This window comes from Helianthus annuus, chromosome 14, assembly GCF_002127325.2.
Source record: "Helianthus annuus cultivar XRQ/B chromosome 14, HanXRQr2.0-SUNRISE, whole genome shotgun sequence".
NCBI lineage: Eukaryota > Viridiplantae > Streptophyta > Magnoliopsida > Asterales > Asteraceae > Helianthus > Helianthus annuus.
The window spans coordinates 138,426,015-138,498,103 of NC_035446.2; the positions used below are offsets into that span (position 1 = coordinate 138,426,015).

Here is a 72,089-nt window from a genome sequence, read left to right on the forward strand (position 1 = left end):
TCACGTCAAGATTGAAACGCTTTTTGGTAAAGTCGGTTTCTCCATTGGTATTGATGTTATTGTTAATTTGTTTCAATTGGAGGCCAGTTGTTATTTAATATTCACAAGAGGTTTTGGAAATTATTTCCATTTAACAATTCTTGGAAAAAATGGTGTTGAAATTAATTATGCTGATGTACAAGTTGATGAGGTAAGTATACATTTGCTTGCTTCTTTATATATTTAATTACTATATTGTTATTCTAATAAATGTTGTATGTTATTTTCAGCCTGTAGTTGCACCTATTGATGCAGTTGAAGAGCCAGCTATTGATGAACAACAAAATGTTCGTGTTTATAAGTTTGTTCGTATGGTTTCTAAAGATTTTGTAAGTTTTAATATTATTTTAGGAAGTACTATATATTAAAAATTACATATTTTTTTATTCACATAGAAATACATTATTATTTTTATATTCTTCTTCTTATTAATTTTATTTTAAAAACAATACAGCGACTGCCTGATAATGTTTCAAGGATGGCTAAACTTGGTGCTGATTTAAAACCTATGACCGTCAGACTTTTGCATCTGCCTAAGCAAGAGGATTTACCAACCGTACCAGACGTGAAAAGAGATGAGAAGGTTGGCGTTATGTGTTATGCAAATGGTCAAGATTCATGAAACGTGCTCGCATTAACGAGTGTGATACGGTTCACTTTTCTTTTGATGAAACTCATCAAGTCTTGAATGTTGAGTTGGTTGTACCTCACCAAAAAAGAGTAGTGATTAGTTGTTTTACATTTAGGTTTTGGATATTTGGTTTTCGTATGATATACATTTACTTTGTTATGGTTAATAGTTTTTAACAATGTTTAATGGTTAATCAGCCACATACCGTTTTATCATTTATTCATACACCTTATTCATCATAGAATTTTTTGTTTAATAATATATATGTATATATTTATTTGGTTAGAAAGATAGATTAACAACCCGTGAGTATTCACGGGTTATAACCTAGTTGATTACAGATAAAACCCTATAATTAATAATCAATACTATCAAGTTAGGGGTATTTTAGTCATTTAGTCATTTCCCATAAAATACTAATTCCACCAAGTTTTTTAAACTAAAATAACTTTTATATATTTCATTAATTTTGGAAAAAAATTATATCATAAAATCAAGTATTTTTTTATCTTTAATATGAGTACCATATTGCTATATTTTTTTCTTATATATAAAGATAACTTTTAAAAAAGTTACAAAAAGGTGTTTTATAATTGTGCTAGTTATATAGTTGGAATGTGCTAATATGAAAATGTATTGTGTTGATTTTAAATCTATACGTAAGTTCTTAATTTATTATGTAATTCTTATGTGTTGTTATTTTTTTTCCTTTTGTATTGTTATTGGGAGCCTATTTAGAAATAAATTTGTTTTCTACTAGTTATGTAATAGTATATCTTATTTACAAAATTAAAACAAAAACATGAAATTGTGCTAGTATGTAATAGTAAGTGTTGTTTATAAAATTAAAAAAATGAAACTGTGCTAGTTATGTAATAGTTATGAAATTGTGCTAGTATGTAATAGTATGTTTATAAAATTAAAATAACATGAAATTGTACTAGTAAGTATGTGTTGTTTATAAAATAAAAAAAATGAAATTGTGCTAGTATAGAATAATATGTGTTGTTTATAAAATAAAAAAATGAAATTGTGCTAGTTATGTAATAGTATCTGTTGTTATTTTTTTTCTTTTATGTTTTTATTGGGAGCCTATTTAGAAATAAATTCGTTGGAATGTCGTTTTTTTATTGTGCTAATGTTGCTTATGCCGGTGTTACCGTCGGATGCCCAGACGGCGGTGTTAAGAGAGTGCTAATATCATTATTTGATTGTGCTAATGTCGTTTTTTGATTGTGCTAATGTTGTTATTTGATTGTGCTAATGTCGTTTTTTGATTGTGCTAATGTCGTTGATAATGGAAGTTCCCTTTTTGATTGAAACGAGAATGCTGATAATGTGGACGGTCTTATGTCATGCTAATGTCGTTTTTTGATTGTGCTAAGGTCGTTGATAATGGAAGTTCCTTTTTTATTGAAATGAGAGTGCTAATAATGGAAGTTCCTTTTTTGATTGTGATAATGTCGTTTATGTGGGTGTGCTTATGTTTTTTTTGTTGGTGATTCCTGCATGTTGGTTTGATCTAGATATGTTACAAAATTCAAATTTTGGTTTGAATTAACCTGGGTGGATATAGGGATATTTTGATAATTAGTTTTAACTAGTTATAAATAAATAGGGTCAAAAGATCTAAATTACCCATAAATTAATTTTTAATTGAAGAACACTTGTCACTTATGTATTGGTTCTTATGGTTCTTACAAACATAAGAGTTTGTATTTGATCCCTTACCCACATGTTATAACGTGGTTGGTCCCAAAAAATAAGAGTGTAAAAGTATATATTTTTAATGGTAAGTGTAGTTAAACATGAGGGGTCATATTGTAGATTTACGAGGGGATAATTGATAATTTGTAAATTTTAAATATCCCCTATTCATTTATATATATATATATATATTATATATATATATATATATTTAATTCATCACATTTGGATTGAACAGTGCTCAGTCAACTTTCTTTGACTATTTTCTCTTTTTCACATTATTTATGAGAATACCATCATATGCATTGTATAGGGAATTTGGGTTGAGTGTTTGTTGATACTTACAAATGTAGCCTATGTTCTTTTTTATTTTTGTTTTGTTTTTTTACCCTTTTAACCTTACAAAATCATGCTATTATTATACTTAAGTGTTACATTTCTAAGTACATATATTTTGCAAATTATAAAAACCAAGATTTAGTTATATAGGAGTATGTTAAAATTAAAAAAAAAGGAACATCGTAAAAATTAATTTTTAGAAACATACAATCATAATTGTTTTACTGTTTTTGATAATTATTGGTTTATCACGATTTTTCTGGTTTTCTCTTTCGATTGCAATACCGTCTCAAATCGAACTTCTAGCAAAACCGAATGCCCGTCGCGAAGTGCGGGGCATCACACTAGTTGAAATAGCTTGTATAATAGTGCTTCAAGCGCTTGTAAGATGGATTTATCATTGTGAACACTAGCCAACCATTGTGTGTACCAACTAGGGTAATTCAAAAAATTTGAATTCGAAACCGAACTTGAAATATCCGAAAATTCGTATCTGATATATCTGAAATTTCGGATACTCGAAAATCGAATAGTCAAAAATTTCGGAGTCCGATAATTGGGACCAACCACGTCAAAAATAGTCAAAAATTTCTGTAGATTTCTAAAATGTTCGGATAATTAGATTATGCGATATTCGAATACTAAAGAAAGAATACTAAAGAAAGATAGTGAATATATGATTACATGGGCACTATGAATTTGTTTTTAATGTTTATGGTTGTTTGAATTGCTAAGTTTGAATTTATCTTGAATGCCTTTTGTTTTCAATGTTAAAGACTTGATAAATCGAATACAAGTTTAATTTTAATCTATTAAGGAAACACATTTTTTTTTATTTTTTAAGATTCGAATATCCGAATCCGATTAATCCGATCTTGAATACCCCTAATACCAACCTGCACAATAACTAAAATATATAATCCCTATAACCAAATTAGATCATGCTTGCCCACATAGTTATGTAATATTGAACTTAGTATCATGTATCGACTAAATAGTGACTATAATTGAATTTAGCGGAGGAGGACGAAAAGAGTGTTTAGTCCATCGGTGTGGGCGCGTGGCGGTGGTTGGAGGTGTACAAATTGGTGGTTGATAGGGATGAGATCAGTACTGGTAGGAATTTGTAGGAAGTTTGTCAAAAACAGTTTTTTAATTAATTGTTTTCTTAAATTATTATTATTAAAAATGACTACAATAAAATATTAATAAAGTATGTTAAAAGTGGGATTTGTGACAAATTTGTCGAAAAATGGTGGAAAGGGCTTTAAAAAAATTGTCGGAATTTTGTGGAAAATCTTGCGATGGATTTTTTGTCGTAAAGTTGTAGCAAATTTTGTGGTAGTTTTGTCGCAATCATACTTTCAGACAATTATTTTTCACATGAATTTGTTTTGTCGCAAATATGTAGCTAAGGCCAATTTTCCACAGATTTGCTACAAATATGCTTGTTGTAAGTCTGGCTGTTTTCTAGTAGTGATATCATGTTATACATATCTTGTAATCTTAGGTTCTATGTCTTTTGTAAATTCCAGCTTTAAAATTTTAAATGCTCATGATAAACAACAGTTTCAAACAAGATCAAATATAATTCACTAAACAACTTACTCTTTAATTAGCCACATTATACGAAACTCATATTCACTCGATCATGGCACATACATATACTTTCATACTCAGTTGTGTAAATACTCACATAGTTACATGTGAAGGACGCACGAGTCCTTTCTCCTAATTTTGAACTTCCTATAATTTCGTTAGTTAAAGGACGTCGTCTTAAATTTTACTTAAGCTTAAAGGATGTAAAATGCAATTTACCCTTTACATAATGACAAAGAAACTGAAAACATATTGATGGTTTATGTGCTAGTGAATCATAATTCCTTGTCCTCATACTCATAGCTAAAAGGCAGGGGGATCGACTTAAAAGCTCGAAATTTCCCAACATTGTTCAAATGCTCGTTTTCCACCCTGAAAAAGTTCCACAAACCCCTGCGAACAATCTCCAAACTCGCAACTACAAATATCATCGCGCTTCGATGAAGCCAAGGAGCTTCATGGAAATCTAAAACTGTTTGCATCCATGCTAGTCGCAATATAACGTTCATTACCTACGTACAAATTCATCAACAATTATAATAAACTCAATGTATGTTCAATGAATTAAAGTCACATCAACTATTATATATTACCATTGCGACAAAGTAGACTGATTTGTTTGGTAATATGAGTTTATCTCTTAACCAAGGGTTCTTGGAATCCTTACCAAGAAGACCCCAGTCCTTCACTATATCCCAGTAGGTGTTATAAATTGTAGCCACACCCGAGCTAGATGCAGCTATGATTCTCATTGTCTTTCCTCTCCTCTGAACATATATTGTTCTTGTTACAACAGCAACAATTGTCGATAAGTACTTGAGCCCATTCATGGCAGGATCATAGTCATTATGTTCAAACGCTTGACGTATGCACTAGTCCACAACAGAGTGTGTTACACCAAATATCAGACCAAAGCTAAAACAAAACTTGCTAACATGTATGTGAAGTTTAGTTACCTGTAAGAACCGAAACCAGTATGGGATAACTGCGATAAATATATAAAAAATCTCAAAAACATTGCTTTGATTACATGTGTTTGATCTCTTCTTGAAGTCTCCCCAGCCGTAGTAGCAGATATAGAATTCAACAGTCCTGAGCAACTGGACCTGCAATAAATCGATAAAAGGCAAAGTACTTACAATTTTAGACCATTTGCATAGCCCAAACCAGCAAAACCCGAAAATAGAGTTGCAAACAACTTGAGTTCTAATCAAGTAACTCAGGCTCGAGTTTTATGTAAATGTAGGTGTGTGTATTGAGTTTGAGTAAAGCTCGAGCTTAGCCTAAAGTGTTCGGGTTCGGCTCGTTTATAGTCCTAACTGGAAGTCAAACAGTCAATTACCTGACTAGTCATCTGGTCACCCAAGAAGAAATCAGGGAAGTTGACCTTATAAAGAGGTGCACAGACACAGTGCCAAAGGGTCACTATAAGAAAGAACCGGCTTGCACGATACATGATGTTAAACGGACAGATCATTATCAATAGTACAACCTGCATAACAGAAGTTAGAACTGGTATCATACGTGTTCGGTTTACAGAATTTACAAGAGGGCACACTAGGAAATTCTTACGGTGACTAAACATAGAGGGACCAGTTCAGTTAGAGTTGTGAAACTTTGAGTTCTTTCATCCATTTCCATTTCAAGATTTGAGAGGACAGCTGCAAGAGTGAGTACTAAAAGAGCAGAGCTTAGAAGTAGTACTTCTTTGTAACCCAACTCTGTGTTCGGTTTGAACCCGAAAATGTAAGAGTAATTGACACGAAAACGCTTCCAAAAGTATATGTTTGCGGCATACATTAGCATATGTAACACAATGTATACAAACAAGCTGTATAGTGGAAAGATGTTAATCATGTATTGGTCGCGACCAGCACTTTTGAGAAGATCTCTGGTGTGTATTGTTAAGATGACTGCCACCACAAGTGCTATTGAGCAGCCAAAGAGACAGCCTGTTTTGATGAATTTCACACCAAAAATTAGCAACGGATCCGCACATGTCGTTTAGATCAAAATTTTTTATGAACCCACAACTTACCCACCAAAAATGTTACGCGATGCTTGTCTCTTCTCACTCTTGGCCTCAAATCACTCATTCCTTGGCTTCGATTGGCATTGGCAAAATGTGTAATAAATGCAGCTTCTACTCTTTCCATGAGTTTAAGAACCTGAAACAACCAGAAAACTTATAACTTTTTAATTAATCTGCAAATTAAATCACTGTAAATTTTATTTTATTACCTCATCAGATTGACTCAAGTAAGAATTCTTAACCATCTCTAGATAAGCTTTTGATGCGTTTCTTGATGTCACCTAAAGAATAATAATGTCAAAATCACTTGACCCACCTCATTAACACAGTTTATGATCATAATCAAGAATTAAATACCTTGTCATATTTCTTCATGATCTTGGAGAAAGCCAGTTGATTCAAGAAACTATCAAAAACAAATAGAAGTTAAAAATAATTAACATGGTTGTCGGTGGTTAAACGTATCTCACCCCTAAATTTTCATCGTACTACTTGAAAACATCAAATCAAGGAAGAAAAAAACATTTTTTTTTGTCTTTTGGTAGGAAAAAAAAACATTTTTTTTTTACTTATGTGACAAGTTGGACAGGGGATACGTTTACCACAACCCATAACCAACGTGTATCACTTTGTTTTCTAATCTCTATGTAATCAAACAAAAATTCTTACCAATAGCTTTTCAAAAGCCGGAGCTTTCTATGGAACTCTATGAAAGCCTGTTTCAGTTTCGCATGCGCCATTCTGTACTCTTCTTGGCTGAACGACAAGTCAGATTTCGTGCCACCGAATATAGTTTTCCAGTTTGACAATACAGATTCTTGTGCGACATTGATCTTCACGTGATTTAGAATCTCTAAAGAAACCATCTTAGTTTGGTCCCTTTGTGGTTGTTCTTCATGTTCTTGAATCTCCTCTAGTGGCGATAAACCTTAAAAAGTTTCTATAATTAGTAACATATGATAACCTTAAAAACTTTCCATAATTAGTAACATATATATAAAAAAACCTCTATTTTTTATATGATTCATGACTACCTGAATTTGGTGGTGTAGATGAAGTGTGAAAATTGGGATCATTGATTCTAACTTTAAGAGCAAAGAGAGCATCCATCTGCTTATTCAACTCCTCAGCCTCCATCACCACCTCATCCACCTTACCTTTGTAGAAACCGATTACTTTATTAAACTCATCATCAAGTCTTCTGAAGAACACAAGCTCATTCTCAGCTCCTTCCTCCGAGGCCCGTAAAAACATAGTTTGGTAATCATGATCCTGTAATTCACTTGCAAGAATCACTTCGTCATCGTTATCTCTATCTTTGTAATTACCAAATCGGTTAGTTAGTCCACTAAAAGCTCTGTAAAACGAGAGTCTTTTCGACAGTTTCACTTTTTTCGGAGATGGGTATGCTGGAGATGTATGATTCAGCCTCTGTTGCCGGTAAAATAAGATTTCTTTCAAGATAGTCTTTAGGAAATTGTAGTTCATGTAAGCTTCCTCCCATTCTGGCACCATCTGTGAAGTAAATTGCTTTCCAAATTTCATTTTAAAATTTGGTTTACTAAATTTGAGTTGAAGGGATTGGTTTAGGATTATGCTTTTGTTTAAATGCCAATTTAAAGAGAGTTTAATTGGTTGTGCGTACGCCATTAATGGTTTTACAATGACTTGTCTTAGTTGTTACTAGTCAAGTATTCCAGAAATGGACATTGGACAGAAACAACTTGCATAATTGCATGGTCCATTTTTAATATGAAAATGACACTATTAGATAATATTCTTATTAAATATTTTAAAGTAGAGCCACTAAACAATCACTTCCGGTTTACTTTTTTTTTTTTTTTGAAAGTCCAACCAAATTTTATTGAAAGCCACTGGTTAACCATCTGTTAAAGAGAAGCTGGCACCAGGAAGTTTCATACATCAAAATAACAACATAACTTACAAATCAAATCCTCATACAACCTAAGTTAAAAGCACACCAATTTTCCCAATTAAGAGTTGAGTCCTTTCCCCGATTCTTTAACCACAGGAACCCGAATAGTTGAACCCAATTTTCCCAATTAAGAGTTGAGTCCTTTCCCCTTTATCCGAGCCACATTAATCTGTTTGTCATGGAAGACGGCATCGTTCCGGTGTTTCCAAATAACCCACAGTGCAGTTTGTATCACCATATAGACCACCTTCTTCCATCTATTTGACCCCCTATTTCTCTTGTGTATAGCGGCTAAGTCTTTGAGTTCCAACACATATATAGGACGTATCCGACACCAATGCACTATAAACTCCCAAATCTGATTAGTAATTCTACACGTACCGAATAAATGCAGCGCTGATTCTTCCTCGTCTCCACACAGTTTGCATCGAACATCTGGGACATTAATATTCCTTCTTGCAAGGGCCATGATTGTAGGTACTTTATCTTGAACAATTCTCCAAATCAAGAAATTTACTTTAATCGGAGTCCAACTATTCCATTCAAACTCCAATCCGAGGTCTGAGAAAAGTAAACTTTCAGCTTTTTTCCGGATGCTATTGACCGAGAATTCGCCATTTGCGTCCAAAACCCACTCCCACCGATCAGCCCCACTCCCGAACCCATATGATTGAACTGCTGCAATAAGGGCATCAAACTCAGAACACTCTTCAAAGCTATGAGGCTCTCTAGACCAGGCTGTGGATAAGACCACCGACCCATTCGGCTCAGACACACGCTCCGAAATCATAGCATTTTTATTACTTTCTAAGCTGAATAAACGAGGGAATTTATTGCATAAAGGCTCCTCAAAAAGCCATCTATCTTTCCAAAAACTAACTTCCTTTTGTCTACCCGGAGACACCCGAAACAAGGCTGCCAAATTCAAACCCAATTCTTCATACTCAGCTGAAATATTATGTATTTGCTTCTAAGGTCCCGGTAAGGACAACTTAACGGGGATGAAGCTCCACGACCTCGAATGACTATGAATTGCCCAAACGACCTTCCTCCACAACCTCCCTCTATCCGTCTTGAATCGCCACCACCATTTAGAGAGCATGGCCAAGTTCGCCATTTGAAGTGAACCGAAACCCATACCCCCAAAATCCATTGGAGTCATTGTGTTTTTCCATGAAACCCATTTCATTTTATCCTTTTCCGGCGTCGCACCCCAAAGAAAATCCCTACGCATCTTCTCCAATTTATTAATTATACCAATCGGTGCTTTGTAAAGCAAAAAATAGTACGTCGGTAGTGCATTTAAAACCAAGCGAATCAAGGTCATTCTACCCCCAAAAGAGAGTGTGTTTGCCTTCCACAAAGACAACCTTTTTCTAAATGTTTCTACAACCGGTTCCCAATTTTTAATTAAATTCATGTTCGCCCCGACTTGAAGTCCAAGATACTTGAAAGGGAAGACCCCCCTAGTGCAACCCATCACATTCGCCATTAACTGTACATGAGTATCCTCCACCCCAACCCAAAAAAGATTGCTTTTTTTTTTCAAGTTTATCCAAAGCCCCGAGACGAGATAAAAACATCGAAGGATCCTTTTAAGGTTTAGAACATTATGGAGTCACCATTCACCGATGAAAATTACGTCATCGGCGTATAGAAAATGAGAAAGAAGCGGCCCACTAGAAGAAATAGACAAACCATGAAAAATACCAACCGAACATGTGGCACCCGGCGAAAATCCACAGTCATCCTGATTGAACTCCTTACTGTTTTGGGTTACTTATCAAATTTCGGGACGAAATTTCTTTCAAGTTGGGGATGATGTGACAACCCGAACTTTCAAGATTAGTGTCTTTCAGTCTTGTGATTCCGATTTCTCATCTTGTTAAACACCCGTGACTTTGATAAACTTCTTAATGTAAAACGCAGTTGAGTATGAGTGCGTGTGTAGTGGGCCAATCTAAGTGCCAAATGTATAAGTGGGCCGCACCCCAAACCCGTGAAGCTCAAAGCAAAACCCAACTAGATATAAAGCCCAAAACCGCCACCCTTTTTCCATATGATATGATAGCCCAGTATTTCAGTTGGCCCAATGGTATATTAGCATTTAATGAGTCAGTGGTGTAGAGGTCCAATGAAATTTTAGTCTCTGATTGTAGTGTCAACCATTTTCTATGGCATAGATTAATCAATAAAAGGGTGTGCATGTGATAATGTTGTCGGTTGTGTGAAGTGATAAAGTCAAACCAATCTTGAAACTTATATCTTTCGTCGTCCCTTATACTTGATGAAATTATGTTTTTTTTTTCCGTCGCCAAAAAGGGGGCCTCGGCCCAGGTCTTGTCAAGCCCAAACCCTTATCATATAGTGCTCGTATTATGTTCTTGTTTAGCATAAACTCAACAAAAATAAAACCCTACTCCCTCTCACTTGATTGCGACGGCAACCCCCCCTCATGCCTCTCTTCTGTTCATGCAAACATGATTCAAGAATAAGTGGGAACCAAGCTCTTTATTAACTGCTAGGTAATATACTTATTAAGTTGTTTCTTGATTCTTGAAGTTGTGTGATATTATGTGATAATATAGAATAATTGTGCGTGATGATATGCTTGAAGGTGTGTGGACATGAAAAACATTAAAGATATGGAATATATATATATATATATATATATATATATATATATATACGTGAATATAGCCGGTTTCGGTTGATATGTATTGTGTGATATTGGAAGTTGGTCGATTATCTTGGTCGCATGATTAATAATAACAACTTCAGATGCTGGTACACTAGGTTTCTGTTTGAAAAAGAAAACGTAAAACACTATCAATAGGGGGCGTCGATGATGTATTAATGTTGGTTGATCGGATTGGTCATGGCCATGTGTATGTGTATGAACACTAGGGTTGGTTAATAAATTCTAGTGATGATTGATGATGCTGGGTATCTTAAATGTACAACTGATTATACTCGTAGTACAACCCCTTTATGCACACTTGAATGATTGTTAAATAATGATGATGATTACGCCCCTGTTTCGACTTGTTGTTCCTGTGCATGAAGTTTATTTGTTCTCTTAATTAATGATCGATAGTAATAATAAAGAAGGGAATGTGTCTATTTGAAACTTAACATTTGTATGTGTAATGATCGAAACTGTTGAAACTAGATACTTGTATGTGCATGTGATGATGATCTTCAAATGTGCAAGCCTATGATTAAGGTTGACATTTAGTGTTAGTTAGAAATATGAAACTGGGTTTAATATGCATGAAGATATGAAGCTGGGTTTTAATGGAATGTACAACCAAATAAGCATAAGATACAACCTGGGCATTTTTGAGTTGAAATCAGGGAATGAAAAGTGTTTTGTCTTCATCTGGTTGATGCAAAATAATTCAATGAGCATGTAGTTGTTAGACGTACAAGAATACATATATGTTCTGCATTATATGTATACTAAATAGATAAGCTAGATATAATTATTTTTAATTATTTTGTTATTTTAGTTATAACTCTTACATATCATGGGGCGGTTACAAACATTTATAAAACCCTATGAATGTACGTATATATATCTGTATCGCCACATTTGTAAACTCATCAATTCATTTTATGAACATTATCGGTTAGAACATTCTGCAGATTTACTCTTCATTAATCACAGATTCCAACAAAGTGGTATCAGAGCCACAACATTCGATCCAAGAAATCTATTCACGTTAACTGTTTTAATTTATCGTCGGTCAAGATCATGAATCAAGCGCAAGGAATACAAACGCAAATTCCCAAACTGAATGGACAGAATTATTATTATTGGCACATTCAAATGAAAGTGTTGCTTGAATCACAGGAATTATGGACGGTTGTCGATGAAGGGTATCAAGAACCGGGACCAAATCCATCGGAAGAAAGAACCGCTGCATACCGGGAATCAATTAAAAAGGATAAAAGGGCCCTGCATATCATATTTCAGTCAGTAATTGACACAGTATTTGAAAGGATTTCACAAGCAAAGTCGGCGAAAGAGGCATGGATCATTCTTCACAAATCATACAGGGGAGAAACACGCGTAAAAACTGTAAGACTTCAATCCCTCCGATGTGAATTTGATTCGTTAAACATGAAAGATGGAGAATCTGTTGAGGAATTCTTCAACAGAACGATTCATTTAGTAAATCAATTGCGGATGAATGAGGAAAAATTAGATGAACAGAGGGTCGTAGAGAAAATTTTACGTAGTCTAACTAGGAATTATGAATCAGTTGTCATCACTATCGAAGAAACAAAAAATCTCGCTGAAGTATCCACCGAAGAATTAATGGGGATACTTCAATCACATGAATTAAGGTTGAAAAGATACGATGACAGCCCTGTTGAACATGCCTTTCAAATAGCGAGTGTAAACCAAGATAGATCTAGACAATCATTTAAGAATGATTCCACAGGAAAGGGACGAAACAAATATAAGGGCAAGAATTTTAATATGAATTCAATTAGATGTTTCAATTGCCATAAACTTGGACATACAGCCAAGTTTTGTAAACAAAAGGATGAAAGCGAAAGAACAGATAATGCATTAATTCATACAGAAGATGATGTCGATGAACAAGATGACACCATGTTCATGATTTTTAACATGGAGGAGACAGTCAAAGGTGACTGTTGGTATCTTGATAGTGGCTGCAGTAACCACATGAGTGGTAACCGAGAACTGTTTTCTCATCTCGATGAATCTTTAAAAAAGGAGGTGAGAACAGGGGATGATAAACGGTTGGAAGTATTAGGCAGTGGAAGTATCTCTATTATGATTAGAGGAAGAGAAAAGAAGATACCAGATGTATTCTATGTAAAGGGGTTGAAACACAACCTGTTAAGCGTAGGGCAACTCATAGGGAAAGGATATGAAGTTGCGTTTAAGGGAGATAGATGCATTATCAAAGATTCAAATGGTGAACTTCTTGGTACTGTTAGGATGACCAACAATAAGATGTTCCCATTACATCCTGAAAGCGATCTGACATATGTCATGAATATGACTACCAGTGATCCTTCACGTCTATGGCACAGACGCTATGGACATGTGAACATGGATACTTTAGTTGACATGAAGAACAAGGATTTAGTAATTGGACTACCAAAGATAAGGAAGGATGACAGTACATGCGAAGGTTGCATATCTGGAAAACATGCCAGAAAACCATTTCAAAAAAGATTGGCATGGCAAGCTACCGAACCATTACAATTAGTTCATTCTGATATATGCGGTCCAATGAGAACAGAATCCATCGGTGGATGTAGATATTTTATTACATTTATCGATGATTACACTAGAAAAACATGGGTATATTTTCTTAAATTTAAATCCGAGGCACTATATCACTTCAAAAATTTTAGAATTTTGAATGAGAAGCAATCAAATCATGTAATCAAAACATTGAGAACGGATCGCGGAGGAGAATACTGTAGCAAAACATTTCAAGAATATCTGAGACTTAATGGGATTCGACATCAGCTTACTAACAGCTATACACCCCAACAAAATGGAGTAGCTGAACGAAAGAATAGGACTTTGATGGAATTAAGTAGAAGCATGATGAACATTAAGCAATTACCTAACTGTTACTGGGCAGAAGCGGTAGCATGCACTACTTACATTTTAAATCGAACAATTACGAAGACTAGACCGAACATCACCCCTTACGAAGCCTGGAATGGACGGAAACCAAATGTAGAACATTTAAGAGTATTTGGTTGTCTAGCTTATGCTCATATACCCAAACAACACAGGGATAAGTTATCCAACAAAACGATAAAAACTATATTTGTTGGATATAGTGAAGCTAGCAAGGGTTATAAGCTATATAATCCCCTAACCAACAAGATCATCATTAGTCGTGATGTAATCTTTGATGAAAATAAGAGATGGGTCTTCGAAGGTGAAAATTCAAATGCACCGCTCATCTTTACTGATGTAGATGAGATATAAATTCAACATGATGAAGAAAATAATCAAGAACAGGAAATTGATAACCACACAGCAGATAATGTAAACGAAGATCCACAGGACTCTTCAAATAATGATCAACAAGTTTGCAGTAGCTCGGGGACGTATGAAGCACATCAACAAAGTGCTGATCAAGATCAACAAAACAATGGTGACACTTCATCTACAGATTCAGAAAATGAAGTCATTAAAACCAAAAGCATTAGGAATGTTTATCGCAATACAAGAAAACTGACGAATGCGGAGGTATTGCAGAAATACAATCAAAATCAAGTGGTGAATTTTGTTCTCTATACTAGTACAGATCCATCAAGTTATGAGGAAGCAAGTAAAGATGAAAAATGGATAGCAGCAATGGACAGGGAAATGGATTCCATTAGAAAAAATCACACTTGGGTATTAGTAGATCCACCAAAACATCAGAAGCCAATAGGGGTAAAGTGGATTTACAAAACAAAATATGACGAAAAGGGAAATGTAGACAAATACAAAGCCAGACTAGTCGTAAAAGGATACAGGCAGAAATATGGAATAGATTATCAAGAGGTGTTTGCACCCGTAATAAGATTCGAGACAGTTCGAATAGTACTAGCCCTAGCTGCTCATTATGGTTGGCATCTTCATCAAATGGATGTTAAGACAGCTTTCCTAAATGGAAAACTGAATGAACAAGTCTACATAGAACAACCTCAAGGTTACGTCAAACAAGGAGAAGAACAAAAGGTATGCCATCTTCAACGAGCTCTCTATGGCTTAAAACAAGCACCAAGAGCATGGTACAGTCGTATAGACTCATACTTCTTACAACATAATTTTAAGAAAAGTGCATATGAGCATACTTTATATATAAAAGACAATAACAACGGGAAGTTAGTGATATGCTTATATGTCGACGATTTAATTATTGCAAGTAATTCCATGCACTTAATTAAAGAATTCAAAGAGTCAATGAACAAGGAGTTTGAAATGACTGATATGGGAAGATTACATTATTTCCTGGGTATGGAAGTACTGTATGAAGACGGAAATATCACACTGTCCCAAAGGAAGTACATGAAAAACCTATTAGATAAATATAAAATGACACAATGCAATACGGTATCTACACCTATGGAGTATGGGCTAAAATTATCAAAAGATGACCCAGAAGAATTTGTAGACGAAGGTATGTATCGAAGCCTGGTAGGAAGTCTGATGTATCTCACAAACACAAGACCAGACATCATGTTTGCAGTTAGTAAAATAAGCAGGTTTATGGAAAACCCGAGAAAGAATCACTGGGAGGCAGCTAAACGAATACTTAGATATATTAAAGGAACTCAAAATCAAGGAATTACTTATTCCAAAGGAGGAAAGAAAGTTCTGATAGGTTTTAGTGATAGTGATTATGCTGGAGATATGGATGATAGCAAGAGTACATCCGGATATATATTTCATTTAGGTTCAGGTCCAATCTCATGGCAATCAAAGAAACAAAAGGTAGTGGCTTTATCATCTACAGAAGCAGAATACATGGCCTTACCACTAGCTGGCTGTCAGGCATTATGGATAAAGGGAATCTTAGACGATTTACAAGAAACTAACGTTTCCTCAATCCCTTTATACTTTGATAATAAATCCACGATATGTTTAGCAAAGGATCCTGTTTATCATGGAAAAAGCAAACATATAAGAGTTAAGTATCACTTCATCAGAGATCTAGTCAAGAAAGAAGAACTGAATGTCATTTTTTGTGCAACAAAGGATCAGATAGCTGATATTATGACGAAAGCATTGCAACCAAAGGACTTTATAAGACTTAAGGAGCTTCTTCGCATGTCACCTGAAGTAATCTAGCTTACGGGAGGGTGTTAGACGTACAAGAATACATATATGTTCTGCATTATATGTATACTAAATAGATAAGCTAGATATAATTATTTTTAATTATTTTGTTATTTTAGTTATAATTCTTACATATCATGGGGCGGTTACAAACATTTATAAAACCCTATGAATGTACGTATATATATCTGTATCGCCACATTTGTAAACTCATCAATTCATTTTATGAACATTATCGGTTAGAACATTCTGCAGATTTACTCTTCATTAATCACAGATTTCCAACAGTAGTTGCGGTAATCACACAAAGGATTTCTTTTAGAAATGGTGGGGACGCACGGTCATAATTGTGGTAGACACACCCACAAGAGACAAAGTTTCATTAAAATTTCACTAGCATTTAACCCTACAATATTGGACATTTAAATAATGACCGACACCCCTAGTGGGCCATGCGATGTTTGGGCCACACACACTTAAGTAGTGTGTTTTTGCGGCGATGTGATACTGTTCATGTAATTCGTATGTGTAGTTATCTGAAACATGACCTTTGTGCTACTTGAATACGTGAATAATTGTATACGAATCTGATTAGACATGATGATTATAATAGGACGTGATTGATTTAAAGTGTTTTAACAAGTAAACAATCTGCAGAGCAAATCAAAGGTGAGTTCACTGCACTTTTCCAAGCATGCGTCCCGGTGGTTTGGGACATCTGGTAAACGTTTCTAAAGGGAATACTGGGTAAACTGTTTATTTGGGATGTTGGTTATTGAACACAGTATAAATCATGTAAGACCCCATACATCTACCGTGTTGCTGAAGAAGCAACGAGGTATTTAGTTGATAGCGCTATTAGGTTTGGCACCCTCACACCGGGCCGAAAGGACGGGCGTGAACTAATTACCTGGACTTCATGACCAATGCCTAGTTAGAGGCATTGGGGTTGGGCATTCTCATCGTGTACATATAAGACCCCTTACATCTATTCAAGGTTATTTGATACCTTGACCTCATGACCAATGCCTAGATGGAGGCATTGGGGTTGGGCATTCACATCTAGTCGCCACATACGGTAATCGAGTTAATAACAACATCAAATCAAATTATTGAACTATTGAACTGTTGAACTGTTTTATACACATACCTAGTAACTAAACGCGTTAACAAAACTTTGAGCTCACCAGCGTTGTCTGATACACGTTTTTCTGCATGCTTGCAGGCTTATAGGTACACGTCAATGGAACTTTTTGTCTGGGATGCTGGAGTGGTCATGGGTCGAGTTGTATGGAATCACGAGACATGTCTAATGGCTTTTAAACACTTGGGTTATGAAAATCTTAACTGTTGTAATATGCTTCCGCTGAATAGTAAACAATGTTCAGTAACGCTTACTTTAATAAATGAAGGTTTTAATTTGAAATATTATTATGAGTTCAATGTGATTGGTGGCTAGATCCTGGTACGTCACACGCCTCGCGGGGGTTGTCCGCATTGGGTATTTTGGGGGTGTGACAGTTTGGTATCAGAGCCACTGGTTATAGTGAACTTGGTTTTAAAAACGTTTTTATAAAACCAGACTATAACCGAATAGTTCTGAAAACGTGAATATGACCATGACACTCAGCTCCAGACTGCAAGGTTCGTCTCTCGTTTACTTATTGTACTGGATAATTAGTGAACACTTGCATATGATATTGAATGCGATTGCACGTTGGTACAACAGTATGAATTCATTACTTGCATGTGTTATGTGATTGGTAGTGTGGTGTTTCCTTAGACATTCATGACTCGCGTTTTGTGATGTTCTTTGCTTGCTACTCAAGTTTGAGGAACCATTTGACATGAGTTAGGAGGAGCTGAGATGAGCATGCAAATCACAATATTATTGTGGGTGCACACATAATAATAGTGTGGGATGCATGTGAGTCCCAGTGAGGCTTAACAAGTGAAAAGGGGCTCTGTTCTGTTACTTAATCAGTGAGAAACGTAACAAACTTATAGGAGTCATAGCAGTGATTGTCTCCTACCCGAACGTAATCTTTTCACACCTCTCTGAATCTTTTCGAATCTCGATGCTATCGAGTATCACCTGAACACTCAATTGAACGTCTAGCGAACTGTGTAGAATGTTAGGTGCTAGCACGAATATCTCTGAGATGGACGTCACAGCGTCGAATGATTGGTCTATATTTCTCGTTTTCTTTGATTCCTGGAACTTAACGTATTGACGCCTTAGAACCCAAAATGTGATTACTTCTGCAACACTCTGGAAACATCCTATGTATTATTCAATCAACTTGCTAGATCGATGGACAAGAGGATGAGTGTAGTACTTTACCGACCTCAGTATTTGGACGACCCTGATTACCGGCAATGAGCACCAGCAAATTGGCTTAAACCGAATTCTTAACCCTAGTCGGCGATTTATGGGAGTCAGCTCCTACGGGTTAATCGGGGCATAAGCGATGACAACTGATTACAGTGTGGAATGTGTGACTACCAGCACAGTGATTAGTGCTTTAGGACGTGGCACAAAATGTGAAGGAATGGACTTTGTCAGTGGAAGATCGTAGGACTCCGTTTCGAGCAACGACGTTAGAGGCAACAGTCACGGCGACATCAAGGTACTCGTAATAGTAGCCTATAGTATGGAAATGAAGGCACCTACGACATGGATCGGCCGTTGTTAAACCAAGACGACAACAACCAGGGGAACGACAGCAATACTGGAAATTCTCATAGCAAAAACAACAACATGATGCTCACGGAAGGGCACTTGGGGCTGGTGTGGGCGACGCCAGGATTACAGCAACATGGTGGCCAGCACGTTCTTGAAAGCTAATCATTTCGTTCCTATTCTGTTCAACCCTGATGCTTCTTGAAACCGAACCTGTTGTGGATCCGACTGATGGCAAGTCAAAGGAAACCTCCTATGTTCGTTGGGATGCAAACTCGACCTTGTGAGACAAGTGTTCGACATCGACCTTTCTTCTGTTATTCTTGATAGATGTACCCTGTGAGGATAAAATTTTACATACCCCTCTCCTTAGTGGAGGATTGTTATCTGTTCTAACGCGTCAGAGTGGCACAATGGTTAGCGTCATTGCAGCAATGAAAGCCAGGAGTGTCTACAGAGGGATTACCCCGCTACGTTAGCAACCGTTACTGATGTTAAGGCCAAGGAAAGGAGGATCGAGAATCAACCAATTGTTCGTGACTCCTCTTAGTGTGCTATTCGAGGAACTTTTAGGTCTACTTCCACAACTGATTAGGTAGAGACTCAGATTGATCTCATGACCAGAGGCAGCCTTGATTACTCGTACTCCTTATCGTCCGGCTCCTGGAAAGTTACAAGAACTAACCAATCAACTTCAGGAAACTACAGGATGGGAGTTTTATAGATCTAGCTCCTCGTTCGGGGGAAACGCGCTCAATTGCAGAAATGAAGGACGAGTCCTTTCGTACGTGTACAGATTACCACAAGGTGGCTATCATAGACTGTCACCCCTCTATCTCGCATCGACGACCTGCTTGACCCGTTGCATTAATCAAGATTCTATCCGGAAACTGACTCAAGACCGGACTGTCATCTGATAGAATTGGGAGGATAATTCCTAACACGACGTTATAGATCCAGTATGGCCGTTACGATTTCCTTTTCAAGTTATTTAAGATATCCAACACACCAGCAGCCACATAGATCACATGAGTAGTATGCGTCAACCTCGTTTTGCCAGATTCGTTGACCGTGTTTATCTATGATGTTTAGAATCACTATCAGGAGAAAAGGAACACCATAAACGACACTTGCATTATGTCCTAGAACTCCTAGGGGAGAAGCAACTTCACGCAAAGTCTACCTAAGTGTGACTACAGGATTTGGGAGGAACACTTTCTTGGGCACATGATCAACGAAGTGGCGATACATGCAGATCTCGCTAAAATCCACTTTAATAGATATTGATGGACACCAAAGAGTCCATCGGGGATACAGCAATTCCTTGGTTTCGCTAAATACTATCGCAGATTCATCGAGGGATATTCGGAAATTGCGCTGCTACAACATCTTTAGCACAGCAAGGTGCTGTGTTCGTGGAAGACAAACAGGAGGACGTCTTTTCAGCTTTCGAATCGCAACTCTGCAATGCACTAAGCATCGTCTTTACCCGAGGGTGTGGGTGATTTGGTGGTATATCATGATGGTTCGAATCAGAGTCCCAGTTTCACGCCGACGCAACACGAGAAAGTGATAGCTACGTAATAGACTTACAAGAAGAATTGCACGATACGCAACTTGCCAATGGAAACCATGGTCTTGGATTAAGTGGGAGGCATTACTTGGACGGTACCAGATGCACAACTTAGACCGATCACAAGAGCCTCCCGTGTACTCTGGCTTTGAAAGAGTTAAATCAGGTAATGGCATCACTGGATGGGACTTTTGGATGATTCCGACTGTGAAACCTGAACGTGCACGAGCTTTGCCGCTCACTATCGACTCTAACCTACCGGATTAAACTCGCTCTGTTCAAACTGGAGAACTGAAGGAAGAAGATTTTCAAGTTGAATCCATGCGGGGCATGGAGAAGCAACCTTTGACAGATCGAATGATATCGCCACCTTAGGGAACAAATGGGGATCTAATTATACGACAACTTTTGGGAACTTGTGTTGAGCAAGCATGCCGGCTTCGATATTCTAACCATCTGGATTTTGATGAGAGATATTGGGATCTATAAATCTTGCACTAGTGATCGGGCATGAAGGCCAACGTTTGGGAACAGACTACCATGGATTTTGTCACTGGACTACCTGGAACTCAGAACGGAGATAACTTCATCTAGGTGCTCATTGATTGTTGCATGTAATCGGTACACTTTCTCGCAAACAAGGAAGATTGTCAAGTCTTCGCATTCTCTAAATAACTAATTACGAAGGGCGGTTTTAGGCACGAGGTGTCAACTTCTGTTACCTCTGATTTTGATCTATACCTGGTTATGTTAGGCATTACACAACACTCTTGGCCCGCGTCTAGACATGAGCATTATTTATCACCATAGGGCAAATGGTCAGAGTAAACGAACCCCCGTAACACTTGAAGCCATGCTGTGAGCATGTGTGGGATTGAGTTAGTGAAAATTAGAAGGACACATACCTTTGGCTGAGTTCTACCGTAGCAGTTACCATTCTAGTATTCAGACAACTCTGTTACCCCCCCCCCCACACACACACACACGATTGTTCAAGCGGTTGAAACAACTTTTGATGTCATTGGCGAATTTCGGGACGAAATTTCTTTCAAGTTGGGGATGATGTGGCACCCGGCGAAAATCCACAGTCATCCTGATTGAACTCCTTACTGTTTTGGGTTACTTATCAAATTTCGGGACGAAATTTCTTTCAAGTTGGGGATGATGTGACAACCCGAACTTTCAAGCTTAGTGTCTTTCAGTCTTGTGATTCCGATTTCTCATCTTGTTAAACACCCGTGACTTTGATAAACTTCTTAATGTAAAACGCAGTTGAGTATGAGTGCGTGTGTAGTGGGCCAATCTAAGTGCCAAATGTATAAGTGGGCCGCACCCCAAACCCGTGAAGCTCAAAGCAAAACCCAACTAGATATAAAGCCCAAAACCGCCACCCTTTTTCCATATGATATGATAGCCCAGTATTTCAGTTGGCCCAATGGTATATTAGCATTTAATGAGTCAGTGGTGTAGAGGTCCAATGAAATTTTAGTCTATGAGTCAGTGGTGTAGAGGTCCAATGAAATTTTAGTCTCTGATTGTAGTGTCAACCATTTTCTATGGCATAGATTAATCAATAAAAGGGTGTGCATGTGATAATGTTGTCGGTTATGTGAAGTGATAAAGTCAAACCAATCTTGAAACTTATATCTTTCGTCGTCCCTTATACTTGATGAAATTATGTTTTTTTTTCCGTCGCCAAAAAGGGGGCCTCGGCCCAGGTCTTGTCAAGCCCAAACCCTTATCATATAGTGCTCGTATTATGTTCTTGTTTAGCATATACTTAACAAAAATAAAACCCTACTCCCTCTCACTTGATTGCGACGGCAACCCCCCCTCATGCCTCTCTTCTGTTCATGCAAACATGATTCAAGAATAAGTGGGAACCAAGCTCTTTATTAACTGCTAGGTAATATACTTATTAAGTTGTTTCTTGATTCTTGAAGTTGTGTGATATTATGTGATAATATAGAATAATTGTGTGTGATGATATGCTTGAAGGTGTGTGGACATGAAAAACATTAAAGATATGGAATATATATATATATATATATATATATATATACGTGAATATAGCCGGTTTCGGTTGATATGTATTGTGTGATATTGGAAGTTGGTCGATTATCTTGGTCGCATGATTAATAATAACAACTTCAGATGCTGGTACACTAGGTTTCTGTTTGAAAAAGAAAACGTAAAACACTATCAATAGGGGGCGTCGATGATGTATTAATGTTGGTTGATCGGATTGGTCATGGCCATGTGTATGAACACTAGGGTTGGTTAATAAATTCTAGTGATGATTGATGATGCTGGGTATCTTAAATGTACAACTGATTATACTCGTAGTACAACCCCTTTATGCACACTTGAATGATTGTTAAATAATGATGATGATTACGCCCCTGTTTCGACTTGTTGTTCCTGTGCATGAAGTTTATGTGTTCTCTTAATTAATGATCGATAGTAATAATAAAGAAGGGAATGTGTCTATTTGAAACTTAACATTTGTATGTGTAATGATCGAAACTGTTGAAACTAGATACTTGTATGTGCATGTGATGATGATCTTCAAATGTGCAGGCCTATGATTAAGGTTGACATTTAGTGTTAGTTAGAAATATGAAACTGGGTTTAATATGCATGAAGATATGAAGCTGGGTTTTAATGGAATGTACAACCAAATAAGCATAAGATACAACCTAGGCATTTTTGAGTTGAAATCAGGGAATGAAAAGTGTTTTGTCTTCATCTGGTTGATGCAAAATAATTCAATGAGCATGTAGTTGCGGTAATCACACAAAGGATTTCTTTTAGAAATGGTGGGGCCGCACGGTCATAATTGTGGTAGACACACCCACAAGAGACAAAGTTTCATTAAAATTTCACTAGCATTTAACCCTACAATATTGGACATTTAAATAATGACCGACACCCCTAGTGGGCCATGCGATGTTTGGGCCACACACACTTAAGTAGTGTGTTTTTGCGGCGATGTGATACTGTTCATGTAATTCGTATGTGTAGTTATCTGAAACATGACCTTTGTGCTACTTGAATACGTGAATAATTGTATACGAATCTTATTAGACATGACGATTATAATAGGACGTGATTGATTTAAAGTGTTTTAACAAGTAAACAATCTGCAGAGCAAATCAAAGGTGAGTTCACTGCACTTTTCCAAGCATGCGTCCCGGTGGTTTGGGACATCTGGTAAACGTTTCTAAAGGGAATACTGGGTAAACTGTTTATTTGGGATGTTGGTTATTGAACACAGTATAAATCATGTAAGACCCCATACATCTACCGTGTTGCTGAAGAAGCAACGAGGTATTTAGTTGATAGCGCTATTAGGTTTGGCACCCTCACACCGGGCCGAAAGGACGGGCGTGAACTAATTACCTGGACTTCATGACCAATGCCTAGTTAGAGGCATTGGGGTTGGGCATTCTCATCGTGTACATATAAGACCCCTTACATCTATTCAAGGTTATTTGATACCTTGACCTCATGACCAATGCCTAGATGGAGGCATTGGGGTTGGGCATTCACATCTAGTCGCCACATACGGTAATCGAGTTAATAACAACATCAAATCAAATTATTGAACTATTGAACTGTTGAACTGTTTTATACACATACCTAGTAACTAAACGCGTTAACAAAACTTTGAGCTCACCAGCGTTGTCTGATACACGTTTTTCTGCATGCTTGCAGGCTTATAGGTACACGTCAATGGAACTTTTTGTCTGGGATGCTGGAGTGGTCATGGGTCGAGTTGTATGGAATCACGAGACATGTCTAATGGCTTTTAAACACTTGGGTTATGAAAATCTTAACTGTTGTAATATGCTTCCGCTGAATAGTAAACAATGTTCAGTAACGCTTACTTTAATAAATGAAGGTTTTAATTTGAAATATTATTATGAGTTCAATGTGATTGGTGGCTAGATCCTGGTACGTCACACGCCTCGCGGGGGTTGTCCGCATTGGGTATTTTGGGGGTGTGACAGTTTGGTATCAGAGCCACTGGTTATAGTGAACTTGGTTTTAAAAACGTTTTTATAAAACCAGACTATAACCGAATAGTTCTGAAAACGTGAATATGACCATGACACTCAGCTCCAGACTGCAAGGTTCGTCTCTCGTTTACTTATTGTACTGGATAATTAGTGAACACTTGCATATGATATTGAATGCGATTGCACGTTGGTACAACAGTATGAATTCATTACTTGCATGTGTTATGTGATTGGTAGTGTGGCGTTTCCTTAGACATTCATGACTCGCGTTTTGTGATGTTCTTTGCTTGCTACTCAAGTTTGAGGAACCATTTGACATGAGTTAGGAGGGGCTGAGATGAGCATGCAAATCACAATATTATTGTGGGTGCACACATAATAATAGTGTGGGATGCATGTGAGTCCCAGTGAGGCTTAACAAGTGAAAAGGGGCTCTGTTCTGTTACTTAATCAGTGAGAAATGTAACAAACTTATAGGAGTCATAGCAGTGATTGTCTCCTACCCGAACGTAATCTTTTCACACCTCTCTGAATCTTTTCGAATCTCGATGCTATCGAGTATCACCTGAACACTCAATTGAACGTCTAGCGAACTGTGTAGAATGTTAGGTGCTAGCACGAATATCTCTGAGATGGACGTCACAGCGTCGAATGATTGGTCTATATTTCTCGTTTTCTTTGATTCCTGGAACTTAACGTATTGACGCCTTAGAACCCGAAATGTGATTACTTCTGCAACACTCTGGAAACATCCTATGTATTATTCAATCAACTTGCTAGATCGATGGACAAGAGGATGAGTGGAGTACTTTACCGACCTCAGTATTTGGACGACCCTGATTACCGGCAATGAGCACCAGCAAATTGGCTTAAACCGAATTCTTAACCCTAGTCGGCGATTTATGGGAGTCAGCTCCTACGGGTTAATCGGGGCATAAGCGATGACAACTGATTACAGTGTGGAATGTGTGACTACCAGCACAGTGATTAGTGCTTTAGGACGTGGCACAAAATGTGAAGGAATGGACTTTGTCAGTGGAAGATCGTAGGACTCCGTTTCGAGCAACGACGTTAGAGGCAACAGTCACGGCGACATCAAGGTACTCGTAATAGTAGTCTATAGTATGGAAATGAAGGCACCTACGACATGGATCGGCCGTTGTTAAACCAAGACGACAACAACCAGGGGAACGACAGCAATACTGGAAATTCTCATAGCAAAAACAACAACATGATGCTCACGGAAGGGCACTTGGGGCTGGTGTGGGCGACGCCAGGATTACAGCAACATGGTGGCCAGCACGTTCTTGAAAGCTAATCATTTCGTTCCTATTCTGTTCAACCCTGATGCTTCTTGAAACCGAACCTGTTGTGGATCCGACTGATGGCAAGTCAAAGGAAACCTCCTATGTTCGTTGGGATGCAAACTCGACCTTGTGAGACAAGTGTTCGACATCGACCTTTCTTCTGTTATTCTTGATAGATGTACCCTGTGAGGATAAAATTTTACATACCCCTCTCCTTAGTGGAGGATTGTTATCTGTTCTAACGCTTCAGAGTGGCACAATGGTTAGCGTCATTGCAGCAATGAAAGCCAGGAGTGTCTACAGGGGGATTACCCCGCTACGTTAGCAACCGTTACTGATGTTAAGGCCAAGGAAAGGAGGATCGAGAATCCACCAATTGTTCGTGACTCCTCTTAGTGTGCTATTCGAGGAACTTTTAGGTCTACTTCCACAACTGATTAGGTAGAGACTCAGATTGATCTCATGACCAGAGGCAGCCTTGATTACTCGTACTCCTTATCGTCCGGCTCCTGGAAAGTTACAAGAACTAACCAATCAACTTCAGGAAACTACAGGATGGGAGTTTTATAGATCTAGCTCCTCGTTCAGGGGAAACGCGCTCAATTGCAGAAATGAAGGACGAGTCCTTTCGTACGTGTACAGATTACCACAAGGTGGCTATCATAGACTGTCACACTTCTATCTCGCATCGACGACCTGCTTGACCCGTTGCATTAATCAAGATTCTATCCGGAAACTGACTCAAGACCGGACTGTCATCTGATAGAATTGGGAGGATAATTCCTAACACGGCGTTATAGATCCAGTATGGCCGTTACGATTTCCTTTTCAAGTTATTTAAGATATCCAACACACCAGCAGCCACATAGATCACATGAGTAGTATGCGTCAACCTCGTTTTGCCAGATTCGTTGACCGTGTTTATCTATGATGTTTAGAATCACTATCAGGAGAAAAGGAACACCATAAACGACACTTGCATTATGTCCTAGAACTCCTAGGGGAGAAGCAACTTCACGCAAAGTCTACCTAAGTGTGACTACAGGATTTGGGAGGAACACTTTCTTGGGCACATGATCAACGAAGTGGCGATACATGCAGATCTCACTAAAATCCACTTTAATAGATATTGATGGACACCAAAGAGTCCATCGGGGATACAGCAATTCCTTGGTTTCGCTAAATACTATCGCAGATTCATCGAGGGATTTTCGGAAATTGCGCTGCTACAACATCTTTAGCACAGCAAGGTGCTGTGTTCGTGGAAGACAAACAGGAGGACGTCTTTTCAGCTTTCGAATCGCAACTCTGCAATGCACTAAGCATCGTATTTACCCGAGGGTGTGGGTGATTTGGTGGTATATCATGATGGTTCGAATCAGAGTCCCAGTTTCACGCCGACGCAACACGAGAAAGTGATAGCTACGTAATAGACTTACAAGAAGAATTGCACGATACGCAACTTGCCAATGGAAACCATGGTCTTGGATTAAGTGGGAGGCATTACTTGGACGGTACCAGATGCACAACTTAGACCGATCACAAGAGCCTCCCGTGTACTCTGGCTTTGAAAGAGTTAAATCAGGTAATGGCATCACTGGATGGGACTTTTGGATGATTCCGACTGTGAAACCTGAACGTGCACGAGCTTTGCCGCTCACTATCGACTCTAACCTACCGGATTAAACTCGCTCTGTTCAAACTGGAGAACTGAAGGAAGAAGATTTTCAAGTTGAATCCATGCGGGGCATGGAGAAGCAACCTTTGACAGATCGAATGATATCGCCACCTTAGGGAACAAATGGGGATCTAATTATACGACAACTTTTGGGAACTTGTGTTGAGCAAGCATACCGGCTTCGATATTCTAACCATCTGGATTTTGATGAGAGATATTGGGATCTATAAATCTTGCACTAGTGATCGGGCATGAAGGCCAACGTTTGGGAACAGACTACCATGGATTTTGTCACTGGACTACCTGGAACTCAGAACGGAGATAACTTCATCTAGGTGCTCATTGATTGTTGCATGTAATCGGTACACTTTCTCGCAAACAAGGAAGATTGTCAAGTCTTCGCATTCTCTAAATAACTAATTATGAAGGGCGGTTTTAGGCACGAGGTGTCAACTTCTGTTACCTCTGATTTTGATCTATACCTGGTTATGTTAGGCATTACACAACACTCTTGGCCCGCGTCTAGACATGAGCATTATTTATCACCATAGGGCAAATGGTCAGAGTAAACGAACCCCCGTAACACTTGAAGCCATGCTGTGAGCATGTGTGGGATTGAGTTAGTTTAAATTAGAAGGACACATACCTTTGGCTGAGTTCTACCGTAGCAGTTACCATTCTAGTATTCAGACAACTCTGTTACCCCCCCCACACACACACGATTGTTCAAGCGGTTGAAACAACTTTTGATGTCATTGGCGAATTTCGGGACGAAATTTCTTTCAAGTTGGGGATGATGTGGCACCCGGCGAAAATCCACAGTCATCCTGATTGAACTCCTTACTGTTTTGGGTTACTTATCAAATTTCGGGACGAAATTTCTTTCAAGTTGGGGATGATGTGACAACCCGAACTTTCAAGACTAGTGTCTTTCAGTCTTGTGATTCCGATTTCTCATCTTGTTAAACACCCGTGACTTTGATAAACTTCTTAATGTAAAACGCAGTTGAGTATGAGTGCGTGTGTAGTGGGCCAATCTAAGTGCCAAATGTATAAGTGGGCCGCACCCCAAACCCGTGAAGCTCAAAGCAAAACCCAACTAGATATAAAGCCCAAAACCGCCACCCTTTTTCCATATGATATGATAGCCCAGTATTTCAGTTGGCCCAATGGTATATTAGCATTTAATGAGTCAGTGGTGTAGAGGTCCAATGAAATTTTAGTCTATGAGTCAGTGGTGTAGAGGTCCAATGAAATTTTAGTCTCTGATTGTAGTGTCAACCATTTTCTATGGCATAGATTAATCAATAAAAGGGTGTGCATGTGATAATGTTGTCGGTTGTGTGAAGTGATAAAGTCAAACCAATCTTGAAACTTATATCTTTCGTCGTCCCTTATACTTGATGAAATTATGTTTTTTTTTTCCGTCGCCAAAAAGGGGGCCTCGGCCCAGGTCTTGTCAAGCCCAAACCCTTATCATATAGTGCTCGTATTATGTTCTTGTTTAGCATACACTCAACAAAAATAAAACCCTACTCCCTCTCACTTGATTGCGACGGCAACCCCCCCTCATGCCTCTCTTCTGTTCATGCAAACATGATTCAAGAATAAGTGGGAACCAAGCTCTTTATTAACTGCTAGGTAATATACTTATTAAGTTGTTTCTTGATTCTTGAAGTTGTGTGATATTATGTGATAATATAGAATAATTGTGCGTGATGATATGCTTGAAGGTGTGTGGACATGAAAAACATTAAAGATATGGAATATATATATATATATATATATATATATATATATATACGTGAATATAGCCGGTTTCGGTTGATATGTATTGTGTGATATTGGAAGTTGGTCGATTATCTTGGTCGCATGATTAATAATAACAACTTCAGATGCTGGTACACTAGGTTTCTGTTTGAAAAAGAAAACGTAAAACACTATCAATAGGGGGCGTCGATGATGTATTAATGTTGGTTGATCGGATTGGTCATGGCCATGTGTATGAACACTAGGGTTGGTTAATAAATTCTAGTGATGATTGATGATGCTGGGTATCTTAAATGTACAACTGATTATACTCGTAGTACAACCCCTTTATGCAAACTTGAATGATTGTTAAATAATGATGATGATTACGCCCCTGTTTCGACTTGTTGTTCCTGTGCATGAAGTTTATGTGTTCTCTTAATTAATGATCGATAGTAATAATAAAGAAGGGAATGTGTCTATTTGAAACTTAACATTTGTATGTGTAATGATCGAAACTGTTGAAACTAGATACTTGTATGTGCATGTGATGATGATCTTCAAATGTGCAAGCCTATGATTAAGGTTGACATTTAGTGTTAGTTAGAAATATGAAACTGGGTTTAATATGCATGAAGATATGAAGCTGGGTTTTAATGGAATGTACAACCAAATAAGCATAAGATACAACCTGGGCATTTTTGAGTTGAAATCAGGGAATGAAAAGTGTTTTGTCTTCATCTGGTTGATGCAAAATAATTCAATGAGCATGTAGTTGTGGTAATCACACAAAGGATTTCTTTTAGAAATGGTGGGGCCGCACGGTCATAATTGTGGTAGACACACCCACAAGAGACAAAGTTTCATTAAAATTTCACTAGCATTTAACCCTACAATATTGGACATTTAAATAATGACCGACACCCCTAGTGGGCCATGCGATGTTTGGGCCACACACACTTAAGTAGTGTGTTTTTGCGGCGATGTGATACTGTTCATGTAATTCGTATGTGTAGTTATCTGAAACATGACCTTTGTGCTACTTGAATACGTGAATAATTGTATACGAATCTGATTAGACATGATGATTATAATAGGACGTGATTGATTTAAAGTGTTTTAACAAGTAAACAATCTGCAGAGCAAATCAAAGGTGAGTTCACTGCACTTTTCCAAGCATGCGTCCCGGTGGTTTGGGACATCTGGTAAACGTTTCTAAAGGGAATACTGGGTAAACTGTTTATTTGGGATGTTGGTTATTGAACACAGTATAAATCATGTAAGACCCCATACATCTACCGTGTTGCTGAAGAAGCAACGAGGTATTTAGTTGATAGCGCTATTAGGTTTGGCACCCTCACACCGGGCCGAAAGGACGGGCGTGAACTAATTACCTGGACTTCATGACCAATGCCTAGTTAGAGGCATTGGGGTTGGGCATTCTCATCGTGTACATATAAGACCCCTTACATCTATTCAAGGTTATTTGATACCTTGACCTCATGACCAATGCCTAGATGGAGGCATTGGGGTTGGGCATTCACATCTAGTCGCCACATACGGTAATCGAGTTAATAACAACATCAAATCAAATTATTGAACTATTGAACTGTTGAACTGTTTTATACACATACCTAGTAACTAACCGCGTTAACAAAACTTTGAGCTCACCAGCGTTGTCTGATACATGTTTTTCTGCATGCTTGCAGGCTTATAGGTACACGTCAATGGAACTTGTTGTCTGGGATGCTGGAGTGGTCATGGGTCGAGTTGTATGGAATCACGAGACATGTCTAATGGCTTTTAAACACTTGGGTTATGAAAATCTTAACTGTTGTAATATGCTTCCGCTGAATAGTAAACAATGTTCAGTAACGCTTACTTTAATAAATGAAGGTTTTAATTTGAAATATTATTATGAGTTCAATGTGATTGGTGGCTAGATCCTGGTACGTCACACGCCTCGCGGGGGTTGTCCGCATTGGGTATTTTGGGGGTGTGACAGAACACGCCTTCTTCATGACCCCGGTCAAAGCTTCCATTGCAAGGACGAAGAGAAATGGTGACAACGGGTCTCCTTGCCTCAAACCTCTAAAGCACGGAAACTGTTGAGTCGGGGAACCATTGACAAGGACCGAGGCTCGAGCCGAAGCCACAATTACCATAACCCACTTTCTCCACTTTAGATGAAACTTCATTTGAGAAAGCATCGAGTCAATAAATTCCCAACTCAACGCATCGTACGCTTTCTCTATATCCACCTTCAAAATCATTCCTTCTTTCTTGTGTCTTTTTAACCAAGGAATAACCTCGTTCAAAATAATAACCCCGTCAAGAATGCTTTTACCGGACAAGAAGGCGGTTTGCTCCTCCGAGACTAAGTTATGAATGATCGGCTTAAGTCTATTAACAAGAACTTTCGACACAATCTTGTTAATATACCCAATGAGGCTAATAGGCCGATAATCGTGAAGATCACCGGGATCATTCGGTTTCGGAATAAGCGTAATAAAGGAGGACATACACCCACTATTAAGGCTCTCGAATATAAAGAAATGATCGAACAAACTAACGAAATCATCTTGTAGCCTGCCCCAAAACCTTTTTACAAAATTCAAATTTATGCCGTCCGGACCCGGTGCCCGATCTCCCTCACAATCCCAAACTGCCCTTTTAATTTCTTGTGGAGTAAAAGGACTAACCAACATACCTGCTTCTTCTTCCGAGACGAACGAAAGGTTCGGGCACTCCAGCTTTGGTCTAGAAACAATTGGTTCCTCAAATTTATTTGCAAAAAAAGAGAAAACATAGTTCTTTACCAAGGCAGGTGATGTCGCCCAAACCTCATCTATATGAAGCCCATAAATCCGATTGTTACTCGTGTTCGCGTTCACCACGCCATCCGATTTCACTTCCGGTTTACTAATCAACTCCCTGTTGGTGTGATTTGATTTGATGGTATACGTCGTATACAAGGTATTCAAGTAGTATATAATTATACTAGTTTAAGTACCCGTGTATTACACGGGTTACTCAAAGTAAATTATATAATATTTAACAGTGTTCGAGATAAAATTTGAAATGAAAGATTGTAAGCATTTAGTCTATTGGGTGACTTTCAATCCATTTGACTCGTTCCCTTATCCTTTCTAAGTTGACGACCAGTGTGAGATGAAACACAATCACACAACCCATATAACACTCTTAAGTAAATGGGTTGAAATTACCACCTCTAAAAGGGTAACAAATGAACAATAATACCTTATGAACGGACTTTGTCGCAATAGCAATCACCGCCATTACCAGAACAACATCTGGAAAAACTTGCTTAAGACACCCCTAGTACTCTATAATCTGGATGAAATCATGTCCCCATTGGCTCATGGACAAAAATGATAAAAAAGATATTAACTGTTATAAGTATGTATGCTTTTCGAAATGAAAAAAAGAAAAACATATATATGGCTGAAATAGTCGAAAGCTCATAAGCAAAAGTCAGTTTCCACAGGCGCAAGGCTTAATGAGTCGTATCCAACTCGCCTCAATGAAGTTGCACCATTATTCAATATATATTATATTATTATTGATATAACATAACTTTGGAATAATTTTACATACATATTTCTAAAAGTTTAAGTTTCATGTATATCGTTTTAAATTTTGGTAACTCTCACAATATCATTTTTTACCCTTTCTTTAGTAGATAAATCAAAGAGTAAACTGCCATTTTGGTCCCTGTGGTTGGGTCAATTTTGCCACTTTAGTCCAAAACTCAAACTTTTTGCATCTGGGTCCCTGTGGTTTCAGTTTATTGCCATTTTGGTCCAAAAATGAAATCATGTCATATTTATCTTATAAAATCCTGTTATTTTGTCATTTTCCGCAGGGGCAAAATGATCATTTCTTTTTTATAAATAAATACCATATTTTATAAGACAAATATGACCTGATTTGCCCCTCAGGAAAATGACAAAATTGCAGGATTTTATAAGACAAGTATGACCTGATTTCATTTTTGGACCAAAATGGCATAAAACTGAAACCACAGGGACCTAGATGCAAAAGGTTTGAGTTTTGGACTAAAGTGGCAAAAGTAACCAAACCTCAGGGACCAAAATGGCAGTTTACTCTAAATCAAAACAAATAGGAAAACAATGATAGTCTTGCGAATCATCTTTTCACATGTTGTACTCATTGTTTATACAGATAATTATATGAATTTAAAACAAAACGGGTCCATCATATTCCCAGTAACCATGAAATGGTGAGCAGAGAGCAAGGAAACTGTCACACCCCAACCAATGGCGGAAACATCGGAGTGAGATGAACGAGATTACTCGAAACTTCATAACACCAAAGGTGACAAGTATTTAATAAACATTTTCATTTCATTGCTAACATCAAGTACATTGATTGAAATAGAATTCATCGAGTTTGAAACAAAATGAATTACAACAATTAGCGAATGACAAAACTAATAAACACGAATTAAAGTTTGATGCGTTCTAGGCATTCTACTAGATTCCATGCATCATCATCAAAATCATCCAATACGTTTTAAAGTATAGTTCAATACAAAAGTATTGGCGAGTATACAAGTTTTGAGTACTAGCATGTATGTATAAGATTTTAACAATCCATATGACAAAAATAGTTAACAAGATTAATGTAAAAATGGCATGCAATTATACAAGTCAATCCTCTGATTACCGCAAGTATTAAAGACTTAACATGACCACAAGATTACAGACGGTGTGTTACTCCTATAGCGCTATACATGTTAAGGGGAGGCTCGTACAAAGTTAAGGACAAGTAAATCACACAAAAGAATCATTCACGTATACAAATCAAGTCTCACGTATTTAAGCATGTATGATTGGATTGTTTGTGTGTGTGATTTAAGCATAAAGTATGATTACGTGTGTTTAAATAGTATAATGTATTGCACCCAAAAGTGTAAAAGAAAAAAAAGGTCATATATACTCACAATTTTGCAAAAGCTTTCTGATTATCCGTGAGTGACGAGTTGTTTGAGAATGGCGAATCGAAAGTAAAATCATACGACGTTTAGGGAGTGGTTAGATTCGGGATTTAGAATTCAAGTACAAAAGTATGTATGCATAAAAGTATATATAGTCTAAGTACTTGTTTTAACACTAAGTTGTATGTGATTTCATACGTCCTAGTTTGCCCGTTAGAATCAACAACGAGAGACTTAGAATCATAGATAAGTTAGCCTAAGTTCATGACGAATAATCATAAACCGATTATCATCATAGATTCGGCCATGATCATATATATACATATATTTATATAGTTATAATAATAATAATCCTAAGCTAAGTCCATCATGAGTTTCATAGATTGTCATGTAAGTCAAGCATGGAGGATTAACCTTATTGTATGATTCACCACTACAAAAATCAACACAAGGATGATTTGGATGGTCATGAATGAAAGGAAAATAAAAAAACTATCTAATATGTAACATCAAGTAGCCAAGTAAGATCTAACCCGTGTGAGTCGTCCTAACATGGAAAGAGTTAACTAAGTGTTGGAGGCTAGACGGGGTTATGTTACTTTAAGAGTAGCAAGCTACTAATTGGATTAACAAATAAAAACATCAACTGAGGTGTGAAACAAGTTAGGATAGCCAAAGCATCCAAGGTTCACATTTGCATCAAACATAAGTCTTGCCATATGAACTATGGTAGACTTATATGACTTCAACACTTGGGGGTTGTCTTAAACCCTAATAAAACAGAAAGTTTAGAGGTTGTTTGCACCTCTAAACTTGTAAGAATCAAGCTCTAACAAGTCCCACAACCATAGATTGGTTTAGGAAGTTGCTAGGCATAAGATTCAAGTAGGAAAGTTGAGTTTTATAAAAGTTAACCAAAGATTCTTCCTAAACAGAAAGTTTGGACCTCAAAATGGTGTTGTCCCACCTTGGTTTACCATGGTTTCCCATGGTAAACATGTGGAAACATTCCTAGAGGTGTTCCAAGCTTCATAGAAGAAGGATTGGTGAAGAAAAGTTAAAGAAAATGAGTTTGAACTCACTTTGTAATCTGCCCAAAACTTGTATTTTCAGCTGATATGAGAGCATTTTGAGAGTGTAATTGAGTTAGGAAAGTGAAAATGGGAGGTAGGAAACTTGTTTATATAGTGGTTGATTAGGGTTGAGAGTTTAATGAGGTTTAAAGGTGATTGGGGAAGAAAAAGGTGGGAAAAGATGGCCAATCCGTGAAAGGAAAACAACATTTTGCGGATTAAGGGCTTTCATGGGCCGGGATAGATATGGCATAGGGTATCGCGCCCCGTGGCATGCCAGTTTAGCTAGCAGCCCCAAGTTTGATTTATTGCATTTTGGCTCCTGACTTTGATATTCTTATTATTTTAAGCTATAACTTCCATTTTAGTACATTTTCAAGTATGTAACATGTATGGGATCATAGGTTGAGTATTGTGAATGCGTGAATAAATATTTTCACGTATAATTAGTATCCTAATGCGTAATTATGATGGTTTATTTGTAAAAAAAGTACGAATTTGCGTGAGAGACTAATGCGCACCAAACATGTATATAAGTTGAATGTAGAACAAGTATGTACAACCATCTTAGTCTATACATATCCCTCAGCTCGGATTTTCATGGTTGCACTTCTGGTTGCTTGCTTTCAAGCATCACAATTGCCACACAAAATATACATCATCATTGCCTCATATTACATTCGCTAAGCATCGCATAGGTTAACTAACATCCACAACCAAAGCTCAGGTAACCATCATTGCAAGTTAACCATCAAAGCATTTCATCAAACAACTGACATGCACACCTCTTTTTAACATACTTGAAGAGAATCCAAAAATTCAAGGAAAGGCAAAGTTTTCCAAGTCAAATCTAGTTCAATATTAGTGGCTTATGTTGAGGCACTTACTACACAAATGGAAAAATTTATGTCTAAATAAGAGATGTGTAGTACGTGTGGAGGATCTCACACTACAAAGGATTGCCTTATTGTGACTCAAAAAGAAGAATTTGATTGCTTAGGCGACCAATTTAGATATAAATATGAAGCTAACAAGAGGAGACCTAGAATCAATTGGAGAGACAAAAGAAATTCTTTCCTAGCCGGCTATTCACAAGGAGGTGCATTCCAGCCTAGAGAAAAGAGAGACAATTTGTAGGATGTTCTTATAGAGTATATCCAAAAGAATGCGGACCGAATGACCAAACAAAATCAAGATTTAGCAGGACATGGAACATCAATTCAAAATATTGAAAAGGTTCCTATGCGACTCGCTAGTAAGAAATTTGAGAGAGAGAGAAAGCTCAAGTTAAATCTATTACCTTGAGAAGTGTACGTGCACCTATTGGCGACGAATGCGTCAGTGATCAAAGTCTTAGTTTTTAAATACACTTGGAACTCTAATTTGTCAAATTCTAGTGTTAGTGGGTTTAGTAAACCTGTTATCTATTAGTAGGTTTACCAACTTGTGTATGTGAATGGTTTAGCAGATTTAGGGTTAAGTATGCTATTATTAGCGTATTTACCACTAGGGTAGAGGGTTTATCATGTGTTCGACTATATATAGGTGTTATAAGCCATTTGTAATTAGATTTTTAGAGAGTTTGTTGTGTGTGTGTGTGTTATTAAAGTCAGCTTTTGTAATCTGTTCACATGAGCAATAAACTGAGTTTGTATTTATGATTTTGTGTTCATATAATTGATTGTGATTACCTACACCTACGCTATGGATTCCGCACTTGGCATGGGACATGATTCTTAGTGGTTATTGTTCTTAGTGACTCGCAGGGAACCTTACAGAAAGCAACATAAACTTACTAACTGTTGATATGTAAAAGATAAGGCGTGTGTTCTAAGCCATTTCAGACACAAAAGTTAACAACATCATATGCTCCGAGGCCTCAAATGGATGCATCAAAACATGCCATGCCTAATAAGAAACCATAGCATGGCTAAAACTCAAAAATGAAATAAGATTCATCTTCATCGAGTACCAGAGCATGCTCACACATCAAACTAAACTTTTCGTAATTTACAAAGTATGCTTCAAAAGTTCAATCTCGGATGACGACCAAGGTCTCATCTTCATCGATAGCTACTGAAATGGTAAGCAAACATACCAACATAACTCATAGCACATCCCAAAAACGAAGCCCTAAAATGGCTAACCAAGTTTTTAGAAAAGATTTATCAGAAAACATAGGCATCAAAGCAATACAACACAGTCGAATTGTACAATGATTTTTAGAAAACGATCTTAGACCGACATGCATCTACAAATACATATAAAAGCCGTAGACATACACAATTACAGTGGTGTACGACGGTAGCCGGTGAAAACCCTTAAGGCATAATCCAACCACAACGACACAGAAAACCCACAAACATAAAAAAAATCACCGTAAAACACCAACATAAATCCAATCGAGGTTAAGGGTTTGCCTATCAACGATAAACAACAACGAAATTAACACCGTCGGAAAGAACAACGACGGAGGATGGAGGTGTACGGCGGAAGTGGTGGGTTGAGAGAAAATGGTGTCGTGCAAATGACGCAAGGAAGCATAAAGGTGGGTTTATAAACCCACTAATTGTACAATTGTCAAATGCTTGGGCACAACACCTATATACACAAAACAACCAAATAGCAAGTGGTACAACCACAAAATACATGAGTATGTTGTAAATTGATAATACATAAATTTAAACGAACATAAATGAATAAATTTAAAGGGAGGTTCATGAACGTAAATGAACGACGAAACGTGCGATTATGTTAGCTCATTTCATTAAATGGACAAAAAAGTTATGTTCATGTTCATTTGTTTATTAAATAAACGAACTTCCCACCTAGTACTTCATGAATGGTTAATTAAACATTCGGTTTGTTTACAAGCTTATACATCATATACATGGGCACCCATTTAAAAAAAAACAAGTTTGAAGTCAATGCAAATATAGTTCCTCCCATTTTAAGAAAAACAACATCAAAAGGAAAACGAAACATTTTTTTTTAAATATAGTCGTATTAAATATTTTTAAACTTTAAGTTATGAGAAAATCATATATATCTTCAGAGAAAAAAGGTGACCTCAACTAGATTTAGTTTTAGTCACTCTAGCTTTCATCATTTATACAACTAAAATGATGTGAAAAAGTTACATGGTAACCATAATTACTTGATGGTTTACGCTAGTGAATCATAGTTCCTTGTCCGTCCTCGTAGCTAAAGGGCAAGGGGATCGACTTAACCGCTCGAAATTTCCCAACATTGTTCAAATGCTCGTTTTCCACCCTGAAAAAATTCCATAAACCCCGACGAACAATCTCCAAACTAGCAACTATGAAAATCATCACGCTCTGATGGAGCCAAGGAGCTTCATAGAAATCTAAAACTGTTTGCATCCATGAGAGTCGCAATATAACATTCATTACCTACAAATTCATCAACAATTATGAATATAAAAAACCAAAGATAAACTCAATATATGTTCAATAAAATTAATATACTACCATTGCTATAAAGTAGACTGATTTGCTTGGTAAAATGAGTTTATCTCTTAACCAAGGGTTCTTGGAGTCCTTACAAAGAAGACCCCAGTCCTTCACCATATCCCAGTAGGTGTTATAAATTGTAGCCACACCCGAGCTAGATGCGGCTATGATTCTCATTGTCGTTCCTCTCCTCTGAACATAAAGTGTTCTTGTGACAACCGCAACAATTGTCAACAAGTACTTGAGTCCATTCATGGCCGGACGATATTCCTTCTGTTCAAATCCTTGACGCATGCACTAGTCCACAACACAAAGAGGCTAGATTATGTATCGACGTGGTTATTGTATAAAAAGTTAAGGTAAGTTACCAAATTAATTAGTCATGTTGACCAAGCAACTCACCCAAATAGTCATTGAGTTTCATCCGTTCGTTTCACCGGCTACAGCTTAGCCTAGGCTTTTGGTGGCTTAGTCCGCACTTTTGGCTGACTTATCCCCCGCTTTTGCTTCCGGGACTTAGCCTAAGCTTTGGGGCCCCGGCTATAACTCACCATCCATTATGGTGGTTTGCTTGGTCAAAATATCTAGTTTGGTGATTTTCCCCAAACTTAAACCTACTTTGGTCTTATTTCTGTTTTTGATAACCTACTCTTTTAGTGAGTTTTTTCTTAAATTAGTGTTGGTGGAAAAAGTATTTACCAAAATGGTGTTACTTGAAAAGTATTTACCAATTTAGTGTTTTTCATTTTTTTTTTTTTTGTATTTATTTCAAACCAGCATAAGAAACCCTTTTATATTCTTTTCATAATTCATTCAGTTAATCTACTATCTATTTTTTTTTTATTTTATCATACTTTTAATGGTTTTATTCAATTAATTCAATATTTTTTTTCTTCCATTGACTCATGATGGTTTTTTTTTTTTACCAACTAATTATAACTAATCTCTTCTAGTTTTGAAGAATACAATTATGAGGTCAAATGAAAAAACAATAATTTTAGATTGTCTTTGGCATAAATAAATTATACTTTTGGTCTTTCCATAAAGAAAAATTCGAGCAAAAGTATTAAGTTTTCCTTATGTTTTCATCTTGAATTAGTTGATCTTTGTGAAATTGAATCTTTACTTCCTTTTATGAAGTTTTTTTTGTGAAAAATTTTCCGTACAGTAGTTCCTAAACAAAAATAAGTTGTTTTTGTGAGTTCATCTTCAATTGCACTGTCGTTGTGTAATCGAACTTTTCTGGGAACTTTTCTTTTTTGAGGGTTTTTTTCATATAGAAGTTTTTTTAACAAAAGTATTTATATAAAGTTCTTTTTGTATCATCTTGAACTTTAAGAAAAAATATTGATAATAGTTTATTGTTTAAAAAAATATCGATAATAGTATTGAATTGATTGAATAAAAAACATAAAAATATAATAATAAATAAATAATAGATAATAGATTGACTGAATAAAAAGAATATAAAAGGGTCTTATATGTTGGTTAGAAAATAAAAGATAAATACAAAACAAATGAAAAACACCCAAGTTGGTAAATACTTTTTAAAAAACACCATTTTAATAAATATTTTTCCTCCAACACTAGTTTGGGAAAAAAACTCCTCTTTTAATGACATGTCATTAACTTTGGCCATTTTGACTTTTTTGCTATGTTGACTTTTATTAGGTGATACTGAAAACAGTTTGTACTAATCTATTTTCTAAACGGATTTTTTTTTACAATGTTTAAGCCTTTATATAAATGCAAACAAAGCGTGTCACGCGAACTAAAAGTCATAAAATTTGCTAGCATGTGTGTGATATATGTTTAGTTACCTACCTGAAGCAAGCGAAACCAGTATGGGATAATCGGGATAAATATATTAAGAAACTCGTAGAGACTGCTTTGATTACATGTGTTTGATCTCCTCTTGAAGTCTCCCCAACCATAGTAGCAAATATAAAATTGCACGGTCCTGAGTAACTGAACCTGAAACATGAGTCCGATAAAAAAAAGGACTTGTTAACAAAAGAGGAAACAAATTTGGGTACCGAGTCGAGTTTTATCAAGTAACTCGAGCTTGTTCATTTCAAGCTTTTATCAAGTTTCGTCTATACTAAATGTAGGTGTGAACGTTAAGTTTGAATAGGCTCCAGCTTAGCCTAAAGTGTTCGAGTTCAAGTTTGGCTCATTTGAAGTCATAACAGGAAGTCAAATAGTCAATTACCTGACTGGTCAACTGATCGCCCAAGAAGAAATCAGGGAAAGTGACTTTATAAAGAGGTGCACAAACACAATGCCATAGGTTCACTATGAGAAAGAACCGGCTTGCACGATACATGATATTAAGCGGACAAATCATTATCAATAGTAAAACCTACAAAACAGAAGTTGCAACTAGTTATCAAACGTCTTCTGTTTATATAATTTACATAAGGGTGTTGTTAAACGTACCCCATGTGAAAGGGTATGTTTTTTAAATGGTGGGCCCTCCCTCATGTTATGTGAGAGGGGATTCTTTTAGCAGCACCTTTTATAAAGGGGTAAACCAAGAAATTCTTACAATGAATAAACCTAGAGGGACCAGTTCCGTTAGAGTTGTGAAACTTAGAGTTCTTTCATCCATTTCCATTTCAAGATTGGAGAGTACAGCTGCAAGAGTGAGTACTAATAGAGCAGAGCTGAGAAGTAGAATTTCTCTACAACCCAATTCTGTAGTCGGTTTGAACCCGAAAATGAAAGCGTAATTGACACGAAAACGCTTCCAAAAGTATATGTTGCCGGCATACATAAGCATATGTAACACAATGTATGCAAACAAACTATATAATGGAAATATGTTAGTCATGTATTGGTCGCGACCAGCACTCTTGAGAAGATCTCTAGCGTGTATTGTTAATATGACTGCCACCACAAGTGATATCAAACACCCAAAGAAACAACCTGTATCGATGAATTGGTAATTAGCAACAGATTCATACAAACAATATTTAAAAATGAGTATCACCGTCGGCTTATTATCGACTGATCATCGATCATTACCAACGGGACCATTAAGGTATAAAAAATAGACTACCAACAGCACAAATATCATTGGGTTTTTTTTGTGGGAACTCATTGATGATGGAGGTCAATGATACCCGTACCAAAAATATCCATACTGAATTTATGAAAAAGTGAGTCCCGAATAGTCGAATACCGTACCAAATTTATTGGTATAGTGTCGGACTGTCGGTACTCATTACAAAATACTCACTTTATATGATACTGATACTGAACCGGTACCGAAAATATCGATACCGAATTTTTGAAAAAAATGGGTACCGAATACCGTACTGAATCTATCGGTATGGTATTGGTACTCGGTACCAAATGCTCATCTCTATGATTGTTTGGCGGTTATTGAGGCTAGGTTTTACGATAAGATTACCACACAGGCTTTTCATGCCTTTGTCAGCGTTGGGCCATCAGAGAAGACTTGTTGGTAATTATGTCGATGTTGGAAAACAAATTACTTACAACCATATTCCTAATGGATTTTTGTCGGTAACCATTTTCACCAATCTATTACTAAGATCATTATTTATCAATAACACTCGTTTGTTTTTTTATTTTATTTTTTATTTTTTGGTGTTTACTAGTGAGAGTAAAGTGTCAAGATAATAGATCAAAATTTGTTTATGCACCCACAACTTACCCACAAAAAATGTTACTCCATGTTTGGCTTTTTTAGCCCTTGGCCTTAGATCCTTCATACCTAGACTTCGATTTGCATTGGCAAAATGTGTAATAAACGCAGATTCTACTCGTTCCATGAGTTTAACAACCTGTAATAACCAGAAAATTAAGTTAGAACTCTTTTATTAATCTACAAATAAAAGCATGATATAACTTCTGATTTTACCTCATCAGATTGGCTCAAGTAAGAACTCTTAACCATCTCCAGATAAGCTTTCGATGCGTTTCTTGAGGTTACCTAAACAAAAAAAAATTAAAAAATTGTCAAAACTTGACTCACCACATTGACACAACTTATGATCATAATTAAGAATTTAAGACCTTGTCATACTTCTTCATGATCTTGGATATAGCCAGTTGATTCAAGAAACTGTCAAGAACAAAGAAAAATTATAAACTAATCAAGACCGCTTCGGGTTTAATCTGTTTATTAATTATTACCAGTAGCTTTTCAAAAGCCGGAGCTTTCTATGGAACTCGACAAAAGCTTGTTTCAGTTTGGCTTGTGCAGTTCTGAGCTCACTTTTGCTAAATGATAGACCAGATTTGGTCCCATCAAATATAGTTCTCCAGGGTGGTGATAATCCGGATTCTGGTGTGACATTGATCTTTATGTGATTTAGAATATCTAAAGAAACCATCTTTGTTTGGTTTCTTTCTGGTGTTTCTTGGATCTCATCTAACGGCGATAAACCTTAAAAAAAATCCAGAACAAATCAGTAAGATTTTTTAAATAACCACTAGCTAGCTGATTTTTTTTTAATTTCATACCTGAATTTGGTGGTGTAGATGAAGTGTGAAAATTGAGATCATTGATTTTAACTTTAAGAGCAAAGAGAGCATCCATCTGTTTGTTCAACTCCTCCGCCTCCATCACCACCTCGTCCACCTGTCGTTTGTAGAAACAGATTGCTTTATTAAACTCATCATCAAGTCTTTTGAAGAACACAATCTCATTCTCTGCTCCTTCCTCCCACGACCGAAAAAACATAGTTTGGTAGTGCATGCATTGCTCCTGATGCTGTATTTCACTTACAAGAATCACTTCTTCGGTATCGCTACTGTTTTCCTCATTGTAATTACCAACCCGATTCGTTAGCCCACTAAAAGCTGTATAGAGAGAGTGTCTTTCGGACAATATCACTTTTTGTGGAGACTGGTATGGTGGAGATGTTTGGTTCTGCCTCAGTCGTCGAAAAATCAAGATTTCTTTCAAGATTGTCTTGAGGTTATTGTATTGCATGTAAGCTTCCTCCCATTCTGGCACCATTTGTGAAGTAAATTCTTTTCCAAACTTCATTTTAATGTTAGTTTTCTCAACTTAAATCAAAGGGATTGCTTTAGGATTAAGTTTGTTTAAATACTACTGAATAAAGAGCGTTGAATTGTCACCCCATTGATTGCCTTAAATGATATATTCATGTATCTTGTACAACTTGCTAATTACTTGTACAATGCAATGCAAGACCCCTACTCCTACACACCATCGCCATCGGAGCTAGTAGGTCTACGACACAAGTTTTGTCGGTGTGACAGCAGGCTTGAAATTGTAGAACTTATTCATTACACAACTTGCTTACAACCACAACTAGCAAATTATCCGACATTTTAACATGATTTTTTTAAAAGTTAATTATATATAAATGAGCATAACAATATAAGTTAGAGGAAATTTTATATATACATACATACATATATATATATATATATATAAGAAAAAGTATATCGTACATTACGGCTTAACGTACTAGCAAATTATCCGACATTTTAACATGATTCTTTTAAAAGTTAATTATATATAAATGAGCATAACAATATAAGTTAGAAGAAATTTTATATATACATATATATATATATATATATATATATATATATATATATATATAAGAAAAAGTATATCGTACATTACGGCTTAACGTACTTCACGTACAACAACGTGCGTGATTTGTTATATAACATGCGTGATTAATGTTTTCAATATGCGTGATTATTGTGTTTCAACATGCGAGATTATGGATTTTTGAGATATAACGTGCGTGATTTTAAAATGAACGTGCGTAATTACCTGTGGTACGTGATGTACGTTAAGCCGTAATGTACGTTAACCTTCCTCTCTCTCTATATATATATACATATATATATAGGGTCGGGATTTAGAGAAAACGCTCAAAAGTGTGAGAACGGTGAGAACGCTTATCAATCGTCCGATCAAAACAATCTATGGACTAGATTGGCGCGGTGACATTTTCGTAAATAAAATCAATTTTATTACGTGGACGCGCTTCAATAAGGGTAAAAGCGTCTTTTGACTACTTCAAACAAAACGTCGTCTCATGAAAATAAAACGCCAAAACAAAAATCGCACAACATTCTGCTAAAAACGCCATTATATATAAAACGCCAAACTTAATTATAGTAAAATCCCGCCTTAAAAACGGCCAAAAAATCCTATATATACAACAACTCAGACCTTCAATTAAAAAACACAAATAAAAACCCTAAACGCCATATTTAATATATACCATTCGACCGATAAACGCCAGAAAACCCAAAAATCAAATATATTGCTGTCAATAAAGTGTAGCTGTATGGTGTGGACAACATTGTCAGTTATCTTTCTTAACTGAGGATTAACAATGTTATCCAACACCATACAACAACACTTTATTAATTTTAGCGTGATCAAATTTACAGTTTTAAGATGGTTTATTTTGGGGCGTTCTTTTTCTCGGTAAAACGCCAAAAAAGATAACATTTTGGCTGAAAGGGTGTAAACTCAATAACATTTTGCTGCATGAGATGGACAAAAATTATAGAAAAGGAGGCTAATTTCATACGAAAGTCAAAACAACCAGTGAAGATGCTTCAAAAGAAGAAAGAGACCGGTGACAGTGAAGATTTGAAGATCAATATTTTTTTTGTTTAATTTTCTTTTTCAGTTGATTGTTATTTAATTAACAACGCCATATCTAATAAAAACGCCAAAAAGGCAAATGTCTTACACCTTTGGCGTTTATCAAACCATCATAAAATAACTTTGGACAAGTATTATAAAAAAACTTTTTTTTATGTATTCTTTTTTTATTTTCCTTTTGAGTTGATTGTTGTATAATAAAAACGACATATATAATAAAAACGCCAAAACATCCAAAAATGCTTGTTTAAACGATATCATCCCGTTAAACGCCCCCAAAAACTCCAAAACTATAATAAAATTAGTTTGAAAAAGTATTATAAAAAACCTAAAAAAATGAAAAAATAAAAAATAAAAAACAAACTTTATTATATTAGAAGCTAAAACGCCAAACTTGAAAGATGGGACGTGTTACAGACTTCAGAGATAAAGCCTGTCGAAAACAATAATTACAAATAGTAACTGAAAAGACGAATACTTTATTATAATAACGCACCGCCTAACTTAGGCGCCAAAAAGAGATCCTATAAAATGATACATCTCAGCAGCTTCCATTTGATCAAACAAATAAATAATAATAAAACAAACGCCAATACTACTAAATACCACTCACTGTAAAACGCCAAAAAAAATCAAAGATGGCTAATATGCTTTCTTGGATATTCAGTATTGTTATTCGTCAAGTTTCACTGAATGAATTGTTAGCGGAGGTGAGTAACTCAGAAAGATTTTGCTGCATGAGATGGACAAAAGTTCAAGAAAAAGATACTAATGCCAGTCATATGGCATTTTTTATTTTTTGTTCTCGAAGAAGGCTTGGATGAGAAGAAGAGATCAATGACATTGAAGAGTGGGATGATGATAAAGATGAAGATCAACATGAAGAAAAAGCGAAAAACCCACCCACACGTCATAGATCTATTTCCCCAAACATCCACAAAAAAAGCAACTTCAACAGACGAGTAGGCAAAAAAATCAAACCGATGGGTTTGTTAAGTTTTACATAAAACGCCATATTTTGGTGTCAGTTCTTGTACGATTAAAGAACAAAGAGACTGGTGACAGTGAATATTGTGAAGAGAGATCCGATTAGGATTTTTAATTTATTTTCTTCGCTTGTATTTTTTTCTACTGTGGCTGAAATATAATCCAACAATTGTAAAACGCCAAGATAACCCAAACGCCAAAATATTTATAAGAAATAATAGAACAATGGGCCAGCTTGTTTAAAACGCATTGAAAAACGCCATTCAAATAGATTTCCTGACCCCCTGGGTTACAATGGCATACGATTTGAATAAACGCCATAAACGCCAAAATGTTAATAAGATGAAACCATTAAACGCCATTAAATATTGAATTTGATTAACGCCAAAAATATTAAAAACCAACAATATTGGGAAAAGCGGAACTGGAAAAACAGAAGATGAAAGGACAAAAAAGCCCCTCCGCCCTTTTCTAAGTTAGGCCAACAATGTTAGGCCAGGAAGCGTTCTCAATGTTTTCACAATTTTGAGCGTTTTCTCCTGATCTCGTTTCTATATATATATATATATATATATATATATATATATATATATATATATATATATATATATATATATATATATATATATATATATATATATATATATATTACGAATGGCGATGAATAGTAACTTTATTTTTAAAATAATATATAGCTTTTTTATTATTTTTATTTAATATATTATAATAGTTTGCTATTATATTTACTTTTAATAATACATTTTTAGTTTTTTTTTCCTTTTTTAAAACCATATGCTTCCTTTACCAATTTTTTTAATAATTCTTTTTTTTATTTTTTTAAACATATGTTCATTTATCAAATAATTTGATACTTCTTTAATATTTTACGTTTATCTTTTTTTTTCTAAAAACTTTAGTACATAGTTGTGCTTGATTTTTCCCCTCGACATTCAGTTATAAGTTTTGTTAAAAACGAACATGTACTCAAAATAAAGTATTTATTTGGTATTTTACGGTACAATGATAAACTAAACTGTTCTAATGGTTTGGCTTTCTAAACAACATGCTTTATTTTCAAATCACGTTTGTTTTACATTATCATTTGCTCGATTTCGCCGCAACGCGTGACGTCAAAAAAAAACTCGTAATAACTTTAAAGACAGAGAATGCATAAAAACACAAACTCGTACAATTGATTATAAACTAGTGGGATTACCCCGAGCTATATGGTGGGAACTCGGTAGGTTACAACACTAGCTATAGCAATTGAAGAGAAAAAAACAGAGTTGTGACATGCACAAAGGATATCGACATGTGTTTAAGAAAACCATAAAAACGAATACCATTACATGTTCCAATTATATCGATACTTGTAACGATGTTGTTCGGCTCATCATGGTACCGATACGTACAATACATGCACTCGTATAGTTTACAATACAAATAAAAACACTCTATTTTGAACACAACTTCATTTTCAATAATTCATACCGAAACGTCATGGGAAAAATTCAAACACACTTGCGTACATTTAATTTTAATTTATTTATTATTCTATTCCCCTAGGTTAGCTAACTAATTTTTAAAATAGACTCTCTCAAGAAAACCTAATTTATACTAAAGAACAATTTTCGATATGTGTTGGATAATGTTTAGGATAAATTTCGATACGTGTAGGATAAAATATATGATAAATTTCGATATGTATAGGATATATGATAAATTTCGATATGTGTAGGATAAAATAGTTTTGGCTTATTAAAAAAAGAGAAAATAATTAATGGAAGTAGTTATAAACTTTTAACGATAATTTTTTATATATTATAAGACTTTAAGTAAACAACTTTTAAAACATATTGCTAGGCTTTTAAATCAACACACATTCACGAATTTTAAATGTCCATAAGTTTTACATGCGTTAATATTTAAAAAATATACACCATATGACGACGGGCCAGTGGGGGAGCCCACTTCACCCGCTTTGGGCCTTTCTCTTTGGGAGCCCAATTACTTAAAAGCCCACCAGACAGAATAACCTTGTTCACTAAGGTTTCTCCTTCGTTTGCAATGAGCGGGAAACAGCTAAGAGAAACATGCTCATTAAATGCTTGATAAGAAGAGTATCCGGTCTGAATCACTGTACTTATCCGGCGGGACATTAATGGAGAAGGATATCCCACCGTTGAGGGTCAGACACGTGTCTGACCTTCCCAGGAATCCCCTAAAACCGTCGGATAACATGTAGGAAAGCCCTCGACAAGATAAGGGCTTGCTATTATATAAGAAAGTAGAGAAAAGAACTAAGGTATGATCTCCGGCACTCTCACATTTACTATCCCTCATTAACTCTTCCCTCATTAAATCCAGACCAACATTCCTCACATTTACTACACATATTCATTAAATAGATTCACACCAAAGAAGGAACCTTCCGGTGAATATTCTCATCGGAAGATACTCTTTCCACTTCCCGGCAAGTTTACTTACTCTCACGCCGGAGCTTGGTCACGGATCCCCCACCCGGGGTCCCCCGTGGCGAGGCTAACGGTTTATTCTTTTGTAGCAAGCAAGGATAAAGGCTCTTGACGTCACCGAAGATCCAGCTAACGTCAGCCGGAGGTTGGGTATTCGACATTGGCGCCATCCGTGGGACCCCAGCTTGACCGGTGTTCCCACATCAACACTCGACGTCCAGAGAGCAACTTATCCTGTCAAGAACAACATGGCGACTCCACATAACTCGCGTGTCAATCAGACGGCACAAAACGATGTGGATAAGGTCACCATAGAGGATATTACTCATGAAGAAGGTAACGAAAACCAGGTAGGAAATCCGGGAGAAACGGAGCATATCACTCCCAATTTCGTGGCCATGCACAGGGAAAAATTAACTAAGTATCTTGAAGATCTAAAGAGACAGGAAAAACTCGACAGCCTCAGGGCCAGGCTTTCTTTTGATACACCCTCCAACCAGGAAGGAACGAACCTTCAAAATAAGAACAACAGCGGTGACCAGCTGGAAACGTTTATGTCTGCCCTGAGGCAGATGTCCTCTGAAGAAAGAGAAGATCTGATCACAGGCCAGAAGCCTAAGGAGAAAGAAAAAGAGAAAGACAACTTTGGTGATGGTGGTTTGGACCAGCCATACTTGCCAAGAGACTTAGCCGAGGTCTCAAAGTTTACAAGGAGAATATCAGAGGCACCTATGCCTCCCAAGACAAAGTTGCCCCCAGGCTTTGATCGCTATGATGGGACGAGAGATCCAGAAGATCACCTGCATGCCTTCCGAGGAGCAGGGCAGCTAGGAAGGTGGCCCATGCCAGTATGGTGCCACATGTTTGTACAAACCTTAACGGAAGGAGCCCGGCTATGGTTTGATAGTCTTCCCCCGGGGAGCATAGACAGCTATGAAGAACTAAGCGAGAAATTCCTCCGGAACTTTGGCCAGCAAAGGAAGGTGGTCAAGAACCCAAACAAAATCCTTCACATCAGGCAAAAGGATAATGAGCGGATAGACCAATACATGGAGAGGTTTGTTAAAGAAAGTATGAACATCAAGGACGTCCCGGAGGTCATGAAGATCAGCAGTTTCATAAATGGGCTGAAACATGCACAGTTGTGTGAAAAGCTGGGAGAGGAATTCCAACCTTCCTTCGACAATCTTATGGACAGGGTCAGAGCCTTCGTCCAGGGAAAAGATACAGTCAGCAAAGCGAAGGAGACGGATGTCACACCCCGGAGGGTCGCCCCGGCTGCAAGACCTCCCGAAAAAGGTACACCCTATTCCCGGAAACCTGCCTCTGATAGAATGTTGCATGACAGGGCAAGACCCTTATACTCCCCCTACAGACCCTGAGGGAGGGGTCCCCCTCCTTACTCCGATAGCTTCACCCCTCTCGTTAAGACCCCAAGTGAGATACTAGCCACAGAGAGGGTAAAAAATTCTTTTCCAAGGCCACCCCCATAAAGCCAGGACCAAAGGCACAACCGAACGAATACTGTGAGTTCCACAAAGGCTTCGGGCACAAAACCGATGACTGCATGTACCTCAAAAGGGAAATAGAAGCAGCGGTGAAATCGGGGAGATTGGCTCATTTGGTTAAGGAAATCAAGGAGGGGGGAGGGGATCGCAAGGGAAGAGATGCAAGGGAGCCAGGGAGGGCAGATGTTGATATGATTAGAAGGAGAAATGAGTTTGATATCATCCGAAGTGTAAAGGCCAGAATCCTAGGCTCCCCGGTCTGCATGAAAGCTCCCATCCTTATGCCATACTTGGAAGAAAGGGAGGTGCAACGACTCCCACTGAATATCTCAGCCCTAATTGTAACGCCCTGCTTTTTCGTAACTTTCCTTAATTAGAAAACGTGTCGTGTATTTCTATTTTTGGAAGCTTGTTCCTTTTGTATTTCGTATTTAGTTTCGAACCGTTGTAAATTCGAGACTTCGATCGTAGTGAAATTCTCTTTTTTTATACATGCTTATACGTGTTGCAATACTTGAATTATACGTTACCAATCTCGAATGCATACGCGCAACCGATACTCGACATACTCGTACTCATAACTTATACATGCTTGTTGACTATTAAATATGTGGTTAAATTCTAATAATAATAATAATAATAATAATAATAATAATAATAATAATAATAATAATAATAATAATAATAATAATAATAATAATAATAATTACTCTGTAATAAACATCAACTTTCGTTGATATTACTATGCCTATATATTACTAAAGCACAAAAATTATATAATAAAAGTTTGACAGCATCAAGCTGTGACCGGACTGTTGAGGGTGTTTGTTATTTTGTGCTTTACTCATAACCTTCCAACCAAACATATGACATTAGTGGTTAGTAAAGGATTTATTAATATAACATAATTTAATAAGCATCTTGCACTACCTAAATCTCAAACAATAAAAGAAAAGGGAAAGTTGTGGCTAGTTATAGCCATGCGGCCAAACTGCCAAAATTATTTAATTTAATTGTTTTTAAACTTCCAACACTAATACTACATGTGAATTAATGGGATAAGTTACATGATTATTTAAACTCAACCTAACATATAATATAATGTTGTCACAAAAGAAAAATTAGAAAGGTTGTTGGCTGGTGAACAGCCTTGCGGCCGCCCCATGTTGGGGAGTTTAGATTTATTTTTTTTTATATTATTAATCAACTAACTACATTTAATGCTAACCCACTTAACCCTAATCCTCCCCCTATAAATACAACTTAATCTCAGCCTCCTTACCACTTTACAAACTCAAATCTTACTCTCAAATCATCCAAAATCGCAGCTAAATTCTGAAGTTCGGATAGAAGCATACACCTTCACGAAAATGAGCATAACTTCTTCATTTCTTGTTCGATTTAGTCCATTCTTTTTCCTATGTGCTTGGATTGACCTTGGCTTCGATTCCATGGGTTTTTCACAGTAAATAAGTCCCTGGAACTCCGGCAAAAAGGCTCCAAAGTTCACTGTTCATTTCTGATTTCATCTAAATCTTTACTAAACTTGTTCAACTTGAGTCTAACTCATCTCAAACCTATGTCCTTATGCTTATAACCACTTCTATGGTTAGTTAGGCTTAAAAACAAGGTTGAGACATTCAAAATCAGAGGTTAATCCTCATATACCTTCTGTTTTGTTTAGGGTTTTTTTAACCCACAAGTGGTGTTCAAGCTTCAAGCTTGATAAAGGTGTGATTGTGGACTAACTTGGGTTGTCCAACATAAAATCCCCACATCCCTTGATGATTTCTCATAGTGTAGATGTTTCTTATTCTTGTATTGATGTTAGTTCATGACCCTCCTTGTATGTTTTTACATCAAGTGTAGTGGTAACCATAAGAGGTACCTAAATGGAAGCTTGTTCTTCCTACCTCCTACATGAATTCTATGACACAATAGAGGTACCTAACTGATGATTTATCTTCTACCTCATGCTTGACTAATGGACTACATAATACATATAATACTTATATATATATATATATATATATATATATATATATATATATATATATATATATATATATATATATATATATATATATACTATTCGAACTCTTGATGGTGGACTTGTGTTCATTCGTCAAGATACTAGAATAACATCATCTAAGGCATAAGACTTGTTACGATTCTAATGAGTATATTACTCATGAAAACATTGACCCTTGAGGTTTCATAGTGTCAACGACAAGTATTTGGTGTTAAAAGATGATTATTTTCGAATACATATATTCTTGTGTTTTAACTTCCTAAATCCTTAAACGAACATATTCAACCTCCTAACCTCATCAACTTCGTCACATTGGATAATCGGAAAGCATATGCAAATTTGTGAGTATACTGGCAACCCCCTTTTTATGTTTACCACTTTTTGGGGTGTAACATATTTTACTATTAAACTTCACTTAAACTTATTCTTTATGCAATGCACAAAACAATCCTTATACATGAATACTATGTTATGATACTTGATGCTTACGTGGACCATACTTATGTGATATGTTTTAGTCATTAACTCTCACGAGCCTCCCTTCGACATGTATAGCGCTATAGGAGTAACACACCGCCCCCCTTAAACTTGGGTCATGTTGAATTAATTAAACTTTCTTGCGTAAACAGAGGTTGGCTAGAAATATTGCATGCCACCATAGGTTGATCTCGTATAAACTAAGTTGCCATGTGGATTCGTTTTAAACTTTTATACTTATACTTATGCTTAAACTTGTATACTCGCCTTTGCTTTTGCATTGAACTTTATTTTAAACATGTCACAGGTTGAGGATAATGATGCTATGAAATGAAGTAGTATTGATGCCTAGATACACATATAGACGTATAGGTTTAATCGTTGTATCAATTTTGATTATGTTGTATTGTATTTCCTTTGAACTTGACATTATTTGATTTCTTTGTAATGTTGACAAATGAATTATGATATGAAATCGGTCTATTAAATATTGTCACAAATAGCGTTATGATGTCTCTAGCAATCTTCACACTTCGTCTCATCTCGATGTTTCCGCCATTGGTTGGGGTGTGACAGATTGGTATCAGAGCCATAACTATAGGGAATTAGGAAAAGTAGGAATGCTTTTACCTAGTCTATAGTTTTAGAGCCTTATCCTTATGTTTTGTTTGAAACTACATGCATGCCACTTTATGTGTTTCTTATACATTCTCTTTGAGCCTTTTAAACATATATGTCATTTATCCTTATGTAACATACTTGACATGCTATTCTTGTGTATTAATACATGTTTTATTATGTGTTAATATTTGTTTTAATATGTCATTCTTTTTGTGTCATTCTTGACATGTTTATACTTGTTTGTGTAATCTTCAACATACGCTTTTCCTCATACATTTTACTTGACTATTCTAAATTCATAAACCACTCGTAATACACAAAGGAAACGACTTCACCAAAATAGGCGTGAAACCCACAATTTGGTAAATGACTCTCAATCCTCCTACTTTTCTTTTCTTACACGAAATTCACCATCAAGTTAGGAGTGAAATCCTCACCTTGATGGAGAAATTCAAATTTCAAATTCTAGTGGACCCTCGTCAAAGTGTCGAAATTAACTTTTAACCCGATGAGTATCAACCACACTTAGGGTACGAAATCGTCAAGTTAGGGGTGAAACCCGCACCTTGTCGACTAGTTCCACTCCTTTATTTTTTTCATAAATCCCGCCAAGTCTCGAAACTTCGATTGATTTGGGACATGTAGTAACCGGAAGGGTAAATACCGTTAACCGACTTGTCGGCGAGAGTATTTCACCTATTAGGCCAAAGCATGCTCCTTAAATTCGAAAGACTTTTCGACCACTTTGGTTAGTCAAAGTTCCGTTTTGGAACCATCCAAATTTTAATCAAACATGTGTTCTACTATCTATTTTATACGATGCAATCTTTCGAATTCGAATTTACTTTCGATATTTGCTCCTCACACACACACACAACATACTAAATCTTTTTCATACATTTATACCTATGCATGATTTCAAAACGTCACTTAATTTTGTTTACATTCTTTATAACACCAAAATGGAGACATATCATTCAGATAAGAGTGATTTCCTTACCTTGACGATTAACTCCACTCCTCCCTTTCCTAAAACGACCTCACCAACAAGTTATGGATGATTCCCTACCTAGGTGATCGTTACCAAAACTTTCCTTCAAAATATTTTATTATGAAAATCCAATCATGTCTTATACCTAAACCATTTATCATTTACCAAAATACCTATTTATATCAATTTCAAAATACATTATCTTACCAAACGTACTCCTTATCCTACAATCTATGTTTTTCACTCAACTCATATACACGAGATTCTTAATCATGTCTTAAAACGTTTTATTACCCGAAATTCAAACCTTACGAAATGCTACCTAACAATTCAATCGGTCCAATGAATCTCTTGCCACGAACTTTATATTCGACTTAATAACTAAAACACACTCACGTTATATCACCATACTAAAGACTTCCATTCTTAATCAAAAACCAAACCAACTTTTCTCAATTACTTATAAGATCTTATTGATATTATAAGATCGTTTTACCAAAGACTCTTTTCAACATCAACGAATCATTTGTCAAAACCCTTTACAATGAACACTAACTCCTTTTGCTAAATTCCTTTTTCTAAGGATCAACATTTTCACAAGAACCTCCTAAATTCAAAATTTCTTGTTTGATGAAACAAACTTACTTTTTTTTCACCTTTTCCTACACCAATTTTTAAAACACGTGGGCAAGCAGACTTCATGGGGACCGACCATCTCCGGATTACGTAAACTCTTTTAAAACAAGTGTAGCATTTTCATTCACTACGAAATACATTATGCTTAACCAATGAATACTTTACATTGTCTACATTTACAAACTATATTCTACCCTTCAAATCAAGCTTAATCTAATTTTATTAGCTCAACGTTTCGTTTAAACAACTATACATGCATTTCATCATACACATTTTAGTCGATATCTCGCGATGACATCATTCATATCGTTCATATTACCTACTCAACCCTTTGAATGCTTTATACGCTTAAATCCGTTATATCCCAACGTACACCATATACGTAATACTTATTATTCGTACCTACACTTATGATCATACGTTTTATGCTTACACTTATACTCATACTACTCGTACGTTTTATGTCTATACTCATACTTACGTGCATATTCATACTTAAACTTATACTTATGCTCATACTTTCATTCATACTCAAAATTCATACATTCGTACCCGTACGCGAGCGTAATACGAGGGATTCGCTTACGTGGGTCCCATACATACTTAAGCATGGACTTGCTTATATACTATATCCTTATACGTACACATTCTTATTTTTAAATTATGTATACCCTGATTCATACTCAACTAGTACAAGCTATGTGGATCATGCGACGATCAAAATAATCGCGGGTGCACACGGGATTATAGTGATTGACTTATGAGAACCATAGAGTGTACTACTGTGTATGGTAAGACACGGGACGTAACATGACACCGAATACGAAACGGACGTAATGTGGTCAAAACATGGTGGATACGTCGCTAGTACTTCCTATACATAAGTGTTTTCACCATGTTACCAAACTTTCGTAAAACGTGCCATGAGAAATTCAGTGTTTTGCAGACCTTTTAGACCTAATTCAAACTTTAAACAACTCACAAACGCGTTATATCCGATTATCCATGACGAGACTTCATTCTTAGTACGCTACTTTCGTCTATCCAATACATATGCCAATCCTATGCTTGCATTCGTTTATTAAGAGTCAATCGTTCAATTCCATATACGCAACTGTACGTTTCCAATTATGTTTGGTACCTCAAATCATTTTAGGCAAACGAACTCCTTTGCAAATCTATCTTGTCATTCTTCAAAATTTCGTACTTTTTACGTTTCAAAATTTTCAGGTCTCAATTCTTAATAATCACCTTTTGCCAAAACTCTTTCAAGTCTTCCTCTTGAATAAATTTCGGGACGAAATTTCCTAAAGGAGGGGAGACTGTCACGCCCTGCTTTTTCGTAACTTTCCTTAATTAGAAAACGTGTCGTGTATTTCTATTTTTGGAAGCTTGTTCCTTTTGTATTTCGTATTTAGTTTCGAACCGTTGTAAATCCGAGACTTCGATCGTAATGAAATTCTCTTTTTTTATACATGCTTATACGTGTTGCAATACTTGAATTATACGTTACCAATCTCGAATGCATATGCGCAACCGATACTCGACATACTCGTACTCATAACTTATACATGCTTGTTGACTATTAAATATATGGTTAAATTCTAATAATAATAATAATAATAATAATAATAATAATAATAATAGTGAAATAACTACTCTGTAATAAACATCAACTTTCGTTGATATTACTATGCCTATATATTACTAAAGCACAAAAATTATATAATAAAAGTTTGACAGCATCAAGCTGTGACAGGACTGTTGAGGGTGTTTGTTATTTTGTGCTTTACTCATAACCTTCCAACCAAACATATGACATTAGTGGTTAGTAAAGGATTTATTAATATAACATAATTTAATAAGCCTCTTGCACTACCTAAATCTCAAACAATAAAAGAAAAGGGAAAGTTGTGGCTAGTTATAGCCATGCGGCCAAACTGCCAAAATTATTTAATTTAATTGTTTTTAAACTTCCAACACTAATACTACATGTGAATTAATGGGATAAGTTACATGATTATTTAAACTCAACATAACATATAATATAATGTTGTCACAAAAGAAAAATTAGAAAGGTTGTTGGCTGGTGAACAGCCTTGCGGCCGCCCCATGTTGGGGAGTTTAGATTTGTTTTTTTTTTTATATATTATTAATCAACTAACTACATTTAATGCCAACCCACTTAACCCTAATCCTCCCCCTATAAATACAACTTAATCTCAGCCTCCTTACCACTTTACAAACTCAAATCTTACTCTCAAATCATCCAAAATCACAGCTAAATTCTGAAGTTCGGATAGAAGCATACACCTTCACGAAAATGAGCATAACTTCTTCATTTCTTGTCCGATTTAGTCCATTCTTTTTCCTATGTGCTTGGATTGACCTTGGCTTCGATTCCATGGGTTTTTCACAGTAAATAAGTCCCTGGAACTCCGGCAAAAAGGCTCCAAAGTTCACTGTTCATTTCTGATTTCATCTAAATCTTTACTAAACTTGTTCAACTTGCTAACTCATCTCAAACCTATGTCCTTATGCTTATAACCACTTCTATGGTTAGTTAGGCTTAAAAACAAGGTTGAGACATTCAAAATCAGAGGTTAATCCTCATATACCTTCTGTTTTGTTTAGGGTTTTTTTAACCCACAAGTGGTGTTCAAGCTTCAAGCTTGATAAAGGTGTGATTGTGGACTAACTTGGGTTGTCCAACATAAAATCCCCACATCCCTTGATGATTTCTCATAGTGTAGATGTTTCTTATTCTTGTATTGATGTTAGTTCATGACCCTCCTTGTATGTTTTTACATCAAGTGTAGTGGTGAACCATAAGAGGTACCTAAATGGAAGCTTGTTCTTCCTACCTCCTACATGAATTCTATGACACAATAGAGGTACCTAAATGAAGATTTATCTTCTACCTCATGCTTGACTAATGGACTACATAATACATATAATACTTATATATATATATATATATATATATATATATATATATATATATATATATATACTATTTGAACTCTTGATGGTGGACTTGTGTTCATTCGTCAAGATACTAGAATAACATCATCTAATGCATAAGACTTGTTACGATTCTAATGAGTATATTACTCATGTAAACATTGACCCTTGAGGTTTCATAGTGTCAACGACAAGTATTTGGTGTTAAAAGATGATTATTTTCGAATACATATATTCTTGTGTTTTAACTTCCTAAATCCCTAAACGAACATATTCAACCTCCTAACCTCATCAACTTCGTCACATTGGATAATCGGAAAGCATATGAAAATTTGTGAGTATACTCGCAACCCCCTTTTTATGTTTACCACTTTTTGGGGTGTAACATGTTTTACTATTAAACTTCACTTAAACTTATTCTTTATGCAATGCACAAAACAATCCTTATATATGAATACTATGTTATGATACTTGATGCTTACGTGGACCATACTTATGTGATATGTTTTAGTCATTAGCTCTCACGAGCCTCCCTTCGACATGTATAGCGCTATAGGAGTAACGCACCGCCCCCCTTAAACTTGGGTCATGTTGAATTAATTAAACTTTCTTGCGTAAACAGAGGTTGGCTAGAAATATTGCATGCCACGATAGGTTGATCTCGTATAAAGTAAGTTGCCATGTGGATTCGTTTTAAACTTTTATACTTATACTTATGCTTAAACTTGTATACTCGCCTTTGCTTTTGCATTGAACTTTATTTTAAACGTGTTACAGGTTGAGGATGATGATGCTATGAAATGAAGTAGTATTGATGCCTAGATACACATATAGACGTATAGGTTTAATCGTTGTATCAATTTTGATTATGTTGTATTGTATTTCCTTTGAACTTGACATTATTTGATTTCTTTGTAATGTTGACAAATGAATTATGAAATGAAATCGGTCTATTAATTATTGTCACAAATAGCGTTATGATGTCTCTAGCAATCTTCACACTTCGTCTCATCTCGATGTTTCCGCCATTGGTTGGGGTGTGACAGTAATAGCCGGACACAAGGTGTCTAGAATTCATGTGGATGGAGGGTCAGGCGTTGAGGTAATATACGAACACTGCTTTCTTAGATTCGACAGGGATATAAGAGATAGGTTGGAGGAAGATTCTATCCCATTAGTGGGATTCAACAACAGTGTGTCACATCCCCTGGGAAAGATCAAGCTCCCATTTACAGTTGGTGTAGGGGACCGGGTCCGAACGATAAATCTGACATTCACAGTAGTCAGGGCACCCTCCAAGTACAATGCAATCCTGGGAAGACCCGGTATTGGGGATCTGCAGGCACAAGCATCCACCCCCACGGGGCCTTGGTATTCCAGACACCAAAGGGTCTTGCATGGGTCAAGTCCGCCTACGAAGTGGTTTCTTCTGTATCCAAAGGGGAAGAGCCGGGGAAACCCCAGGAAAAGAAGGTGGAGGAATGGGTCCTCTGTGATAGGTTCCCAGAACAGACAATCAAGGTGGGAAGTCACTTGAGTGACAAGTGCAAGAGTGCCCTAAAGGAGTTGCTCCTCCATAACATAGATGTGTTTGCATTTCAACACGGAGACATGACGGGAATCCCTAGGAGTCTAACAGAGCACCGGCTTAACACCTTCACGTGGGCGAAGCCAGTGAACCAAAAGAAGCGGAGTATGGGACCTAATAAAAGAAGGGCTGCTTGTGAAGAAACTCGAAAGCTGCTCAGAGCGGGGATAGTCAGAGAAGTTAAATAACCATCCTGGGTTGCCAACCCAGTTATGGTTCAGAAAAAAGACGGGGGGTGGAGGATGTGTATCGATTTCCAAGACCTAAACAAGGCATGTCCCAAGGACTGTCTTTCCCAATACCCTCAGGTGGACTCTCTGTCCCAATACCCTTTGAAATGCTTCCTAGATGCCTACAAGGGATACCACCAAATCCAGATGTCAATAGAAGACGAGGAGAAAACCACTTTTATCACGGATGAGGGGACGTTTTGCTATACCAAGATGCCCTTCGGCCTCAAGAACGCGGGGGCAACATATCAGAGGTTCATGAACACCTTGTTTAGGGAACAGTGGGGAAGGAACCTAGAGGTGTACGTCGACGACATTGTCATCAAGAGCTTGACAGAGACAGCCATGATAGACGACATAGCCGAGACTCTCAACACCATGCAGGATGTAAACATGAAGCTGAACCCCGGGAAATGCTGTTTCGGGGTAGAGGAGGGGAATTATCTGGGAGTAGTGGTAACCAAAGGAGGAATCAAAGCAAACCCGGAGAAAACCCAGGCCGTAGCCGAAATGCGGTCTCCCAGGTCCCTAAAAGATATCCAGCAGCTGAACGCGAGGCTAATAGCATTAAATCGCTTTTTATCAAAGGTGGCTGACAAAACCCTCCCCTTCATGAAAGTATTGAAAGACTGCCTCCAGACCAGCAAATTCAACTGGACCACTGAGGCCGAAGCTGCCTTTCAGGAAATGAAAACCTACATCTCTAAGCTCCCTACATTAGCCACCCCGGTGCCTGGGGACCCGTTGCTCCTTTACCTATCCGCCTAAAAAACGACCATAAGTGCGGTCATGATGGTGGAGCGGGAGGGGAAACAGATCCCCATATACTTCATTAGCAGAACACTTAAGGGGCCTGAGGAACAGTACATGCCTCTAGAGAAGCTCGCGTTAGCTCTAGTCTTTGCATCCAGGAGGCTCAGGAGGTATTTCCAAGGGCATAAGGTCACCTTAGTGACCGATCAACCCCTTCAGAAAGTGCTTAGGAAACCGGAGCTGTCGGGACGATTGGCTAAATGGGCTGTCGAGTTAGGAGAACACTCTCTGGAGTTTAAGCCCAGAACGGCCATGAAGGGACAGATACTGGCCGACTTCCTAGCAGAAGTCCCTGAAGATGAGGAGAAGGAGGTATTAAAATGGGAGGCCTTGGAGGAGGAAGAGAGGAAAAGGGAGGACGAGGCAGTATGGAAGTTGCTCACCGATGGAGTATCCAGTGAAGAAGGGAGCGGTGCAGGTATCACGCTGGTGAGCCCCGAAGGGGTTGAACTGACATATGCCATAAGGCTGGATTTCGAGAATACCAACAACACCGCGGAATATGAGGCCCTCCTAGCAGGGATGAGGCTGGCACAAAAGATGAGAGCAAAACACGTAGAGGCCAGCACTGATTCACAGCTGGTAGTAAAACAATACCAAGGAGAATATGAAGCCAAGGATGACACCATGGCTCGATACGTGGAGAGAGTTAAATAGACGGCTAAGGCATTCAAAACTTCCAAACTGGAGTACATCCCTCGTGGAAGGAACAGAAAATCTGATGCACTCAGCAAGTTAGCCTCGGTAGCATTCGACCATCTCGCAAAAGAAGTCAAAGTGGAGATCCTAACATCCTCCTCCCTTAACACAACAGAAGTTGCCACGGTCGAAGGTCCTCAAGAAACATGGATGACCCCAATCATCAAATTCCTCCGAGATGGAATCCTACCCGAGGTAGAATGGATGACCAGAAAGGTAAGGGTCAGGGCCCTACAGTATGAACTGGTCGAGGGGGAACTATACCGAAGGTCATATCTGGGCCCTTCCCTGAAATGCATCGACATGGAAGAAGCCGAATATGTGGTTAGGGAGATGCACGAGGGGATTTGCGGAATGCACTCGGGACCAAGAACAATAGTGAGAAAGGCAATGAATGCAGGGTTCTATTGGCCACGAATGTACGAAACGGCATCTGAGGAAATCAAGAAGTGTGACAACTGCCAAGTGCAAGCACCGATGACCCACTGGCACAAACACCCCATGGTGCCAGTCTCAACATCGTGGCCATTCCAGAAATGGGCTATCGACATAATCGGGCCTTTCCCGGAGGGTCCGGGGGGGGGGGGGGTCAAATACGTGGTGGTAGCCATTGATTATTTCACTAAATGGATTGAGGCGAAGCCCCTGGCAAAGATCACTGGAGACCAAATGAGAAGGTTCGTGCTGGATAACATCATATGCCGATATGGGGTTCCGAAGGAGTTGGTGAGTGACAACAGGGTCCAGTTTGCTGGAAGACCCTTCAAACCATGGTGCGAGAAGATGCGGATCCAGCAAGTGTTTACTTCCGTTACCCATGCCCAGAGCAATGGGTTGGTGGAGAGAGCCAACCAAAGCGTTATTAAAGGAATAAAGGGTAGGCTTGGAAGGAAACAGAAGGGCTAGCTGGAAGAACTTCCATTCGTGTTGTGGGCATACAGGACCACCCCCAAAAGTTGCAACGGGGAGACCCCGTTCAGTCTTACCTATGGAACGGAGGCTGTCATCCCTGCTGAAATCGGGTCCCCAACTGCCCGGATCAAGCTTCGGGATGAGGAGAACGAGCAGGACCTCAGAATGAATCTAAACTTGTTGGAGGAGAGAAGGGAAATAGCAGCAGTCAAGGAAGCCCAATACAAAAAGCTCCTGGAAAGTTACTACAACAGCAGGATGAAGAAGCTCAATGTGGTCCCAGGGGATTTGGTTCTTAGAGCCTACGAGGCCAGTCTACAGGAAAGCACCGGGAAATTAGGCCCCAACTGGGAGGGACCTTACAGAGTCACGTCGGCAAATGGCAAGGGGACTTGCAAATTGGAAACGCTGGAAGGCAAGGAGGTCCCCAGGACTTGGAACCTCATGCAGCTCAGGAAGTATTACATGTAAGGGGTATACCCCCAAGGAAAACGACCAAGGGCCACTTTTGTAATAGGTAGCCATATGTACGGGACTTTCCCCCAAGAAAGTGAACCTTTTGTAAACAATCTATGACGGGAAGTATAAACCCCCCAAAGATTAAATGAAAGACGGACAAGAACGTCCCATTTTGAGAAAACAATGGACAATTACACCTGGGCAGACGTGCCTAGGAACACCATTAAATCTAAACTAAAGCAAACAAACACACGTGTACGAGGCATTCAAAGCATGCCAAAAGCCCGGCCGTGGGGCTAATAAAGGTCTAGCTAACCTAAAAACGGACAAAGCAAGTTAAAAACATAACACCGCATTACAAACTTGTCCACCGATTGGCCTCGAACAGACAATCATAGTTTAACGAAACAAACAAGAGAAAAAACAAATAATGCAAAACACACCCATATATACAAAGCTGTAAGGGGAGTCTGCTTTATTTAATGCAAAATACATGTACAAAGAAAAGCCCTAATAACTTAGGCAAGAACTAGCAATGTACGAGATTACAAACACAGCAAGGTGAAACAAAAACATGGCTCCTCGCTGAAACAGTCTAAAAATCCCCAGGAAATCACCAAGCTAGCCTCCGGTAAGAACCCCTGCAAAGCAAAACAAACAAGACCAGAAACAGGCAACAAAGCAAAGGGGCTATACACAACTATAGGCCATACGATTAAAGATCAAAATGGTCCCCAACACAAAGGACCACCCAAGATAGTCAAGCGAAACACACAAGTATCCTAAAGTAAGTTAAAGTTATTACAACCATATCGAAGTGTATCAAATGTTTGGAATTCATTGGGGATCACCCCCGGAAAGAGACGGTGGAGACGAAGGACCAGCGGAGGAGAACAGGGCTTTCAGTTCATTGATAGAAATCAGGGGATGCTCTAGGATTTTGGCAAGGATGGCCGGGGTTTTACGCCCAAACTCCTCGTTCAGTTTGGACAACCTCTTCTTTGCCTTAGAGTTACAAAGAGGAGTCTCCTTTCTGCCCAAGCCTTGGGCAGAATAGGCATAGCCATCCTTTAATCCCGCCTGGTAGCCAACATCCCTATAAGCCCTGTAAACCTCCTCCAAGCCACTTTTAAAGTCCTCCGATTGAGCGACGGCAGCGAGAAAAGCCCCAAAACCTTCAGTAATCAACCAATGCTTCTCCCCCGCCAATCGTTGGTTATCATCGGAAGTTATCCCATAGTCTGCATACATGGTATTGAGCTGCTCCTGGGAAACGGAGCCAACTTCCTTCAAATGCTTCAGCTCAGCAGCAAGCTCCTCCTTCTCCCCAACCAGCGATGCCATCTCCCGCTCCCAAGCCCGCTCCTTCCTCTCAAGCATAGCACCAGCCCCCCTAGACAAAGGGACAGTGAGTATGTATGTATAAAAAAAGGGGGGGGAGAAGACTGTGCACCTTCTCCTCCTGTAATCTCCTCTCGGCATCAACCACCTGGCCCCTAAGCCCAGCAACAGCCGACTGGGAAGCTTTAAGCTCAGCATTGAGTCCTTCGTTTGCTCTCCTCAAATCATCAATCCTTTGCAGCATCCCGGCACCCCTGAAAAAGCTTTCACAAAGGGACATGCTGTATTGATCTTCGAAGAGATCATCCCTCAGAGCAGAGTTTACAAATTTATGTGAGGGAGGGACGGCATGGTTCAGAAAGTCCCTGGCAGCCTCAGGCGTCCCTATCACGGAAGAACTAGTTACCCTCCATCTAGGGACATAAGTGGTAGGGATGGCGTCGGCAAACAAAGGGGCAAGAGGGGATCGATGTGCAAGGCCTTCGAGAGGATTGGGTTTACTACTCCCAGTAGCATGTGAAGGAGAAAGCTCAAAAGCTGAGGAAAAGCGAGCCACTCCCACTTCAGAGGCCTTATCCCGGACACGGGAAGGAGAGGGACCAGTTGGAATTTCTATAGGCTCCCTGGAACTCCCCTAAGAAACAAAAAAAAAAGAACAATCAGAAACAACACAGAAAGACAAAGAAAAAAATAAGAGAAAAGAAAGCTTACCAACAAAGGAGCACTCACTAAGCTTGAGGACTTCAAATGTTTAGACAGGGAACCTTTGACCCCGGCAGGAGGAAGGTCAGAGGCAGCTTTGGAGGAAGGGGGAAGCTTCTGACCACTGGCACTACGAAGCCTCTGACGGATGTTACGGGGTGCAGGAGCCGGTTGGGGACTGGCAGATCTCCTCTTACGAACTAACTGTATCTCCACGTCTTCGTCATCACTTTGGCCGGAGGGATGAACGGGGGGAAAGTCGGGGGAACTCTCTTCCTCACCAGAAGGATCCTCCTCACCACCACCCAGGGCAGCAGAACCTCCTGCCTGGACGGATCCCCCTGTAACCTGTGCTTTTGTGTTCAACCTACGATCAACCTCATTATCAACCACATACTTTACATCCTTGGAGTCACCCTGGAGAAGCCTCCACAAAGTTATCTCTGCACAAAAAGAAGACACTAAAGATGACTACGGGGTCCCCATAGACATAAAAAAGAGAATGGCTATAAGAAGCAAGCCAGGAACAAAGAGATACCTTTCTTGCCGAAAAAAGCTCTTGGACGGATTGGATAAGAGGGACTCAACCCCCCCATAGCAAGCATTCCTTCAGAAAAAGTAAATGCCCTCGTTGGGTTGTCACACATCCTTTTCCACTGAATGGTCTCGGCCGCAGAAAGGGTAGGGATAGTGTCTTCAATAGCAGCGTCAAGATCCTTTGGCAAAGGGGACTCCGGCAGCATACCGGCAGAAACAAAAATAAATCTACACTTCCAGTCTTTCGGATAGGTAGAGGTGGGCATGAAACTGTAGCAAGGCCTCGAAACATTATTCTGTCGTTTAGCAAAGGTAAACCAATCTCCGTCGGAGATGAGCCGGTAAAACATGCAGAACAGAGGAACAGAGGGCTCCCCTGAGATCGCCGCACAGGACAGTTCAAAATGAACCACCCTCATGAACCCCAAAGGGTGAATCTGTGAGAAATGGACGCCAAAATGACGAAGCAGAGAAACCTTGAAAGCAGAAAGGGGGTATCGGACCCCACAGGAAGAAAAGGCAAGAGTGTAAATGGGTATCTTGTCCGGCGTACATTCTGCCGGCTCACCAGGGCCGGGCAAGGAAGGAGAAAATCGATCCGGGATGTTGTATGCCTCAACGAAGGATTCCAGGTCTTTCGCCGTCAGTATAGACCTTATCGAAGACCGGCCACCACGACTCATGGCTAGAGGAAACTGTGATTTAGGGAGACGGTTGCAAGGAAGAAAAGGGGAGTTGGAAAATTTGAAATCGGAGGGGCCAAATAGGGTATTTAAAGAGATGTTGCTGACATGCAAGTAACCGTCACATCAGCAGTCTCTTCAAAATTCAAAAATGGGCACGTGTTACTAGGGGATTAACTCCCGCTACAGTCGATTCGGCGATGCCATGATTACTGGGAACGGCAGGCAGTAACTGACCTGGAGTGGGCCCACCAAAAGAAAAACCACCTCTCTTAAGCGGTTGTGACTCAGCCTCGGATCATGAGCCTCGGGCCTCAGAACCAGGGACTAAAGATGACTTGACGACGGGCCAGTGGGGGAGCCCACTTCACCCGCTTTGGGCCTTTCTCTTTGGGAGCCCAATTACTTAAAAGCCCACCAGACAGAATAACCTTGTTCACTAAGGTTTCTCCTTCGTTTGCAATGAGCGGGAAACAGCTAAGAGAAACAGGCTCATTTAATGCTTGATAAGAAGAGTATCCGGTCTGAATCACTGTACTTATCCGGCGAGACATTAATGGAGAAGGATATCCCACCGTTGAGGGTCAGACACGTGTCTGACCTTCCCAGGAATCCCCTAAAACCGTCGGATAACATGTAGGAAAGCCCTCGACAAGATAAGGGCTTGCTATTATATAAGAAAGTAGAGAAAATAACTAAGGTATGATCTCCGGCACTCTCACATTTACTATCCCTCATTAACTCTTCCCTCATTAAATCCAGACCAACATTCCTCACATTTACTACACATATTCATTAAATAGATTTACACCAAAGAAGGAACCTTCCGGTGAATATTCTCATCGGAAGATACTCTTTCCACTTCCCGGCAAGTTTACTTACTCTCACGCCGGAGCTTGGTCACAGATCCCCCACTCGGGGTCCCCCGTGGCAAGGCTAACGGTTTATTCTTTTGTAGCAAGCAAGGATAAAGGCTCTTGACGTCACCGAAGATCCAGCTAACGTCAGCCGGAGGTTGGGTATTCGACACCATAAAAACGCATATTTTGTTCTATTTAATTTGAGTATGATATTGTTATAAGTTTTTTGTCGTAATATTAACACATGGCAAAAACTTATTTACACATGGTGTATACGGGCCGTATACTGTTATACGGCCCGTATAGAATTTAAAAAACTAACAAAGTCTGTGTCAGCAGACTTTGTCAGTTTTTTTAATTCCATACGGGCCGTATAACAGTATACGGCCCGTATACACCATGTGTAAATAATTTGCCTGGTCGTATACAATGTATACGAACGTGTATACGGGCCGTATACTTTTATACGGCTCGTATTCTTCGAAAATTAGATTTTTCTCAAAGTATTTAAGGTGTCAATCACACGAGACATTTTACGGTCGTGTGGTGCTCAAACCTTTCTAAAAGGAAGGGTGAGGCATTTGATGAGAGTTGTAAGGAGTCTAAGTCTTCGGTTTCATCAGCCTGTACCGAAGAAACCATATTCGCAACAATGAGTCTGAGTCCATTGTTGTTCGTGAATGTTTCGAATCATCATAGAAGACGTGTCGGGTTCTTCTGCTAGTGGTCGGGCTTCCAATGCTCACACAGGGTGATAAACAATGCTGATATAAACACAAACCAATTGCTTTATCTTGAGTCGTCAGGAAAACTTTTCCTCAGGGGAGGGTGAGTAGTATGAGTCTGAGTCCATTGTGGTTTGTGAATGTTTCGAATCATCATAAAAGACTATCAGGATTTTGTTGGTTTGTTTCCAGGTAGGGTTTAGAATGTTTGAAGTATTCTTAGTTCAATACCAACTCTTCTGAAAGACAAGAATACAACGTTCATGTATCACAAGGAATGACCGATCTAAGGCAGAGAACCTGATTTATATATACAAATCCATCACCGGTTTCTACAGCACAAGCACATACACAATTTGTTGGAAGAACCCGACACGTCTTCTGCTAGTTACTCTTTTCTTCGATTTCAACAAATCTTTCAAGGTCTTAAGTGATGGACAATTGGTTAAAAGATGTAGAAGAGTTTGTGTAGAGATCTTTAGTACAAATTTGCATCATCCTTACAGTTACAAATGAAGTATTAAAAGATGTTAGTTTCTTGACAGTATGGTTTCTCGACAAATGAAGTATTAAAAGATGTTAGTTTCTTGACAGTCTGGTTTCTCGACAAATGAAGTATTATCTGTCCTTGCTGCCTCTTCGGTTGGTAAAATACATAGGATGGTTTCTAATACAGGCTCTTTTAGAGAAACGTTGGGATTCAAGGGTTTATGAGTCAAAGTTAACATTCAGATTCAGATTCAGAAAGCAGATGATTTTGTACTTGGTTTATTCTCTTTAATCTATTAGAACGATCCTTGTTTTGTCACGTACATTTCGTAAGAAACTTTTCGTGCACTGAACCTTCAGTTGTGTATGCAAATTCACCACCGGTTTCTACAGCACAAGCATATACACCGGTTTCCAAGTAGGGTTTACAACCTGATTCAATATAAACAACGGTTCTCCAATTCCAGAGTAAGCAAATACACAACAGTTCTCCAATTTCAGAACAGTAATGAACGTTCAGCTGTGTATACAAATTCATCACCGGTTTCTACAACACAAGCACATACACAGGGAGAATGTTCTCGAAATTGAAGGAAAAGAAAAAATGGTTGCTGATGGGTAAAAAATGATTGTATCAGACTCTCTCCCCTCCTTTTCTTTCTCTGACAACCCTAGACCCAAACCACCGCAATCCACCACGTTCTGCGAAAAAAACATCATCTGTTCATCATTGTTCTTGAAGAAGAAGATGAAGAAACGAGGTTTTAATCTCTTTAATCTATTAGAACGATCCTTGTCTTGAGAACCTAATTCTGATTTAAACAATGCATGAAGATCCTTGCATTAGACACAATTTGATGGAATTTGTGGATCAACAGAAATAACTCGCCATTCTCTTGCACCTGTGTACATTGATTGTGGATTTAAGTTGCAAGACTTGAATTTGTGGATTTCGGTTGGGTCAGAAACTTAACAAGAGAAGCAACTAAAAAAATACAATTGATTACTCAGTCGAATAATGGCCAATAATCCGTTCATGATAGAAGAGTGAGCAAGAATTGGGTCCGTCGCATGATAGAAGTACATATCGTCCTACGTTTGGTTTCCTCAACGAAAAACCATCAGCCATTATCTGCCCTTTTTCCTTTGATTTTTGGTTGATTTTGAGGGTGAGTGTTTTGAATTGATTCTTGCGCTCAAGTTTCAACTACTGGAGTGAAATATTTGTTGGAATTTGTGGATCAACAGAAATAACTGAATACAACCGGTCAAATCACACACTATATAAAGTGTAAACTTATAGTGTGTTGTAGTTTGGAAAGATGACCGAATAGAGATCTGAATCAAGACTTATGTCTGATGTCCAAGTTTGATCACATTTGACTTTGTTCTTCATTTTTTGGATCGTTGTAATAGATTAAAGAGAGTAAACCATTTTTTACCCTGAGAATACGGGTCGTATACTATTATACGGCCCGTATACACCATGTGAAAAAAAATTACCAGATCATTTTTTACCATTTAAATATGGGCCGTATACTATTATACAGCCGTATACAGCATGTGAAAAAATTATAACCGATCGTATACAATGTATACGATGATTGTATACGGCTCGTATAATGTTATACGACCCGTATAATGTCATACGACCCGTATAATTTTATACGACCCGTATACTATGGGTAAAAATTGGTAAAAAATGGTTTATTTTCTTTAATCTATTATAACGATCCTTGTAATCATCAACCTGCTTTGAACGAGTGTAGAACACTCGTAATTCTCAACCGGCTTTGAAATCGGACGGAATCTACGAAGAAACTGTTGGAATTTGTGGATTTCGGGTGAATAGTTTTTAGTAGATACCTTTGGCAGCTTTCATTTGAATATGAAGATGAAGATGAAGAAACGAGGGTTTATTCTCTTTAATCTATTAGAACGATCCTGATTCTGATTTAAACAATGGAATTTGTGGATCAACAGAAATAACTGAAATAACTCGCCATTCTCTTGCACCTATATACGTTGATTGTGGATTTAACTTGCAAGAATTGGGTCTGTCGCATGATAGAAGATACATATCGTCCGTTCAAGTTGAGCTTCCTGATGCAATTTGTTGGAATTTGTGGATTTCGGTTGGTTTAGATCTCGGAAGTACTGAACAACAGAAATAACAGCTTCGATTTCATCAACCGGCTTTGAAAACCGGACGGAATCTACGAAGAAACTGTTGGAATTTGTGGATTTCGATATGGTTGGTGTAAAAGCTCACATTTTACTACGTTGACCATGTTTTTTGACAAATCATCTGCTTCCTGAATCTGAATCTGAAAGTTAACTAGACCCCTCAAGTTGTCATTCATAACAACTAAGCGTCTGGAGAAGAGTATGTTGATATAGGAGAGTTGATGCAATTTTCCAAGCATTTTATCGTGTGTTGTAATTTTAATGAAGCAATGAAGATTGAATATGCAAACAGCATCCGTGTTCTGTTATGATTCGAAACATTCCGAATAACTAGCAGAACCCGACACGTCTTCATAGCCATCCCACTCACAAGTTGTTGATCTTTGGGTGGTGATTTACTCCCGAACAAACCATGCCCCCCTTGACCAGAATAGATAAGCGTATCACTCGATCCACTTACATTCGAATAACGCTGAGAATCCACAATGCTTATGGCCAGATTCTTTCCTTCAATCTTGGCAAAATCAATGCCTGCTTGTTTTATTATCACGAAAGTACTGAACAACCGAGATAACAGCTTCGATATTTATCACCAACTCATCTTTAGTAGTGTTTGTTTGAGAACCTGATTCAGATACACAACGGTCTCTTTGCTTCGTCCACTAGAACTATTTGTGTATGCATTCTTTTGGTAGTTAACAACGCTAATTAGAAAAAAATCTGTAAAATTAATCATATCGATTGCTATAACAGGATGGATGTGACACACACAGATAAATAAGCTGTCACATTTGTCAAGACTGTTTGTCGAGTTTCCAATGCTCACACAAGGTGATAAACAATGCTGACACGAACTCATGTGTTTGTTCTTGGTTTAATGAAGTTACACGTAACATCTAGTTATATTCAGATTTAAACAATGCCCGCCTCAACTGAGATAACGAACATCCATCAAGCTTAAAAAGAAAACTTGTGTTTCCCATTGTCACAAAAGATTGCAGTTTGTATTTCGCATAGCTACCGTTTCCATAGTAAAAAACGGTTGCGGTTTGTATCTCGCATAGCCACCGTTTCCATAGTAAAAAACGGTTGGGTTTGCACATTCAATCTTCAATACTTCATTAAAATACCACTAGTAGAAGAACCCGACACGTCTTCATGTTACGAAGAATGTTCTAGAAATTGAAGGAAAAGGAAAAGATTTGTTGAAATCGAATTTGACAACTATGACAGCTTATTAAAAGTAGCAATCACCTCCAATCAATTTCCTGGTCAAATCATACACTATAAAGTTTAAAGTTATCGTGTGTTGTAGTTTGGAAAGATGACCGAATAGAGATCTGAATAACAAACTGTGGAGAACTTGTTTGTGTCGGGTTCTTCTGCTAGTTACTCGATCAACGGACCGATCGGTAACGTTACTCTACTTGTGCTCCGATTTAAGCGGCGTGTTCCGATCAACGTTGTTAAAGGTGATGAAGAGTTTAGAAACCCTAGAATGATGGTGTATTTACTGGAAAAAACGTGATACTTGAAAAAACATCCTTATATACGGCTCGTATACAGTTATACGGCCCGTATACATTTGGTAACATCAAAAACCTACCAAAATAATTCCATTGAGCCGTATACGTTTTACAAATCGTATAAACATGTATACGGCTCGTATAACTATATACGGGCCGTATATAGTGAAATCAAAAAAATATTCTCTGCACATTTTCCTATTCAAAAACATTCTATACGGGTCGTATATTTTGTATACAGCCCGTATAAACTAGGGATGTGAAAATAAGATATAGGGTGTGTAGGAACAAGGGGAGCCATTTTTTTTAAATTAAAAAGTTACGTGATTTCTAGTATGGTAATGTCTATGTTAAT

General features: G+C 37.8%; 3 protein-coding genes across 4 annotated transcripts; all 3 read right to left on the bottom strand.

The window, feature by feature from the left end:
• Positions 1 to 4,304: 4,304 nt before the first annotated feature.
• LOC110903866 (phosphate transporter PHO1 homolog 9) lies at positions 4,305 to 7,988 on the bottom strand. 2 transcript variants are annotated; one of them, XM_022149663.2, is made up of 10 exons: positions 7,382 to 7,987; positions 7,017 to 7,275; positions 6,705 to 6,753; positions 6,557 to 6,628; positions 6,354 to 6,483; positions 5,888 to 6,267; positions 5,658 to 5,807; positions 5,272 to 5,421; positions 4,909 to 5,187; positions 4,305 to 4,827 (listed from the first exon to the last, which is right to left on the bottom strand). In XM_022149663.2, the coding sequence occupies exons 1-10, from the start codon at positions 7,890 to 7,892 to the stop codon at positions 4,591 to 4,593; spliced, it is 2,217 nt and encodes a 738-aa protein (XP_022005355.1). In that variant the 5' UTR covers positions 7,893 to 7,987; the 3' UTR covers positions 4,305 to 4,590. The 2 variants fall into 2 exon arrangements, with proteins under 2 accessions (XP_022005355.1, XP_035839209.1); XM_035983316.1 differs by having other exon boundaries at positions 4,369 to 4,827; positions 4,983 to 5,187; positions 7,382 to 7,988.
• A 422-nt stretch (positions 7,989 to 8,410) lies between these two features.
• On the bottom strand, positions 8,411 to 9,517 carry LOC110907425. Its single transcript, XM_022152412.1, has 2 exons — positions 9,310 to 9,517; positions 8,411 to 9,198 (listed from the first exon to the last, which is right to left on the bottom strand). Exons 1-2 carry the CDS (start codon positions 9,515 to 9,517, stop codon positions 8,411 to 8,413), a joined length of 996 nt encoding a protein of 331 aa, XP_022008104.1.
• Positions 9,518 to 38,160: 28,643 nt separating this feature from the next.
• LOC110903865 (phosphate transporter PHO1 homolog 9) lies at positions 38,161 to 43,752 on the bottom strand. The gene is made up of 10 exons (XM_022149662.2): positions 43,151 to 43,752; positions 42,821 to 43,073; positions 42,701 to 42,749; positions 42,546 to 42,617; positions 42,339 to 42,468; positions 41,205 to 41,584; positions 40,869 to 41,018; positions 40,481 to 40,630; positions 38,675 to 38,953; positions 38,161 to 38,596 (listed from the first exon to the last, which is right to left on the bottom strand). Exons 1-10 carry the CDS (start codon positions 43,677 to 43,679, stop codon positions 38,354 to 38,356), a joined length of 2,235 nt encoding a protein of 744 aa, XP_022005354.1. The 5' UTR covers positions 43,680 to 43,752; the 3' UTR covers positions 38,161 to 38,353.
• Between the last annotated feature and the right edge of the window lie 28,337 nt (positions 43,753 to 72,089).

Bases quoted from the DNA above. Each gene is read 5' to 3' on its own strand.
- LOC110903866 (XM_022149663.2), bottom strand. From the start codon at position 7,892: ATGAAATTTGGAAAGCAATTTACTTCACAGATGGTGCCAGAATGGGAG. The intron at 6,629-6,704 runs GTATTTAATTCT...ATTATTCTTTAG, and splicing joins TCATGAAGAAATATGACAAG to GTGACATCAAGAAACGCATC. The intron at 5,188-5,271 runs GTAACTAAACTT...GTTGTGGACTAG, and splicing joins ACTGGTTTCGGTTCTTACAG to TGCATACGTCAAGCGTTTGA.
- LOC110907425 (XM_022152412.1), bottom strand. From the start codon at position 9,517: ATGCGTAGGGATTTTCTTTGGGGTGCGACGCCGGAAAAGGATAAAATG. The intron at 9,199-9,309 runs GTCATTCGAGGT...TGAATTTGGCAG, and splicing joins GGTCGTTTGGGCAATTCATA to CCTTGTTTCGGGTGTCTCCG.
- LOC110903865 (XM_022149662.2), bottom strand. From the start codon at position 43,679: ATGAAGTTTGGAAAAGAATTTACTTCACAAATGGTGCCAGAATGGGAG. The intron at 43,074-43,150 runs GTATGAAATTAA...ATTTTTTTTAAG, and splicing joins ATCTACACCACCAAATTCAG to GTTTATCGCCGTTAGATGAG. The intron at 38,597-38,674 runs GTAGTATATTAA...ATGAATTTGTAG, and splicing joins CAGTCTACTTTATAGCAATG to GTAATGAATGTTATATTGCG.